This window comes from Thermobia domestica, chromosome 13, assembly GCF_964235325.1.
Source record: "Thermobia domestica chromosome 13, izTheDome1.hap1.1, whole genome shotgun sequence".
Taxonomy (NCBI): domain Eukaryota; kingdom Metazoa; phylum Arthropoda; class Insecta; order Zygentoma; family Lepismatidae; genus Thermobia; species Thermobia domestica.
The window spans coordinates 132,513,358-132,585,446 of NC_137466.1; the positions used below are offsets into that span (position 1 = coordinate 132,513,358).

The window sequence follows — 72,089 nt, forward strand, 5'->3', positions numbered from 1 at the left end:
AGCCATTTCGAAAGAAAGAGTGTCTATAGGCGGTCTGGATCTCACACACAGATGGACGTATATAACATATAGCTGAAGTATTTAACATACGTATTCGTATGTAAAATACGGAAGATTGTGAGATGTCAGACATCCTGCAGCGACATGATGTAATATCTAAGCGAGTAAAAGGCAGTACCTATGTAGTATATGGATAAAGTACGCTCCGTACAGATTTCCTTAGTAAACGTAACGAATCCTTGTATTTGTACAATATACCGCTGTCCGGATAATGGATTTTTCTCAGTGCATACGTGCTCGTACATACAAAAGAATATACGAATAATTGTGAAATAAATATAATAAAGAAATAGTTATTTACAAATAATTTGGAATACTATATCAAATGGATATCAAATACAAAAATCAAGTTTTGGATGATACACTGCTGTTGAGAACATATAAAAGTATGCATTTCGCTTTGTACTCTTTTTCCAACTTTAGCGAATACATTAAAGGGAAATCATATAAAAATGTTATTACAACTATCATATCTTGAAGTACATAAAATTAAATATTTTGCTGTAAAGTTTTGGAGTGGAATTAAATTAAATATTTGTTCTTATAAGCTAAAATGAATATTTTTCTTAAGTATCACACACATAGGTCTGCACAAAAGAAAACGTCAATGTTTGTTCGTTGTCGATATCATTTAATACTCTTAAAGTTCAGTATCATGTACATAATACTTTAAATTAAGCGTTTATACTCAATTATCTTTGATAAATTCTTAATTTTATCGAGTATTTTGTTTCTTGCGAAACAAGCTGCGCAATTTTTAACCTAAATTTATGATTATATTGCATAACATTCAAAAAGGATTAGGTAAAAGAGTCACAATTCCCAACTTGTTTCTAACAAGGAAATCTTTATAAGCTTTTTTTCTTATTCTTTTGTCTTCCATTAAGATTGAATCTTAAGAACACGATTGAAAGAAGATCAATAGGCGAATCGTGATAGATCATCCACCACGAAAATTTTTGATTCCAAATCTCTTGTTCTGTTAATTAAGAAAAGTAGACCCATTACCATTAGTTACTTTTTTCCTCTATGGAATTAATGTAAAAAAAAGGTTTATGAAGATCATGTAATGATTTTACACTTTGCATGATTTTATAGATGAAAAATTATGAAGTTTTATTTGTTTCGAGTTTAAATGTATGTTAACGTAGTTTTAAAGTATATGAATCACTTCGCTCTAATCGTTTGGAGTTTAACGTACGTTAGGTATGATACCTGGAGTGAAAGACAAGCAAAGCCAAAAATTAGAACAGAACTATGGAGCATACAGGGATGTTACAGGGAGGAAAATTAGAAAATCTCAAAATAGCAATGACAAGAAAGTATTTGGGAGGACTTTCTTTGTTTTGAAATTATGGGAAAATCTTACGTTGAGCGACGAAGAATATAAGACAGCTTACTCAAGTAACGAGAACGGAGGTTGGGAGACACCGTGGTGGTGGTACAGTGTAAAAGCACTCTTTTCTGATGCGAGAGTTCCCTGATTTGATTCCTATCTACTCGAGCTAGCGGTGGACAACATCGTGTTCGTGGTTTTTTCTCGAGGTTTTTCCTTCTGCTTCCACATTATCATTCCACTAGTTATTTTATGATAATTCAATTTCAATATCCATCTGTCTTCTTTAATCTAAAGGCATAAATGTTAGGCGCAAAACTAGAAATATATTTACAAGGCTAACATAAATGATCTTGATTTCGTTTCTCGTAATGTTAAAAGTATAAGGCATTGAATGTTGAAACATACAACATAAAATCTCACAAAGCTTAAATTACAAATGCTACAAGTGCTTGAAACGCTACTCTTTAGTTCCGCGGCACATGTCCATACGATAGTTCAACTCTATCCACCGGAGTCGGACACCGTTGCACATAACGTAGATTGTCGTCTCCTTGAGACAGGACTTAATGCATCTGAAAATGGTATGGCTTCGTGTGCAAACATTTCCACAGCACTGTCCACATTGTCCGTTGTGAATATCTAGGTAGAATACCAAGCAAGCTCTCTGCCTGCGACTTTTCGTGGCTTTGCACATAAGCTTAACTTAACGGTTTTGTCTCAAACAAATTGGTAACTTGTAGATTTCTTCTTACAGAGACATCAAATTGTTGTAAATTTGGAATCCCAATCACGTATTGTTTCTTCACTTGGTGCTTCCTTATGAAATCGTGTGCGCAAATGTCTTGAACAGTGATTACTGATCTTTTAGTATGAAATTCAAGGACGTGATATGCACGCTTTTCCCCTGTTGTACTTATTTTTCATAAATGTCAAGCTGGTGGTCAAACTGATATTACTAAGGTTTTTTGTAATATTTGAACGAAACTTTGTGAGCTTTCTTTTCATCATTCATGGTATGTTTCAATACTCTACGCTTTATACTTCTAATGCAACATGCGAATGAAATCAGGGAGATCATTTGTGCTATTTTATTTTGAGAACGAAGGTGGTAATGGTGTGAAAATAATTAATATAAAGAGAGCAGAAAAAGTTTAGATTTATAATTTAAAGTTATAAACTGATAACAGGTAAAAAATATTTTTATAAGAGATATTCCAATTTAATGTAGGCTTTCCTATAATGGTTGTCTGTTATAAATTAAATTTTGTTTGCATTTCCTGTAGTTTGAATTTCAAAAAGTTTTATAAGTGAATATGTAATAAAATAAAATAATTCTGTTCTACAATATTAGTGGAAAGTGGGTGAATACCGCGCATCAAAGTTTCTCTATGATATCGCAGAGCATGATATTTATAATGGTGAGGGACAGTTAGCGAACAAGGAGTGAAACAATACATGTAATAGTTGGCTGTGCGCGCCATAATAACTGCACAGTACATGTTGAAAGACAAAGTAGGAAGGTGTTTATAATTTGAGCAGATACATTAAAACGTTGTGCAGGAGTGCCCACAAGGGGGGGCTATGACGCAAAGTGCGTCATTGAAATATTTGGAGGGGAGTTAAAAATCTATATAAATATGTTTGAGAGGGTGTAAAAATTAATCGAAAAGATTTTTTTTCATGGAAGAACACCTACGGATAGGCAATTGAGGGGGGGTGCGTCATGGGCATGAGGGGGGTGGACACCACTGCGTTGTGTGTTGGAAATGTTTTGAAGAAGAACGAAATTATGCTGCTAAGATAAGTGGGATATTATATTCTTTTAAAACACAAATCAACTGCACGATAATATTAGCATGTTCTATTTTTAATTTTTTTTTCTGTGTGAAGGTGCATATGGGAAAATGGCGCGCAATATATTCCATTAGTGTGCGGTTTTCTCTCTCATTACTTTTTAGGGGACAAAATATACTCAAAATTTTCTTAACCTCTTATTTTCGCATATACCGAGAAAGTACTTAAAGAAAACTAAACGCAAAAGCTGGACAGAAGAAGCATTGTGCAAGTAGACTTTACAATAGTTTGTGTTAATGTTTGCAGTAGATCCTATTTCTAGTTTTACTTCAAGTACACCGTATGTCATTTCAAGTTTATTGTCTCTGTTTTCAGTATTTCAAGTTTATAGTACGTAGTAGATTATTAACCCTTAACGGTTCACTATCTTTTCTGACTGTTTCCGGCACTGCTTGCAAAACAATGTATCCACAGACTACCTTCCGCGTAAAATTTACCAGAGTTGTCACCAGGAGGTAATAGCTTCTCTGGATCGCGGAAAGTATGTACACAAATAACCACAAGGAAAAATACCTAAAAATAATAGTCTTCAAACGCAATAGGCAAGATCAAAATATGTGTAGCCAAATGGTTACGAAAACTCGTTAAGGGTTAAATACATAAATATATGTATGGTTTATATGTAACATTGGATTATTTAATATTAGAAAATTATCTGCGCGCTATTACCCTACGGGGGTGGTGAATACCGCGCATTTGCCTCACTCACTTTCTCGCTTATTTTCTCATGATGTAATGCAGTTGACATAATAGCTTAAAGATATGTTTAAAGTTAAAGAATATGATTATCTATTCCTGAGTTCTTAGTCATTTCCATCCCAAAATGTCTGCGTCATTCGCGATTAAACCTTAAGTGCGCGGTATCACCCCACTTTCCTCTATTATTATTATTATTATTATTATTATTATTATTATTATTATTATTATTATTAATAATAATAATAATAATAATAATAATAATAATAATAATAATAATAATAATAATAATAATAATAAGGTATAAGAAATGAAATATTTAAAAGTAGTCATCTTCTTCCTTCAGTCTCGCTAGAGGGCGTCCTTTCACGCGATTTCCGTAGTGGAGGTTTAGATCGTGTAACCTAAAGGAGGCAAATTGCAAGTAAGTCGCAAGCCAAGCATGATCCTAGAAAGAGAACTTGCACATGGAACAGCAGCCAAGAACAAAACTTCATACGATAGACATACGTTCTCTTATGCATACGGACACTTACACTCTAAATGACACATATAATTCTCAAAGGCGTGAGCTGATTCATTGATTCCATGTAGACATTGGTGAATACAGGCATCTACTATAATCAAGGTAAAAGGCCTTCGAAGCAAAAGAGTTACAAGAGGTATTCAGCTAAATCATATGCATACGTTGTACAGAAATTCCAAGACTAGTCTTTTCAGCATTCATGACATACAAATCCTGTCGCGCAAACCAATACATTAGCCGTTCATATTCGTAATTCTCTTTCAGAGCAAATAAGTATTTCAGTACAGTATAATTAAATAAACAATTCACTTCATTCCAGAGCAAAATATTGGATGGATATCATACAGTAGGGCGAGGATTACTGGAAGCATTTCTCTTGCAAAACTCTACTAACAACGGAATCAGAAATACCATACATGACAAACGATCATTTGATCTTGACATTAACGATTTTCTCGCCAGTTTTCACTAATCTGCACGTAAAATAACGCAATGATTTTATAGGTAGAGACTAAATGACGGCCCGGATGAGTCTTTTCCCTTCACCAATTTTATTACAAAGTTCTAACTACAAATGTCTTTGATTACAAAGAATAAGTGATGTCTTTCCTTAATGACCAGATGAAGGGATATCGATGTTTTGCCGTGTGCCCCTTCCGCTCATGGCAGAATCCTGAACACTGGTAAGGTGTATAGATGAGATTGTGGATAACCCCTCAGCTCACGGCAGCCTCTCAAGGTTTCAGTTGAAGATGGGATCCCTAGTCCATTGCGACATAGGGTATAGAAAAGGTGTACTCCTAGTCCAATGCGACCTCAGAGCAGGTGATGGTTAGTTGATCAGTTGGTCGACTGATGCCAGGTCCCTCCGTGGTTGCGCTTTTATTTGTCCTCTTCGGGTCCTTTTGTGAGGTCCGTCACCTTTCGGCTTCCTCCGGTGTCTTCTATGTTGACTTCTCGTATGCTTCATTGTTTGTAATCAATAACACATGTTGTATTAACATGGAACTAACTCTATGGCCTATGGAATTCCGAAGGTTCATTTCTGCACACATAAAAGCTCTCCATTGAATTCAGTTCCTAGTCAACTGGATCTAGTCTCTACTTTGTATTCCTATTTCTACTAGATCTATCTTAATATTGTCCTCCCATCTTCGTCTACAGGTAGTGGACATTGAAACTGAAACATTTGGTATAAAGCCACCATTTTAGTTTAATAAGGTATCGGGGCACCTTTGGCGGCTAGTACAGCAGCAACACGACAGAGGGAAGAATTGGTAGATATCCTGCACTATTTTCATGGATTTTCAGGCATTCCTCTTGAAGCTCAGTGACACGTTCTTCGCGTGGACGTAGTGGAAGGAAACGTTTCCTCACTCGATCGTTTAACAAATTCCATAGAGGCTGAATAATGTTGAGATCCGGCGATTGAGCGAGCCATGGCAGATATCCAACCTCATTGACATGCTCATCGAACAACTTTGTGACAAGTTTAGAAGTGCGAATAAGGCAGTTATCATCCTGGAACACTGCACCAACGTTTCGAGAAGAGTGTTCGAACCATAGGGTGTAAATGGTCCTCCAAAATAGTAATATACTCCTTAGCAGTGACACGACCATCTAGAACAATGAGGGGTCCAAGTCTGCCAAGATATTGCACCCCAAACCATCACAGATCCGCCTTCATGTTTAACTGTGGATACCAAACAGTCTGGGTTGTGTGCATCAGAGAGGCTTCTCCAAACAAACACTATCCCTGGTGTTTTTAGAAAATGTAACTGGACTTGTATAACAATATAACACATTTTAGGTCATCCGACATCTAGGTTTTATGCTTCTGGCACCACTGAACTAGCTTTGAGGCATTTATTCTACTAGTTAAAGGCTTCAGCATCGCAACCCTGCTATGGATGGTTAGCATTGTTCAGGTATCAACGGACTGTTTTCGTGCACAAAGGTTCTGTGAGGTGTGTATTAACTTTTGTGGTGATTGCCGATAAAGTGATTTTCCATTTTCGTGCAACAATCCTAGTCAATGTTTTGACAGTTGATAAACTTCTGTTTCCCCTACACCACAAATTGTTGCAGTTTTGGTCGCAGATACACTTGCTAGGATGAAACTTACGGGTCTCTGAGATAGGTAGTGACACTCTTGGTGCCATTCAAGTCCAATCTCATCCCCTACTGGCATAGGAGTGAGATGGGTGAAAAATTAAAAGTCCATAATAACTGAGATTAGTGTCGAATCCATAAGTTTTCGTAGTCGCTAAGTTGGTTAGTGACAGTTCCGATGTCATTTAAGCATAAACTTAATGAAAAGAGTGCAAATCAGCTAGAGAGAAATTGACAGGGACATTCGTTGTTATTTAGTCTACTCAGTTCTTTGTTTTCAAATATTGTGCATAAACATTACTCTTCCCGTGCGAGAAACAAATGTTTGTATTATTCGCATCATTATTCCTACTCTATAAATTTGCGGTGCAGGATTAAGAGTAACTCATATTGATTGGGATAAGAGTAACTCATATAGTAACATTCATATTGATGGTATTAATTGTGTATTTTTCATTATGGGTACACACGGAACTTACGAATTTTCGCTACAATTGTGTCACATACGTCACTTTTGCTGCTAGAAGCGCTGTGTGAGATGTGTCGTCAAAATGGCTTCCCTGGAGGAAAAGGAACAGTGTGATATATGGCTTGGAGAAATAAGATCACCAATAACTGTGTACCGAATGTTGGGACACGTTATGAAAAACACCACCTGATGTGTGATGGATATCTAATGGTTTGGCAATAGAGCATGTTAAGAAAAAACAGAAGCAATGACAGAGCATCTTCTCCTGACGGGACTACAGACGGTTTAAACCTCGTTCACAAGATCTTTAGAACAATTGAGTCAATTAACTCCACATCAGGTGTTGTCTTTCCATAATGTGTCCAAAACATTCGTTGCACAGTTATTGGTGATTTGTTTCTGCAAGCCATACATCAGATTGTGCCTTCTCCTGCAGTGAAGATATTTCAACGACACAGCGCTCCTAGCGGCAGAAATGGTGTATGTGACACATCTGTAGTGATACTTGATGAGTTCCACATGTTCTTGCAACGAAAAATACACAGTTAACCATCGATATGATTGTTATCAACAAATGCCATTAAACTGCATCATAAATACGAAGTATTAACGTTATGCAGCTCACACACTGATAATTATGAGTTCATAAAGTAAAGCAATATTTAATACACCATTGGTGGATTGGTTCATGGGTTACCGAGTCACTTGAGCGAAGACTTTTGTTCGAATCATTCTGTTCCGGGTCTCGCTTTTCAGGTCCGGTCTGACCCAGTGACCGAGACAGACCCCAAGACCCAAACAGTCCTAGTGACTTGAATACAACCGGTGATATAGAAGCAGCCAAAATAGCACCTCGGCAGCATTACTACAAAATTTTAAACTTGATTAATAACGTACATTCATGTCCAAAATTATTATCACATATTTATAACTGTCTTCTTGTAAAAATATAATTTGATAATGATGTTGCAGGACACTTTTAATACTGATACTATGTGTATAATTGGGAAATGTATATTTGTGGTAAATTTCACAAGGAAAAAGAATTATAAATGCGAAAATTATAATGAGTAAAATAAAATGTTGCTAAATGGTCAAGAAAATTTTATTTTCGTTATATTATTCTTAATTACTGCTCTTTTCACATGAAATTTGCCACATACATGTCTTTACCGATTATACACGTACTAACATTATAATAAATATCGGGCGAATTCGTTATCAAATTATATTCCTAGAGCAACATATTTAGAGACATGCGACAATAATTTTGGACATGAGTGTACATTCCTTGAGCTCGAACATTCATTTGTTTGATTCTTGGTGTGACATTTCTTACTCAAATTATAATATTTTGAATATTTCAAATATAATTTCATGTTAGTTCGTCTTTCCATATGTGGATTCAGTGCATAACCTATAGAAAAAGAAATAGCAAAATACTATTTAGTGTTAGCGGTATCTTCCGTATTCTAAATTACAATTTTCACAGGTCGATTAAACTTTGACAATCACTTATAAAAGAAGCATGTAGCTTTTCTTTTTTGTGGGTCTGACGCGTTTGAACTCTGACAAACTTTGCAGTTATCTTTCATTGCAATCCTTGACACACGGAGATGTTAACAACAAGCAAGAATAGCATTAGTAACCTCACACATACTCCCCATATGTATTACCATTTTTTGTCTTATGGTTCTATCGGGTCATGGCTATGTTAGGGTCAGACCGTATCACTCTGGATCACACCGGGTCACTCCGAATCACACCGGGTTATTGGTCTGTCCGGGTCACTGCGACTCATAGGTCTGTCCGGATCACAGGTTACTACGTTCGTGACCCATTACATCACTGCTATATACTACTACTACTACTCGAGGAAGAACCTTGAAGAAAGTCGTTATGGCCTGTATTTGAAGGTACCATCCCAGCATCATAACAGACAGAGGAAATCGCACAGAGAAAAATCCTAGAAAACTCAATCTTGAATTGCAGCAGCTGGGTTCAAACCCGAAAAACCTCCAGATTGAAAAGCGAGAAAGCAACCTTGTTATCCTTTTTTGAAGTTTAATGTTCATTATAGCTTCAAGATTTTGTACGATATCAAACTAGCTTGACTTCAAATCCGAATTACATGTTGAAATTGAACCCAAGTCTCCGTGCAGCGCTAACCACTATACCAGCGGAGAAAGACATGCTTTGATAATAATAAAATAATAATTTTAAGTATACTTCAATAATAACAGGATAGGATTACTTAAAAAATTATATTAAGTTATACATTTTCATTTTGAAAGCAATATATTTTACTGATTTCTTAATTAAATTCGATATTTTTTGTTTACGTTGAAAAATAATGGCAGTGCACTCTGGAAGATTATGAATTACATTTAATATCCTTATCATCGTCAACCTTCCTTGCTTTACCCAATATTGATTGCTTATGGTTTGTCTGTTGACCTGAATTATAGGTTTTCAGCTCTGCACTAGAAAACCTTTGAGGATTACTTTTGGATGACAAACTTCGACGGTTATCAAAACTGCGTGAAATTGATCTTGCATTCTTTTTTAATTCTTGGCATGTTCTCTGCTCTTCTTTCTCCTTACTCGCACTACTTACATCAACACTATTTACCTTTGATTTTGTATCTTCATCTCCGCTGAGTTTATTCTTTTTCACAATGGTATATTTTGCACGTAACGGTTTGACTTTCTTCACTTCTGTGGGTTTCATCTCTTTCGTTCCCGTTTTAGTTTTGCTGTTCCTTCTTGTTACGCTTTCATCTGAACTTTCTTGGTTTTTCTGTGCACTAAGTTCCTTTGATGCTGCTTTCTTCAAAAACAATCTTCTGCTTCTCCTGCTTGTTCTAACATCGCCAGCTGATGATACACTTACTCTTTCTTTTTGATCCATCCACTCTTTCTTTGGTACTGCATCCTCTTCCGATGATGATTCTTCTTCTGCTGTATAACCTAGATCCCTCTCATCACCATCTGTCCATTTCTTTTCCTCATTTTTGCTTCGCGATGCTTTAATTTCCATTGGTAAGAGACTTATGTTAGTATCTTTGTTTGATTCTTCTTCTCCCGTATAACCTAGATCCTTCTCGTCACTATCTGTCAATTTCTTTTCCCCTTTTTTGCATCGCGATGCTTCGATTTCCATTGGCATAAGGCTTATGTTAGTATTCTTGTCTGATTCTTCTTCTTCTGTATAACCTAGATCCTTCTCATTACTGTCTTTCAATTTCTTTTCCTCCTTTTTGCATCGTGGCGCTTTGATTTCCATTGGCAAAAGACTTATGTCAGTACCCGTATCTGTTGAGCTAGTATCACTTGTTTCTACATAATCTTGCAGTTTTCTTGGATTGTTTTCAAAAGACGTAACTGGTGTAGATGGGAGATGGTTTGCATTTTCTGTGTCTTTTCTGCTGTCCGTGCACTTTATTTTATGCTGTCCGTGTACTTTACCCGTATTATTTTCTTTAAGATTTGTCGAACTATCTTCTTCGCCGTGAGTCATAGTATTTCTTTTCAAGGTAATGCCTACGTCCTCTACCTTTTTTTCATACTCCACAATTTCTTCGTGTTCCATATCTTGCGTCAAATATATCATTTCTTTATTATCATTATCATCAATTATTCTGCCAATTTCCGCCTTTAACTGACAACTAAATGTTTTGCTTTCTAATGGACAAGAAGGTACATCCTTCTGGCGTTTGTCATATGAGAAAGAAGCATCACGTCGAATTGTTGATAAAGATTTATCTAAGGAGTTTTTAGGTTTCTTGCTATCAGATTTCTTTTTCGAAATTTCACGGAAATCTAATTTGTTGTCTTTCTTGTCTGGTTTCAAATTTGGTTTAAAAGATTTTGAAAGCTTTCCTTCTACACTTGGATTGGAGACAGGCAACTGTATTTTACATTGCTCTTGCTTTTGTTCAGTGCATTTACTTGCTTTCTTCTTAAGAAATTTCGTAATAATACGATCTTCAGAGTTGCCTTCTTTCCGAGACTTATTTAATTTACTTTTGCTGTATGATCTTAAAGATGCTATTCTTTGTCTCGCTTTCATTAAATAATTTACATCTTGTAGATCATCAAGTAATTTCTTTAAGGAGTTCTCGTTTGGAAAGTTGGTTTCAGATTCCTTGCCATTCATAGTTTGTAAATTTGTTTGTAGATCTGTTGACTTCGGTTCAGCATTCGTTTGTTTATCAGATTTTGTAGATTTCTCTCCGTTGAATTTATTTCCTTCATGAGGAGTTATTTCTAGTAAAGACGGTTGTAGTCCTTTTTGAAACAGCACATTAATAGCTGGTTCTTTCTTTTCTCTGAAGAGACATTCTTTTACCATCTCATCTTCCATGCACTCAGGTTCTTTGCTGATGTCAATTATCCCAGATGGCTTCAGGCTCAAGTTGAAAGGGCCGAAATCCATTTCTGGATAAGCCAACATATCAGGGAAACTATCTTTTGGTTGAACCCTTCTTGCATCATCTTCGTGACAAGAAAGTCCACTATCCACCTGACTTTGGTGTAATTGAGATATCTTAGCTTCAACTTCTGTGAATATATTTGTCAAACTTGGCTTCTTAGAATTTTTCATGTTGGACATACGCCTCACTTCTTGATTGATTTGATCAAGAGTTGTGGTCATTGATGTCAACTGGTCCTCCAAAACGCCTAAACACTCTTCATCTTTATCTTGTATCGCTTTCATACTTGCGGCGTTCATTCCCCCAACTTTTTCGCTGATTTGAATAGCGAATTTTCTTAAGTAATATTGACACGAATGAATCTGGTGAAGTCGCCAGGCAAATGCTTGCAATTTATTTGCATCCACAATTTCACACAATGACTGTGTTAACTCCTCTGACATTGGAAGGCACTCAGCAATATCTTGTTCTTCATTATTATCAGGACCATTATTACAACCAATATCGACATACATTATAGCGTAGTGTACTACAGACATACATATAAAAATACCACTCATTATAAATATACGAAAGTGTTCTATTATTTTCTCTTGTGTTATGGTAATTATATCCCATAAAGCGAAAGGCAATAATGAAGCCACTAACGCCATACTAACAAATAAGGTTCCTTGAAACAAAGTAGATAGTATCTGTCCCATTTAGAGTTCTTAAGTCGGAACTTTTCTAACAGAAAGTACTGCCGTTGCTTCTATTGGCTTAACAAAAAGAAAGAAAAAAATAGTAAGGAACATGTTTAGTTACAAAATGTTAAAAATAGAAACTAATGGTCTATGTTGTAAATATTTAATAATGTGAACATCATAGAAACAACCCGTTCTTAGGCAACTAACGAATTCTTCTTCTATTATATTGTTATGAAATAGAACAGCATAGAAATTACTGAGAAATGAACACATTATTCTTAGCACAGAAACTTTCGATCATCTTGTTCAAATCATGATTTTTTTTTTTTTTAATAATTTCTAAAACAAGTAGGATAACAAAAGTGGTTGTCAGCTCAGGCTGGATGGTTGCTACACAACAAGCAATTGATTTTCGGCAATGTGTAAGTCAGTGTTGTGTTTATTCGGATTTACAATTCTGTTATTAAATAGTCATAATACCCCATTAACTTAAAAAGAATCTAGTTTAGTGTTTGTAACAAAATTGTAAAAGAAGTAAATTCTTGTTAAATTGAATATGGCTTTGTGCTAAATTGATATTATATAAAAGAGTAGGAGTGAGTGACTTATCATCGTCCAGGCCATTCTTATAGGTAGAAACAAGGGCACCGATTTCTCTGTAACTTTGGGGAGGGGGCCATTCAGATATGTATTTAATTATAAACAAGGGTATAAGAAAGCATACATGAGGATTTTAAGACAAATTGAATTCAAATTATGTCAAATATTGTATGTTCATAAAAATATATATATAACACTACATACACTGAGAAAAAAAGGACTAGGATTTCCGTGTGGATACATCGTATTTACGCGGGTGCGCTCCTTAAGTAATGCAATTTCATGTATAAAAGTACAGCAGGAGGGAACACCATGCCAGGTCTGGAGTTCGTTGTCGTCGCGTCGAATTATCCGTGACGTAATGAGTCACAAATGACGTAACGAAAAAGTTTAGCACAGCGTGTTAGTCTGGTGGTTACCTCCTGCTTTTCTGTCATTCATAAACTGTTTTTACGTGAGTTAACAACAGTCTGAAATGTTGAATTGTGGTCACCAACAGCTGAGAAGGACGGAACTGCATTACTGACAGTACGTTACCAACCTCATGTAGTGGAGGTACATACTGCTTTAAAGAAGTAACTCAATTTCAATTAGTGGTCACCACAAGTTAAGCAGGAATCAACTCCATTACTGGCAGGTTGGTACATCTTGCTGTACTGGTGTGTCCCCTAACTAGCATGGTGTAACTGAAGTAGTGAATGTGTGGGCCACCCGTATAGAAAGGGTGTTCCGCAAGTAAAAGCATGACGGCACAACATGCAGTACTGTGTTCCCAACACAGTACTGCATGTTGTGCCGTCCTGCTTTTCTAGCAGTCAATACCATGCATAGAATGTACGGACCAACAGATTTTACGTTGATTCAGCACGTACCTGCTGACTACATATAAGCGTAATGCAGGGTTGCATATCATGTAAAGTCAAGACTGAAGAGTTAATCTTGAAAATGATCTTCCTCCGATTAACACTTCAACTTTTACTTTACAGGTTTAGAATTCTACCCTGCACTACGAGTTACATAATCAACCGGTACGTGCTGCACCAACCAAAAATCTGTTCGTACTACAATGCAAAGGGTCCTTACATTCCTGCATGTTTGTGCTGTATCAATTGCCAATTTCCAACAAAGTACTTACCTTTACCATGGATCTAAGGATTTGTAGTTGGGTCTACGAAAACTTCCTTCTCCACATATTTACGTTGTATTGCCTTATACTTATCACATCTATGGATCAGCCCGTTAATACCATGACACAACTGTGGGACTTTCACTTTCAAAAACTTCATACATGGTCACTAATCTGTTTACCAAAGCATCCTTGTGGTATGAGTCCAGAATGCTTTGTGAACATTGCACATAGCGCAATTGGAAAAGTGTCAAGCAGTGGCGTACGCATGGGAGGGTTTGGATTTTTAACACCCTTGAGAAAAAATATTAAAAAATAAACATTCACAAACTGGTATAATATTAAGATATGAGATACCAGCACTTTGAATTATATGAACTAGGAAACTTGAAGAGCTTCTGCTTACGCCACTAGTGTTAACAATTGGGGAACCCACCTTTCCGTCACTTTCCTCACGTGCAGAGTCTCACTCAACATGGTGTGAACGGACCGCTACTCACCTTCACCTCTCTAGCTAAAGAATTAGTAGTCATACTTCTATCTTCAAGCATTAAGCTGCTAATTTTGTTGCCAAACTTAGGTCTGTAGACACTGAGTGGCGAACTTTAGTCATCCTGTATACTTGTGCGATCATATCTAAATTCTTTCTTCCAGCGTTTTACTGTAACAAGATAGGCATCCCTCACTATATACCATAATGAAATAAATTATTTTCAATAGCGTACATTTTAAACTTCTGTGGGAGTAAGACAAACTTAACGCTTTGGCATTGTTTATTATAATTTCAGGATTCTCACCTACCTGGAAAAGTGAGGGAATTTTAAGTATGGACTTTTACATTTCTGTTGGATTTTTCTTTTTGCCTTACCCCGAAATAAAGTTATTTGTTTTGAAAAATTTTCTACCTAAACACACAGACAGACAGACAGAGAACGAGGTACGGTCTACTGTCTGCTTTGCCTGCTGAGAATGGACTATCGTTCGTCCTCATGACCGGTCCATGAACAAAATATAACTTAAAGAGAAGTGGGTACCTACAACCAATTCTTTGTACAATTATAAGCGAAACACATATTATGAATAGAAAACACCAGTTGAAATTTTACAAACGTCTTGTATTATGGTGAAAAATTTACATAACTTTACACATTCTCACACATGAAACATTGTTACATTCTTCAGGAGAAAAGAATAAACATTATACTGAACTACTATATTTTACTTCACTTCTAATTTTAAAGCATTATTGCAAATTACTTTGTTACAAAATAACAAAAATGCAACACATGAAACGTATGGTAATTGAAAAATACAAAAACTTGCCATTCTCGTTCAAAAAATATTAATTGCGTTTCAATATGGGAGTACAAGAATTGTTCCAACAAATGTAATACAACAAATAATGTAAACAAAATTACAAACAAAAATACAACACAAAATTATGAAATACGAATAATGTAAAGATTATGAACTTTTACGATAAAGTGTAAATAGACACTTAACTAAGTACGAGGGATGTTCAATTCCAAGTATTATTTTCTCTCATGAGCATGAGAGTACACACTTACTATTACTTATAGTGTGCTATAGACGCTGGACAAAGCGTATCATTTGTTAAATAACCTATAGACATGTCCGAATGCATATGTGGAATTTGATGTTTTTGAATAACATAAACGCGAGTGAAGTTTACACATGACTTCAAGCTGAATAGAGTTAAGATAACCATATAATAATCTGTATAAGTTCTAGGATGCATATTTAAAAAAAGAAAAAGAGAAACACACCTTGCATGTGGTGCTTTATTATCTTTGTTGAATCTCCCTTTCAATATATCTGCCTGCGCTGGGGCCTTGCTTTCGAAAACTCCTATTAAAAACTAAAAGAAATAACATAATGTGATTTTTAAAGCCATGTAATACGAAACACTCCGCATGTCCCTAAACCACTAAAATTCTTTCACCTTAACAGCTCGAACTGTGTCCTTTCGTTTTGGAGATGTAAACGTATTAAAATTATTTCCATTATAAAAATAAATTTGTGTTCTGGAGAACAGAGTGGAATTGAATCATTTAGCAAAGTAGTGTACACAAGAAAAGTGAGAAGTGTAAATTATTAAAAAACGAAATATTTTCTTCGATACGTTTTACATCTTCGGAACAAAAGGACACAGTTCAAGCAGTTAAAGTGGCAACGTTTATTGTTTTGGGGACATGTGGAATGTTTTATTTTAGAACTTTAAAAGAAATTCACACACTTTCAATTTATTCTAGTTTGCAGTAGGAGTATTCGAGAGCGGGACCAAGGCTCCAGCGCGGGCGGATATATCGAAATGAAGAACTAACAAATACAATAAAGTACTACATGTAAGATGAGTTTTTTTTCCTTGTTAAGGTAATTCTGTCAATAGTTAACCTTTGAATAGTGTACATAAGTACAAGATAATCTCAAACGAGGTTGCTCAGAGTCACAGTCTCTGTTAGCACTTGGCAAGTGAGATTATGCCCAATACTACTTGGAAGGGGTGTCGAAATGTTTTATTCATATATTAACATTGAAATATCTCTCGGTCAAAGGTGTACTCGTCGCATTGGGAGGATGACAGTCCCTAATGGATGGTCTAACAGAAACTCTTCTTAGAGTGAATTGTAGTACTCACTAATTGTAAAATGCCGGATGATTGGACTCATCTGAATATTTTACTAATTTTCGTCTTCATATCAAAGAAATTTCACAACACACTGTTCCACGTCAACACTCACATACTTTTCTACCATATCATCTAACAAGTGATTTGTGTGACTCATAGATTTTGCATATAATTGAATAATAGTAAATAATTGCCTTTTATAAGCATGACATAACAACATTTGTGTGTTTGCATCTCTTATACTCATGAGAAAGAAGCTTTTTACAATTACAATAAAACAGGAAAGACAAAACCTATTAAATCAGACCTAGTACAGTTCCCTTTAACTTCCCAAGAAAAAAAATTCACAACACAGTGTTCCACGTTCACACTCATATACTTTTCTACCACATCATCTAACGAGGGACTTGTGTGGCTCACAGATTTCACATACAATGGAATAATAGTAAATAATTGCCATTTATAAGCATGACATAACAATATTTGTCTGTTTTCATCCCTTATACTCATGAGAAAGAAGCTTCTTACAATTTCTATAAAACAGGAAAGACAAAACCTATTAAATCAGACCTAGTACAGTTCCCTTTAACTTCTCAAGCAACAAATAAATAAATAAACAAAATAAAAAATAAATACATAAAATATAAAATGATGGAACTCCATGTAATCTAAGCTAGCCAAGCTATTCTAAGGGCATTCTGACAGTTATGTATATCTTACTGTCGCACATGATAGTAATTGCATTCGGCACTAAAGAAAACAGAGCAGAGGGTTGAAACCAGTCACTCTCATTGGTTCTATGTACATGATATGCAAAATAATAAGTCCAATTCCACTGTTTGAAACAGAGAACATAAGAAAAAAACTCATCCATCATCAGCAACAAATATTTTAGTAATTTGTGCAAAAGCAGGAGTGTATCAATGCATAGATCTACTGTGACAACAGAAGAAATATGTAACCTCTGACCCTTAACTTTAATCCACTTCACTACGAACAAGTTTGATTGCCGCAGATCAAACCGTTCACACAGGAGGTGATTAGTTAAATTACTAACTGATACTTTCTTTGCACATGCAAAGGCATCCAACGTTTTGTTTTCAATAAAAATATCATTGAGGAGTAGCTGTTTTCTTAATGCTATTGTTTTAAAAATATTCAGTCGGTTACAAGAGGCCTTTGCAGAAAGAAAATCTGTAATCATAAATTGCAACTGTTCTGTGGAATCAACACAAACTCGGCGATTAAGTAGCCTATCCATAATTTTACGTTACATATAAATACAACTCCCGCGCACCTCACAGTCTGTGGGTACATACTCTCTAATTATCAGACCCAAGTGTCTTATCAATACCATCATCTCAGCAGCTGATGTTTTAATTCTTACATTGCAACCATCAACAACAATACAGTTTGTGGGTTTTGAACCTGAGTCGGGCCATAATTAAAAGCTTTCAATTGCTTTCTAAAATGTTAAGTGAAGTAAGTTTAGAACGAATTAGTAAAAATTCAACAAGAAATGGCATGACATAGCGACAGCAACCTTCAAAATAATCGTGAAGAATATCAACAGACACGTGGTCAAAAAGTTGAAAGCCATGCAATGTATCAAGAATGACACATCTTTCTTTTATACCAGTTTTTGATTTATTCTGTAACAATACAGCATGTTCATAATTTACTATTGTCCTTATGAAGAACAGATTTTCAAAACACATGGTCTGCAACTGTTTTTTATTTACTGAACATATTCGACACCAACAGTCTGCAACAAAACTTTCCACAAACCTCAAAATACTGTTTAGACCAAGATTATCGCCTGAGAAACAAACATGAAACCTTATATTACCTGTGTGCACATCTGTGGATACATTAATACCAGTATTACGCAAGAAGTTAAGTTGTTCACTTACTTGCTTAAAAACTGTCATTAACAAACTGTACTCTGTCTGATGCATGAAATAATGCTAAGAGAAATATGTAATTCAATTGTGAAAGCAAATGGCCAGCCAGAAAAGGTAGTGATAAATAAACAGCACCCAATTTATGAATGGTATAATGGCTACCAAGAGGATTGCTTATCTCGGAATAATAATAATAATAAAAAAAATCAACGGGAGCATTAAACTATCCTGCTCTTCAGTTTTGGCCATGATGTCTAGCCAGACTCTGCTTTGTATTATGTTTTCCATACCAGCTGTACAATTTTGTAGCCGTTTCAGGTTCCGCAAAATTGGTTTTAAAACTTCATTCATACATAAGAAATTCTGAAAAACTGAGGCGGAGTCTTTCTGCTTCTCACTTGTTATTCTCTGGAGTTTTTCTGCTTCTCATTTGCTATTTTTATTATTTTGTCACGGACCCTAAGGATGCCACTAAACTGTGAATAGTTTTTTCCAGGTTCCTTGTAGTCAAAATCGGTAAGTAACTGAAATAAAAAGCAGTGTTGATGTCAGAAACCTATTAATATCTCTGTCATATATAGCCTATTACATAGAAACTACTGAATTATTAACATTTGGGAGTAACTATATAAAAGTGCCTTTTCTCAAACCAGTCAGGTATTAATGACCTCACCATGGAGAATAGGTTTGGAAACCAGAAGGATAAAGATTTGTTTTTCACAGTTAAAAATCAAATCGCGCTTTAGGTAAATTAAGGTAATCTGCTATATTCTTGCTAGTATTCATGCAGTTGAAACATAAACCAATCATATATATATATATATATATATATATATATATATATATATATATATATATATATATATTGTTCATTTTTATTCGCGGATCTGATTAGCCAGCGAGCCGCCATTAGGTCATCAGTGATTTAAGACATTTAAGCTACACATATTATGAAATAATTCAAAAGTCATGTGCGTCCCTAAATTTGTTACAAAATTTCATATATAGGAAATAGATTGTCACGATAGTTGATCAGGCAAAGAAACAATTTTTAGAATTTATGTTCTTTCGTCAATTACTCGAAAAACATTAAGCAGATTTTGATGGGATTTTAGTGGTAGATAAACTTACTGGCGAACTTCAACTAAGTTTGACTGTTTGGTTTATAATTGTTTTCATGTTCCCACGAGATACGGTAGTTCTGGGTTTCAGGCCAGGCATAGAATATGAGGTCTTATCAAATCCAAACGCACTACAAAATGGTTGTATATATTAAGGTGCTGATGATGATCACCTACACTTCCCCCTGCATCACACTTTATTGTATCATCTAGGAAACAGAAATGTTTCTAGGAACGTTAGCGAATGGCACTAAAGTATTATAAATCATGACGGACCGTATAGCTGACAATCTCAGTTTGTGAATTGTGAACATATTTAAGTAGGTACCCTCGTTAGCTTTAAATTGAAGAATGGAGAAATATACAAATATTACGTTTATTTCCAAAATTCTTACCTGCGAAGACACAGGACAACTGATATAATTTAACCCTTGAAGCTATATAAAATATACTCCAACTTACACACTACAAAGTTTCTGACTTGCTTCTTGAGAAAGAAAAAGATAACGACTTACTCAAGAGAAACATCTAAACCAGCTTTCACATATACAAAAAAAAAAAAAAAAAAAAAGAAACTTAATAGAATGAAATATAAAACTTGTTTGCTCTCAAATTTGATCTTACACTTTTTGTAATGCAATATTTTGTAGTTTTCTCTTACAAGAAAAAGCATACAATTGAATTTCGTATCTATGAGACAATTATTCGTCAAAACTGAAGCTGCTGCTTGTGAGGGCTAAGATTCATAAGAAACGATAAAAATTATTCGTATTTAGCATTTGATTCGAATATTGTGAAAAAATAACCAATGCACTAACATATCCCCCTACACCACTTACCAGTTGATATCCCTGTTGTTGCTTCAAGGCTGGGTATTTATTGAAATACTCGCTCAGAGTAACTTCAGTATCTTCTAAATATTTTAGCCGAGAGTCTACGGTTTCCTTCCAATACAGGGACCATGGCTGGATTGCATTACTCAGCCACTGCAGGTGTTCAGCCACAGATGGAGCAACTGAAAGAAAGTAAATATTGAGATGACGCTTCAGGTATCTGATTTTAATGCTTTTTAATATTTTATCTTTTGTAAAAGTACTAGAGACCAGATATGTAAAAAAAAACTTTTTTTCTTTGGCAGAAGGTCGTCGATGTTGATGGGAACTATTTTTGATCTTCCACGTACGTCTAAGGTGACATATCGATGTTCGAAAATGCGGGTGGAAAAGGGACAGAACTTTCTTGGTTACCGTTATATAAGAGTGGCATAACATTATTAAGAACTAACTCTAAAAATAAAAAATAAAATGTTCTAAGGTATAGACATTTCTTATGTATATGAATTCCTTCTATTACGTTTCTTATTATAGATTTATTTTATTATAACAACTGTATACAATTTTAATAATAGGTAAGTGCTTCTTCTGTAAATAAGATTTTAGTTTAAAAACTGATCATTTATAAAATGTGTTAGGCATATCGTATTTTTTTCTGACCTTTACAGTAAGTATTAAGAGGAAACGGTGGTAATGTATAAAAAAACGTGGATGGCAAATTGTTCATGATTCTCTCTTGAAGGCAATTTTGAAATCTGGTTCCTGCTCTATTTCGCTTAGTATTGATTGTAGTAAATAAATCGAAGGACTTGTGGCAAAAGCAACCCTTGTTGAAACAAGATTTTTTTTTTCAGAAAAATGAAAAGAAAGCTGCATGTTTTACAAGGTATCAGAGACACGTATAAAGAAACAGATTTGCAGAGTTTCTCATACTGTATACTAGAGAAAGCTCTCTTTTTATTCTTCAGAGAAATTTTGTATTTTAACAAGGGTTATTTTGGAAAAAGCCCCTCAATTCATATTAAAACTGGATAACTGTAATTAGTTTATACACAGACTTAATTATCAGGATTATAGACTTACAGGCAGACAAGATTATATATATATATTAATCATTATCAGCTGCTGATATATACCGCTTGTGGGAAGGTAACTCTTGGGCCGCGCCGTGATCAGTTTCACACACGACAGAATAAAGTCGCTTTAACTCAGGCACTATTAGTCCTACACTAATATAAGCATGCATTTTTTGGAAGAGCATAAAATGGCGAAAAACGTTTAGAAGACACATTTTTCCAAATTCGATCTTGTAAATAATCTGTGGCTAAAAACTGACTTCACACGCAACCAATACTAAGTGAAAATAACAAGAAAACCATTATATTTAGCTCAAAAATGCACTGAAATTAATTTGAAGACAATTACGCAAACAAAATGAAAAAACTTTGTATGCTTTAGCTTCAATAGTTACGAAGATATAGTGAATAATACAAATGGCTAAAATTTCGGCTTTCTGGCATCCGGCTCTGGTGTTTTTGTGATCAGTGATGGGTATATATTCAAAAAAATATCGGATGCCAAATTGTTACATGATTTGCCCTTAGACCTCAATTTTTTAGCCCCGATGCTTAGACTATACTAAGTAATAAAAGTACTTCTGAAAGAAACTCACATTACATCCAGTGCTTTATTATTCTTATTAATTCTTTCTTTAATATTTCTGCCTGCGCTTCTCCCTTGGTCTCGAACATTCCTACTACGAACTAGAAGACACTGTGATTTTTAAGTTTTGTAATATGAAACACTCGACGTGTCCTCAAAACAAAACACATTCTTTCACCTTAAAGTTCGAATTATATCCTTTCGTTTTGGAGATGTAAAACGTATTAAAGAAAATATTTTGTTTTGTTTTAATAATTTACACTTCTTTCACTTGTTTCTCTTGTTCATTTACACACAAGGATGTAAGGTGAGTATAATCTATTCCAGCCTGTTCTCCTAAATACAAGCTTGTTTTAACAATGACAACAATACGTTCACCTCACCAGAACGAAAAGACACAGTTCGAGCTGTTACGGTGAAAGAATATTCAGTGCTTTGGGGACATGTGGTGTGTTTAGTATTACAGGATTTAAAAACAAAAATAAATAAATAAAAGAATAATAACAATAAAATAGCATGTAAATAAATAAAAATATAATACAAAGTCTAGTATATAGTAGGAAGATTTCAGACCAAGGCTCCAGCTCGGGAGGCAATATTGAAGAAATGAAATATTAACCAGGATAAAAAGCACGAGATGCAAGGTAGGTTTCTTTTTCTTCGTTAAATATTCAACCTAGAGCACCTACACGTTATTAAAATTACTTATTTACACTTGTATAGTGTGTGTTTTTTGTCAGATCTTACTAATAGTTCTCAGAAATGGAATAACGGGAAAATTTTAGTGTTTACATGAGTCATTCGGAAACAAATGCAATTAGCAGGATTTGGACGTGAAAAGAACATAGCAAAAATTTGAAAATTTAGTCCTAATACAGCAATACCCATACATCAATTCGCGGGTTGCACTTTTCTTGTGTCTCCAGCTGCTCTAGTGGCTAGCACATATGCCTTTAGTGCGCATGGTCCCGAGTTCGATCTCCGTTGGGAGACCACATAAAACTTAATTCCACCATCATTCACTTTCATTAACCATCCAGCTCCTTTTGCTAAAAGGGTATAACTGTGGGCCGTTAAACTTAATTATTGATAATTAATTATATGCACTTCGCTTGGGAGATAAAGTCACTATCACAAAAACGATATCTTGTCTTGTAAGCTGATAAAAGATTCCATTCACCAGAGTGAACCTTTTCTTTAAGGCTTAAGTGCTTTAAAATATTTAGCAGATAAAGTAAATATATAATACAATAGATCCTAGCACTTTCAAAATATTTGGCAACTGAAAAAATACTTACCGACTTCAGTATCATCTTCAGTACAGCTGGAATCTGTTAGTGTTGCTGGTGATGAGGGTCTTGAGTTTCTTGACCTACTGAATCCAGGAAGCTCCCCAAGTTTGCGGAATCTTCTGCGCCTTGATATATAAGCTTCATACAAGATGCCACCAGCGTTCCGTTTCTTTCGGTAAGGGATAGCACTTAATGAAGAAGTGAAGTAAATAGCTGGAAGCTCCTTCGGAAATATTTTTCTTATTTCAAGAGCTAACTTAGTAAAGGTTTCTGCGTGAACTTTTAAGGATGTGCTATCACCTAAGATCGCTCTGATTATTATTCCACCAAGCTCTTTTCTCTGCCTCTGTGTTAAGAGTCCACCGGTTGTATTTCCTGCTGCAATAAGACCTTTCCCATCCATGGAGCTCTGTAGTACTTTGAGAACCTGTAATATAAATCACCGAAACATATATTGCATATTGGATGATCTAATGTTCATGCTTAATAGAAGAGAGTTAATATTCGAGAAAACAGATACAAGCTTGAACAAAGGTAATGTATAAAGAGCGAAAGGTAATTTAAAATCTTCAAGGAAGCATAGTGCAAATGCTGCTACTTAATTTGTCGAAATACTTTTGTATGAACAGTGACTGAATATACAAGGAATTGTTCACAGTAAAATAAACATGGTATGATAAAATTGAGAACAATGAAACTGGCACTATGTATGTGAACAGAGTGAAAGGTACCTTTTTTTTAAAATAACGAATTGTCATTGAGAACTTGGTTATTTCTCACATCTATGGTTTCGAAGTGGCCTCGTTTAGCAGTGCATTACGAAGCGTCTGGAAGTACGTTGCTCCGTAAAGTGAGCCCAGCTATACGTACAAATATAAAATAAAAAGTTCATTATATCAATAACTTACAAAATTATCATCCTGTTCCCTGTTTACTTCAAAATCTTTCCTTGCACACAGTGGTTCATAAAGCTGAATTTGCTGATTTGAAGTTGCTAATTCTTCTCGTCCAACAATTGGTTCCGAAGTGTCCGGTAAAGTTTTTGCTGTGTTCGTTCGACGCTGTAAAAATACTTCTTCTGCACCTGTTGCTTTTAATACACTCGTAGATATGTCCAGTATGGAATCTTCAAACTCTGGTTCAAAGGAAGGATTAACCTACAAATAAACATATTAAATACATACATACTGGAAAGTACGGTTGAGAATCATTATTCAGAAGCAAACTTAATACACTAATAATAAACTTTTTAAAAGTTACAGGAAAGCGTATGCAAGCCACAACAATTAAATACGAATTGTCACTGTCCGGAGAAAAAAAAAATCGATGAGTGATTAGAAAAGCTTCACGAAAAGCTGAGTATTTTACAGTAAAAATGAGAAACAAACTTTATAAAAAGACGATATGAAACAGTAAAATTCTAGGAAATTAGTATCTTGAGCTAAATTGCTAGAGCTAAATTGGTGTAACCATCCTCTAGGCTACTACTTTGTGATTTACAAGTTTCGGTCCGAAGAGATTGGACTTCATCACCTAACTAAGGGTGGTTATACTACGTACTTAAAATTTCAAACCTATTAATAAAAGCAAGTATTTACTGACTGCATTCTCTGTCTTTCCCAAGGCATCAATAAAGGAAAAGTCTCTGTGTGGGACATCAGAAGGCAACTAACGAAAAAAAAGAAGAAAAAATACTCGGATCTGACAACACGGAGCGACCCAGCATTGTGCGTAGCTAAAGACACCGTAATGCAATAGGCAGAAAATTCAACGAAACTCACCTTTGAAGCAGTTAATATATTATTCATTATATAACATTTCACGTATATTCAACTAAAAAAAAACGTATTCCTCATATAAGCTTAGCACTAAGTATGAGATTTAAAAAAAAAATGGCCAAAATTACAATTAAACTGGAAGTCTTGACAATAGTTGATTGTTGTTACACATTGTAAAACAAAACCATAAGAATGTAACAATACAACACTATCTCCTACAGAACCCCATCTCCCTGTTTAACACAAAGATGTGACTTGTATATTCTTCGCAGGTAATTATACATGAAACATTTTCAATGGGTGCTTAGTACAAAGTATATGCTCATGATCAACTATTCGCACAACGTACATTATGCAAGAAGAATGTTATAATATATTCTTGTTCTATAAACTACTTTTTCCACACTAAACGTTTTCGTACCAAATTTCTTTGTACAATCCGCGGCAAAAAACCTGCAACATGAGAATGTAAGTTTATTGCGAAACTACGCCTAACAGCACAGGGAATGAACATAACGTCTAAGTGGAACGAATCATGCCAGGATAAACCTCGGCCTCCTCCCGTGCACACTTATTTTGAAGCAAAAGACTTCGTCATTTCACAATAAACTTATATGCTCATGTTGCAGGTTTTTTGCCGCGGATTGTACAAGTACTGTGTCAACTCATAAGTATTATTTGGAAATGCTCTTACATTTTGAGTGTCGACAGCTTGAGACCAAACAGTCCAGTTCTCCCAGAATTTAGCACGGAGGCCGATCTGTGGAATAAGCTGCTCCATGTCCCTTTCATTCAGGAAACGCATGGCTGTTATATCAATACAGTTTTCTTATATAGAAAAAAAAAAGACAATGTTATAACTTGTGCTAATAATTATTTACACACAGCAATGAGTTGATGAAAGTGTTCTTATGATAATCAAGACTTATGAGCAATCAGAGCAATTTCTTCATCTTTTTTTCCTTCGAGGGAAGTTCTACATAAAATATCTCACGGGACGAAAGTAAACAAATTACCAGCAAACACTAACTGCTGTATGTTTAGTTTAAATGGATCAAATAATATTTTACTGCAATAAGTAATTAGGCTACGTGCTGGAATTGGACGAAAACAATGCTATTTGCAATTTTTATTAAATTTTATAAAAGCTGCAAGCTGTTGTCATTATTTATTGAAGTTCGGCGTCCCCTTTCAAACCAAGGCTGTGTAAGAAGTGGGTCTGCATTGGACATCGAACCCAAGACCCCGTGCACCAAAAGTGCGCGAGCTAACCACTTGATCAGCTGTCTAAATGTTGAATATTTGCTACTTGTGTGGTTACATTTTTACTAAAAATTATTCAAACGGAAACTGTTAGAGAATTCTACCTTAACATTTGTTCAAGCATTAGAAGCCGTAATTTAATTATTCGCAGCATTAAATAACGATCTAACGCGACAGGGCATAGGATGTATTGTCAGGGGTGTAGCCACAGAGGGAAAATGGACCTGGAACCTCCAAAGGAAGTTCATCTATTATGTTTCTATGAAACATGTTTAATACTTATAATAAATGAAAGTTTTTAAAATAATATATTGCAAATACAATTATTTTCGTTAAACAATTAAAAATAAAACGGCATTTAAAAGACGAGACTGTTTATATACTAGTACATCATAGGAGACTGATTTAGTGCTTCCACGTATCGTGTCTTCGGCGCGAGACTCGGATACGATTGCGGGCGGGCACGTTGTAGCGTAGCTCCACTTCTTACATAGTATTGGTGATGAAACGGACGCTAAAATAAACTCTCACAACAGCAATTTGTGAGAATTCATGATTAACACTGACAACGAGGGTGGGCAAAAACCTTTTTTTTTTCATTGAAAAAAACACAAACTTTTTTTTTTGTTTGTTTAAACCAGGATTTTATGGTTTAAATAATTAGCACTATATATTTATATCACATGTGGAGATAAATAAGTTTGTTTCGCCTTTGAGTTATTATGCAACAACGGGTTATGTCGGAAGGGGTCACATAAGCTTCAAGCGGAATCTAAACTGCTACTCGGCTTACATCCAAGAGAAATTATCCTCCATTTAAACTCGAAACCGAGAATAATTATAGCCACAAATGCGATACTCTACCACTCACTCACGGACTCCTGATAAAAATGCATTGTACTGATCTTTACATACTTGTTAATATAATTATCAAGAGTCATTTCAGAAGGACAAAAAGATGAACAGTTGCACAAGTGAAACCATTATACAGAATTACATACGGATAATTTCAAAATACTGCAGAGTACATAACTAATTTAGTCCAAGTTAGTTCACTACGACTTTTATTAGTCCAAGTTAAAGAAATATAACAACTTAATTTGCATATCAGTAAGAGAAGTGAATAAAGATACGAATTGGCTCTGACCCACTTATACATAAATAGATACCAAAGATACTTCTGATTTCAATAAATGTCTCTCGTGGAGTTTGTATGACCCCCCCAAAAAGTACAGCATTTCGATCAATAGTACACATTATTAAAACGAAACAATATTTAAGCTTTTGATTCCAATTGCATAACAATAATAACAAACTATAAAAAATCACAAAAGAAACATTCATAAACTTATACAAAAAAGAAGTTGCTTTTGTAGTGTAATCTCTTTGAGTAATGAATGGGGAATTTGGATCTAAATATAATACGAATAATATAAGGGAGTGAAACGTGATAACCCACAAATATGAGTTCATCAAGATTTTACGAACACTTACACTTTTATGAACATTTTTCGTTTTCTGGTTTAAACCAGTTTTCTTTTTCTTTTTTTTTTTTTTTTTTTTTAACCAGCCAACCCTGCCACAGCTCCTTTCAGAAATTCACCTTTGCTATAGAAACTAGGCTACATAATATTGATTATATTTAATTAATATTGAGCACCCATCAACTTTAACCTCACAACCCTTATTGGCAGGTCACTTGCTGCAACTGAGAAGCTCCCATGCACCACGGTCCTCAGCTAGTCTCTGCCTTGGCGTAACAATTTTCTGTTTTGATATCCTCCTCACTTCCTCTTTCTTTCCTTCCACCATACCCTCTAGCACGTCCCTCATAATACAGTTCCTTCTCAGTCAATGTCCCAACCAGTTCCTCTTCCTCCTCTTAATTACATCTAATTTTTTTTTCTTTCTCCCATACTAATTCTAACACCTACTCATTAGTTTTTCGTTCAACCCAGAAGGGTTGTAGGATTGCCATATTTAAAAAATGAAGATCCGGGACGCTACTAAATGCTTAAAATGAAAAGATGTGTTATATACTAACTTCCTTCCTTCCATTAGATAGAGTTGTTCAGGTATTGCGTAATCACAGTTTTGGTCATTTTAGTAGACCTTCTCTTCCCTAGTTAAGCAAACGAAAGCAGATGATTTATCCCTTCTCCCCTGGTAAGCAATTTCTTTTTCTCAGGATCTATTACGTTTCGAGGCTTTCAGAGCCTGTTTTAGCTCTTCAAGATATGATGTTTCCTTTAACACGTTTTGTCTGTTCGTTTTTTTTTTTTTAAGAACTGTTAATTCATTGACAATATGTTCTGGCGGCGTTTGTTATCTTGAAGAACTTCTTTCGTTTATTTTTTTAACTTAATTAAATCCATGATTTATGTATTCAAGTCTTTTATTCTTTCTTCAATTTTTCAACTTTTGAACTGCCATACTCAGAAGTTGAAGAGAATAATTATATACCTAATCTTATGAAAAAAAATATGATATTTCCTTCCTTTCTTCTTCGCTGAAAGCAGGGACATTTAAGCGTCCCGAGAAACATTTTCGGGACGCAGATCTCGATTCCGTGACAGTCCCGGAATTTCCGGGACAAATGATGACCTTTCATTAACCATACATCAAAAGTATATAGTTGAGTAAATAAAATAGAGTTTATAACTAAGTAAAATGGGACAATCACGAGGAAATGCATGTTTACGGTGTTTGTCTACTAAAAAAAAAAAAAACACTTGAATGAAACTGAAATCGAATATGGGACCCATTAGAAGTGTCACCGCAGCCCTGAGTATTTGCATTAATATTAATTATACATTTATTGTGTTTTTCCCAATTCTGGAGGTCTTTACAACGGCAATAACGCAAGTGAGACGGATAGGGCAATGCACATCAAAAATTCCTTAGTGTGGTACTTTTATTTGAGACTATTCTGGGGTTAAGTGCCGTATTGCCGAACCAATTTTAGGAAATTTACCGGGTCAACTGGAGAACTTATTTAAGTTTGTGAGGAGGAATGAGTGAAAGTCAGGTAAGTGAAATAGTAAAAGTGAAGAACGTTGTCTTTGTTGGCTGTTTTTGATGTTGTAAGCAGTACTGTATGTGGAGGCGGAAGGACTTTTTCGCGGAGAGGTACATTTCTTAGGATATAGTAGCGTGAAAGACATGACGTTGGGGAAGAAGGAAGAGCATTTCGAGGGCTATTTAGCGAAGTATTTATTTAAGGAAAGGAAACCCCAGGAAACTGTTGTACACAATTTTCTTCTTGAAATTGGAAAAGTTTACAAGCCTGAGTTTTGAAGGTAAGTGACTTCTAACTGAACGGGAATCTATTTCTGCATAGTGTACAGAAGCTATATTGTATGTTAACAAGTGAAGCGTTGCAAGTGTGAAACGATGACAAGTGCTCTTGTAATTTTTACGATCGCCAAAACCCAGATATTTGTAACCATTCTCGCTAATGCATACACCCACCGTCGATGACGCGCCTGCACCTTTCGGATGTACCCCCTCACTCCCCTCGGCCTTCCTGCCATGACTCGGCTAAATAGCATTTGTGCTTTTTAGTGGCCACCTAGCACAGGTTGGTTTCTGTTTTGGCATTTATTCCGAAATTGGGCGTCCGCTTTCGCCACGTTTTTTCGCTGTTATCTCTTTTCCACACTTTCTGCAATTTGTTATTAGGTTCATTAATCCGTGCTCTTCACAAACTTTTAAAAGATTTTGCTCGTTATCAACGTATTGCTTCATAAATGTTTAAACTGTTAGTTCATTGCCCTTGTACACTCGCCATTTTGATAACATAAATGCTCGTTTCTTTCCCACAATGCAACTGTTCAGTTACCTTGCGCCAAATAGTTCCCTCCGCTCGCCGTATAGTCCCATGTTTATAACCGCTTATATATAACAAATAACCAGATCTTTCGAGACTCTTATATATTATCAAGCACACAAACGATCAAATTATCCATATCCTTCCTGTAAATTTTAAAAATTTTGCTGCAAACGGACGCCCAACTCTGGAACTTAACCCCCTGTTTTTGCGTTTTAGTTACTATGTCCCTAACGTAAAGTGACGTAACTTTATGCAACCCAACAAAATATAGGTGAATGCGGTACATTTTTTTTTTTTCGTTTTCAAAGTGGTCCTACGATACGGCACAAATGCCCTATTCTGTATTTCACCTTCAGTTTAAATGCTGGTGCAGATTAAGAATACTCCATCAAATTAAGATTGCATTTATCTCTTTTCTTACTTGAAACGATTCCCTACATTCTGGACTGTTCTTACATTGGCGCATGCCCAAATAAATCCGTACAGATTGATAACATGGTGCAAACTGATGTGTCTTGGAAATTATCATGTTTCCCTATTACATAGATTTATTTAATTATGAAACCTACTTGTAGTGCCTCAGAAATTGTTTCCTGGCATAGGTGTAGCTGTACCGAAATACTAAGCAGTAGGCCTACGGTTTTAAGGTGTAAACAAAATTAACTACTCTGATGACTGAAAGGCAAGGTTCTAGAACACAGGTCCCCCTTCTCATTTAGCTGTAATAAAGACAGAAAGCAACGTGCCCTGCGGGGCTCTAACCTGCCTTCACTCGCTAACGCTCGCTCGGCAATACTATGTAAATTAAATATTAAACTTTGCTACAGGAAGGAATCAACCTAGCTACTAATCTATATAGGGCGACCTGTGTTCTAGAACGTTCCCTGATTGAAATGCATAAAATTCATATTCGTATAATTAATTGACAATAGCTCTGCATTAGATAACTCACTCACTAAATTTGCTCAATCAACATAAACTAAAATAAATCTCAGTATGCAGCTAAAAGTTACTTGCGCATATAGAATGTAGCATGTGCCCTCCAATATTTAAACGCTATCGACGCCACTTTTATACTTTGTTAACAATATTCCCCATCTCGCCGCACCTTTGAATAACGTTCAATGTATAAGTGTGACGAGCTTTAAACTTCTTTTCGGAAGTAGTAAATACACAATATCAAATTAATATTTAAGTTAAATTGAAAGTTTGGAACCAACTTTGTAAGGTTCCATTGCTGGAGTAGTATACTTACTTCTTCATCCATTACCTTCAACGTATGGTTCTTGTTTTTTAGTCCTAGCTTCCTTAGCAACAACGTTAATAGCTAGTTGTTTCCCTCTTTAAGTGTTGCCAACAAGTTGACACAAGAAGTCGCTAAATGGGAGATGAAATGACTCCAATTTCGGGTGAAAAGTCGCAACAAAATTATTAATGGAACTCTCTCTCTATCTCTCTCTCCCTCACTATATATATATATATATATATATATATATATATATATATATATATATATATATATATGTGTGTGTGTGTGTGTGTGTGTGTGTGTATGTTTTAAATTTGTGGTCAATTCAGATTGAAAGAATCATATGTAACTAAGAATAATTTCATTTTTAGAACGATATATGTATTTTTTAATTTATGATCAATTTCAGTTCAGCAAAATCAAAAATGAGTTTAGAAAAACGAACAAAGAATTGAATCTTACATCCACTTCACTTTTACTTACGTTTCTACAAATTATCAACTTACTCTTGCTAACGTATTATTTTTGCCTTTAAACGGAAGCTCTGCAACCTAAAGGACATTATAAATTGGAATTGGTCTCCGTTAGCGGACAAGAGATAACAGCAATCGTAACGAAAATATGGAGACACATGCTATATACTTTCCCAGCTCATCAGTGCTTACGCTAATTTAAATAAACAAAAGGAAAACAAACATATATCTAAGCTGATTCGACTAATAGTACTTCATTATAGGACAAGTTGTTGGTAGCACAAAAGTCGCTAGTTTTGTACGTAAGTCGCCAAATTCTCATTCAAAAATCACCAAAACAGTCGCTAATCGAAAAAGATATTTTTGTCGCTATCCTGAAAGTTGAACCCCCTAGATTTAGCAACTTCTCCCCCGAATTGGCATCACTGCCCTCTTTTCCACACTTTTTCGTCGCAGAAGAACTAGACTGGCTGTGATTGGATAATTTTATTCACATGATTGATTTCGTGTTAAAAACATCTTTCCTCTCTCTCCTTCTCACAGAATGATATGACGTCATATTACTCTCGTAATGTAGGGAGTCACAGATTTAGAAAGAATCAGGAGGGAACAGCCGTAGGAAGGTGGTCACAACATTATATACGTAAGTTCCCACCGTCGGAATGGGTATGGCGTTAATTCTAGATTTGAAATGGTGGTCCCACAATACAAAATTTTCGCTGGACGGTGGTGTAGACAGTACTACGGATGAAACAACATTACTTAATGAGGTGACGCGCGTAAACTGGTAAAAACAGCATTTACATGCCGACTGGAGTATGCATTTCTCTCAGTGTAACAATAAAAATAAATATAAAAATACATAGGGCCCACATGAGCATTGGGGTCCAGGGCCCCCTCGGCTCCCTAGGATCGGCGTCCTTGGGTAGAAACATGAAAGTCGGACAAGTACTTCTTTTGGTCAATGTTCCGTTAAGGGGGTCCAGTGCCTTTGACACCACTTCTTTCTATTGATCTTCGTTTGATTACATAATATAACGTTATATTAGGTTAAGTTAGGTCAGGTTAGGTTAGCTTAGCTTAGATTAAGGGGGTCCAGTGTACTTTTGGACCCCCTTAACGGAACATGGACCCTTCTTTTGTCACGATAGCAAGGTATAAGGGAGGATTTTCGGAAATAGTATCCTAAAGGGGTAGAGGAGGTTCAATTTTTTTAGAAGAAATCTCAAGAATCCCTTAAGTTAGACAGGTGAAACTCATCATATAAACTACTATTGAAAATGAAAGAAGATATGTTTCAGCATTTTTGAAAATTTCCCTTCTAAGTTGAGAAATGAGGACATTTGTAAAATACTTAAATTTCCCTTTTTTTAACCAGAAAAGTTTCAAATGTAGAGATTCGCTTAAGTTAAAGATATTCAATTCGATATATAGACTTTTAATTAAAAATGAGAAAACAGGTATTTAAGCGTTTCTGAAATCTTCCCCTATGGGGTAAAAGGGGGAAATTTTTACAAAACTCAAATTTCACTTTATTCACAAAGTGCCGCATGCACAGTGGCGGATCTAGAAGGTAAAAACAAGGGGGGCCAGACTGAACCCAGACTATGATAGATCATGAATTTACTATAAACTTTCAAAAATGTATAAATAATAGCTTAAATTATTTTTGTCAGTCAAAAAACTGGGGGCCTAGGCCCCCGGCCCAGAGCTAGATCCGCCACTGCGCATGTATTGTTTCGCTTAAGTTAAAGATGTGAAATTCGGTACATAAAGTGAAAAATAATATTAATATAATAAGCATTTCAACACTTTCGAAAATAACGTTTCTAAAGTCAGGAAGAGTGCAAGAAAGCACTTTCTACATTGAAATTTTCCTTTAATTATTCACAAAAAGGCCGAACGTAATTATTGGTTTCAGTTGGAAATAGGAATTCGGTGTATAAACACCCAAATAAAAATAATGGAACACATGTTTCACTCTTTTCAAAAATTCCACTCTTGAAAGGGGAAGGGATATTATTATATCAAAATGTGAAAGTAAGTCAGTCATAGATGCCAAGACCATACTAACATAAGCAGAAACGTAGCTTTGAACAGAAAACTGCTTTTGTTACGGGAGCAATAAATATATATAAAAGGTGTTCTAAAATTGGCGCCCACTGACCACACAGAGCACTATCCTACAAGTCAAAATAAAGAGAAAAATAAATATAATTTATATTTTTCAGGTCTTCGTCTGCAGACGCAAATTGCACTATATGTCAATGTCTAAGAAATGGAATCAGAAAGTAGATCTACTAATTTATCAAATGATTACCTCATTTGTTTCCAGATAGCATTTAAAATCGATAGCCGTTGACACTACACCATTTATTAGCGTAACAATCGATATAAGTCCTTCATGGATTCATAGAGCAATACCAATGGTTCCAACGCAATACTAATTACCTTGCCACATAGTGCCTCATAGCGGCTGAAGGAGGACCGGGAGGGTATACCAGTACATAATATTTTCGCTTTATTTTGACCTGTAGAATAGCGCTCAGTTGTCCGGGTTCCATTTTTAGAGCTCCTCTCTCTCTCTCTCTCTCTCTCTCTCTCTCTCTATATATATATATATATATATATATATATATATATATATATATATATATATATATATATATATATAAAGGTAGTATATATAGTCTAGTATAGTATATATATAGTCTTGCAAAAGTCCTGCAAAAAAGTAAAAAGCTGTAACTTTGAAAGTACTACTTACAATTTTGTATTTTGTTTGTAATGTTTAGTGGAAATGTTAAAATTTTTGTTGGCAACAATGAGCGGATGTAAACGTTGACGTCATAACCGCAAATCACGTGACAAAGATGGCGTCTACTCAAGAGAAAGCACAGTGTGTGGTGTGGTTTGTGAGTTAAAATCTAGTGTTTTGGTGAGAAGAAAATTCCGACAAAAATATCAGAAACAACCACCTGCAGGTTCAAGTATCAAGAGATGGTACGATAAGTTCCTAGCTACCGGAAGTGTCTTGGACTTGCCTCGTAGCGGAAGGCCAACAACCAGTGTTGATGCGATTCAGTCCGTGCATGAAAGCGTGTTGCGAAGTCCAAAGAAATCACTGAAACGCATATCCTTGGAGCTGCGAGTGCCAATGACAACGCTACACAATATCGTTCGTAAGAAAATAAAGAGCCTTACAAATTGAAACTTATACAGGAATTGACGGAAGAAGACTGTGACATAAAAAGTGATTTTTGTGAAATGATGCTTGCACGGTTGAACAGTGATCCAGGGCTTCTTTCAAAGTTATTGTTCTCAGATGAATCCACGTTTCAGGTGTCTGGTAAGGTAAACCGACACAATTGTAGAATCTGGGGAATTGAGAATCCACACGAATTTGAGACACATGTTCGTGATTCTCCAAAGTTAAATGTGTGGTGTGCCGTTTCAATGAACGTCGAAATGTTGTTCTTGGATTCCCGAAAAGACTTCAGCAATTTTTTGGACGTAAATGGTGCTGAGCTGGAGGTTTGGCGTTGAAAAAATGCTTGGAAACAAAATTTCAGACTTTCTTACAAGTCCATTAAAAGTTTTGTACAAATACAGTAAATGGTTACAAAGTTACAGCTTTTTACTTTTTTGCAGGACTTTTGGAAGACCCTACAGCAACCATGAACCACTTTGTCTTCCACTATGAGCCGTATGTCCGCAATTATGAACGAAATGTCGGCAACTATGATCTTTCTAACAGCGAGTGTGAACATATATATATGCTGAGGGAGGTAGGGATTCGTATGTTATGCCCAAAATGGAGTAGCACATGAATCCCTGAAGTTACGAGGATGAAACTCAGTATACAAACTCTTCATTAAAAATAAGTAGAAATATGTCCTAGCGTATTTGAAAATTCCCGTTTTAAGAGGAAAGGTATACATTTTTTCCTCCACATTGAAAGCAACGTTTTTGTTGTTCGAATCCTGGGAAGACGATTGAAAACTTGGAAATGAATTTTGTGACATACTTAATACCTAGCTCGAGCTAGGTTTCAATCATTACTTTGTTTAAATATCTTATCCATTGGGGGTATATGAAGTTTGGAAAATATGCGAGAAAATAGTGTATGTTACGAGTCCCTGAAGTTACGAAGATGAAATTAGTAAATAAAATTTTCATTACAAATAAGTCCTCATTAGCGGTTATATGATCCAGCATTTTACGAAATTCCAGTTTTAACAGGGCAAGAGTCATTTCTATATATACTGTATTTTTTGTCAGACGTTGTCTGTTGTTTGTGATCAAATCGACGGAAACGGTTTATCCGTTTAAAATGAATTTTGTACTGTATACAGTACCTTCCTCAATGGTTGTTATCATGCCACATTCAGGGGTAAAAGTGTGGGGGAACGCTTGTGGACGCCTCCAAAAAATTGCGTATGGCGTTTCCCCTAGTCCCTAAAAAATTACAATGGACAAAGATAGGCAGAGAGACGGCGTGACGTCATTCTGCTATCTATCGTCGCCCTACCTTTCAGATCCAATTTTACCCCTGGCCACATTGATTGACGGACGTATTCTAGTGGGATAGAGAAGTTCAACATTTATGTCAAAAAGAAAGTATCTTGTGGGTTTTTATAATTGCACTTTGATTGAAATTAATAACCTAAGAGGGGGAGGGGGAGGGAGAAGGGGGATATTTTCTATAAATCTATTCTTCCCACGTGAAGAATGGGCATTTCGTCTATCTGTTACGTAAAAGAGAAAGTCTTCTTGTGTCTGATCAAATCACGGGCAAACTACTGAACTGTTCAAAATACATTTTTAGATATAGTTATTAACAATCTCGAACTGAGTTTCTATCATATCACTTTGATAAAAGATGTCTGTTCTAAAGGAGAGGCGGAGGGTCATCCTTTATGCAAGAAATTGAATATTTCACGAGCCCCTCAAATCAGAAAAGTGGAACACGATATTTAAACTCCTCATTAGAAATAAGAGAACACTTTTGCCAGCGTTTAGAAAAAAAAAATCCGTTTTACAAAGGGAGGGGGGTCAGTTTCTATATAAATAAAAATGAAATATAAGAATGACTGCAAACCTATCCTCCCCCATGCGAGGAACGAGTATATCACCTAGTCTTAAATATGTTTAAGGAAAATATGTTTAAGGAAAAATGACCTTACGAAGTTATTTAATATACCACTCCTTTAGAAGACACTGATAAAAGCATCAGAATACTTAGTAAAGCAAGCACTAAAAACTTTTCTGAACATAGTTCTGTGTCACTTCTCTTGTAGCACATATTCTTTTCACATAGAACATAGGAATTTCTATGAGTTTTCTTGCCTTGAATGTAGTGAAGATGAAATTTTATCAAACAAGGTTAAACGGTTTGTATAAACTCAACATGAAATTTGCGTTTTAGTTCATGATAATCAGCGTAGCAATTATAGTTGCTTGTTAATTTTGTGTGTTGCTTTGCGGTCCACAAATTTTGCGAAGACCGATTCGGAATGAAGCTCTATTACTTTCTTCTCATTCTTTATTTTAAAGAGCTATTACATTTAAAAAAAGAGTTAGCGGGTTTCCGAAAGTAGTCTTCTCTTTACACATCGAAAAATGTAGGTACCGGTACCAGAGATTTTTAGGAGTTATTGAAATTCTATTAGGAAAAAACAAATATGTATTATTAGAGACGAAAATTATCCCTTTATTACAAACTGCACTAGAAACGTAAACGAGACATTTAGTATTGCGTTTTATACTTACACTGTACTGTAAATCACTGCCACACATGCCCTCTATACGAGAAAGTGTAGAACTACTTGTTGTCAGTTGAGTTAAATGAAAAGTGAATTTTTTTGTTTCCCATCGCAGTTAATTAATTTCCCTTTCGTTTTACGATGTAAACAACGTTGAAATTTATTACTTCTTGAATGTACAAGTGGAACACTTATTTCTCAGATAATATACAAGTAACAGGTGAAACGAGTATCGCAGTGATTCCAGAAGTCTCCAGATTACTAATCTAGGTGGGAAAAAAGTTGAGCTTCTTTGTGGCTAAGCGGTTAGCGTACGCTCGCCTTTGGCGTGGCAGTCCCGACTTCGGTTCCCGGCGGCAGTTCATATGGTTCGGAAAAAAATGAAATGCAATCTTTGAGTTTTACGTCCCACGTTTATGCCGGTTAGGCTAAAGGAGACGGTGATTATGAGAAATGAATGAAATGGTGGAATGAAGAAAGTGGGAGGAAACGGGAGAACCCCGAGAAAACCCACGCACACTCATATGGTTCGGGTTCCACGTTAAGCTATAGGTTCATGTCTCATATAGCCTCGCTGCTGTAAGGGACACTAAACTGAAAGTGACTTCAAATTAGAAAAAGAATTGATTTTACTTTCACAGTTCGGATGAATTATCGATTTCCTGTATTAAAGTATCAAACTTTTGTTCTTTTATCTTTGTTGAAATAAATATTAAATTATCACTGATAAGTTTTTTTTTTACTTCTAAATCACTTGAGGTAATAACAAACTCTACGATATTATTTGAGTTTAAAGGGGAACCATTCCAATCATGAGACATACAGCAATCGATCGATCATATTGAGCTGAACATAAATACATGCTTAAGAGTGAATTTCCATGCGTAGTTTTTGAAAAAATCCAGGAAAAATAGTTTTATGGTCAGGACTGGCCCTACGCGATTTGCCGTCCTGTGCGATTTCATCATTTGCTACTCTCCTTTCTCCAGAAAGAACAAATCTTAAAAGCCACGATTTTAAGTATGCTTCCCCATCATGAACAACGAAGGGGAGGGAAAGTGCACTCGCACTCAGAAAGGTCTAAATACTGCAAATACAGTCTCATCGAGTCTGTCTTTTTTTTTAAATGATCTATTATATTAGTGAAAGGTAAAGCAAAGGAAAGATGACCATCCATCTTCTAGAATTCAATATCGAACTTCATTCTCAATATATCAGTTTGCAATTCCAGTGCAACTATATCTCTTATCTTTATTTCTTGATTTTTCTTCTACATCTGACATTTTTTTTTAAAAAAAAGAAAAACTTGTTTCCACCTTCAATGATAAGGAACTTGTTTATGACAAAGACAAAACTAGTTTTCATTTAAGAACTGCGATAATTAATTAAATCGCTACTGTTCGAGTTTGACAACAATTAAGTAATTCATGCTGGAATTTGTTTGACCATTTGTTTCACTACTGTCCATGTGACCTTAAACTAATCATGATTTATGAATGCGTTATTTAAATAGAAGGTCCCTTTCTTTATTCCATCATTTCATTCATTTCTCATCATTGTCTCCTTTAGCCTGACCGGCATAATCGTGGGGCGTAAAACTGAAAGATTTTATTTTTTCAAATAGAAGGTCAGCTTAGTAAATATTACTACCATAATCACGAAGTTCTGTTTCATATCTATATTATTTATTTTAAATAATATAGGTATGACAGATTTTGGCGCTCCTAAAAACTTGTCACCCCATGCAAATGCACATGTTGCACATATGGCAGAACCGGTTCAGTTTATGGCGCTAAAACATATTTTAGTAAGGCTCTTCGCTAAGCTTATCACAGCTTTTTGAATTTTAGTATGGCTCTTCGCTAAACTTATCATTGCTTTTTGAATTTTAGTATGGCTCTTCGCTAAACTTATCATTGCTTTTTGAATTTTAGTAAATAACTGAATGGAATTAAGAGCATCAAAAATTCACAAAGTTAGAATATAAAGTGTATCTGTATCTGTAACACGGACATCAATCCCACTGGGGACACCGGGGACGTGTTCCGTCCAACGTTTGTAAAAAGGTTTTCGTTCTCCCCAATATTTCAAGTAACTTAGGTCAACTATGACACAAAAGAGGGTCAACCATGTACCAGTTTGATACGTTCACAAAACAATGTTACACATAGTGAATATGAAGAAAAAAAAAAGTACTACAAAAGTTTATTTCCAATTGTGAAGAAAGGCAGTCAGTTTTTAGCTCTATGAATCTGAATGTGGAGTAAACTGTAAAGTAACAAGCTGTTTTATGTTTAGATAGCGAGCAGCAAAACGTGTTTAGTTTAGCTAAAAACACAATTTTAAACTAATTTTTTAACTATACATTGTTGAGCCTCATTTACATTACTTGTATGCTTGTTGATCTAAAACCTGTTTTCGAAATTTTATTGTTTCTGAGTATTCACTTCACACTCCCTTTTATTATTATTTTGTTTTTGACATACACTTGGTATCATAAGTTTAACTAAAATTGAGAAAAAGGTTGAATTTTATCGTTTAAATAAACGAACAAACTGTAATTTTTTTTTTTAGTACCACATTTTCCAAAAACAAAACAAAAAAAACTGGAGTATCAAAAATAAAAATAAAACCAAAATTTGAAGTTTTTGTTTGATTTTAAGTCAAAAATGTTTTAAAATGCAATGTATGAATACTATTTTTTTCCCTAAATTTTCGGAAGAGGAACCCCGGAACCCCGCATTCCTGGGGTATTCCATACAGTATACAGTCCTCCTGGTAGTTTGCTCCCCCCCACCCAAAGATTATGTGCTACTGACGGCCAATGATCTGTATAATGCTATAATATTATTCACTAACATAAGAGCTTCATGTTTTTAGTAGTATATTACTATGCAATTTATAAAAAAGCATGTGTTTCTCAGTTTCTCAAACTTGGGGAAGGGGGGTGGTGGTACAATTTGTCCATTTCTGCTCTACCCAAATGAATATTCTGGATCGAAAGCTATAGCATCAGATGTGAACGTTCCACCACTGAACCATAGTGCATTCCGTAAGTTCTCAAGCTTTTAACGATCTCGTATTTCACGTATTGTACGCTGTTTTTACGTTCTGTAATACTCATACTTTCGGAGTAGTGTCAATTAGAAATGAATTTACAAATAGGCCTATACTTCAAGGATGAGATCACAAGATATATCTACATAACAGAACAAAATGATACCAACCTTGCATACTCAAGGCATGACAATTGTCTTACTATCCAAGAACTGCTAACAAAGAAACAATTGCGGTCTATCTTTACCACCCAAACCACCCGTCCTGACCTTTGGTCACGTTCTTCAGTATCGAGCATAATTGTAATTTTGGTGCTCCCGAGGACAACGTTTTTATCCACCCACGTGCAAAGGTCGATAGACGAGTGATTTCACCAAAAACATTCCAACAAAAGCTTGTTCCTTGTTCCCCCCCTTTCGTTCTTTCTTTAAATAAGTGTCAATGCTAAAAGACTACGCCTAAAAAAGTGACGTTACGTAGGTGTGCCCTAATGTAAACGTTCAATTTACGAATGCATTGTCTGAGACCAAGCCAGTAAAATATAAAGAGTAGAAATAAGAGACCATGTAATATAAATAATAATAATAATAAATGTATTAGTTTTAGATAAAATTTTGTATTCAAAATGTGGTAAAATAGAAACTTTCGAAATGAATATAGATGCGGGATTTGCAGGTATAATAAAGTGTGCGATGGATCCTATATGATCCCAAACTGTAGTAGAGAGGTTGCTTGCTGTTCTTACTTTGTTTTGTTTTTAATGCAAAAGATTTACAGTTTGTTCGACTGTTATAATAATTCTCGTTCCGATTGTAATGAGAAATAAGTAACGAGGATCACGGAAAGCGTGCATTTACTTCTATTTCTAGAAAATTTCAATTTTGTCCTGGATACCATAGAGCTCTATTACATTAGGCCACTGGTTGAGCAACCAGTGGCGCAACCAGTACACGGAGGATGTGGCGGGACATTGAAGTATACTGAGCACTGAGCCTATTACACTAGGGCAACTGGTGGCGCCACCAAGAAATCGGTGGACGGCTGGTGGATGACCTCAGCAACCGCCCGGTCAACTACTCGTAGCGCGGGACACACTTGGGCCATTGTTCTTAACGTATCGTATTACACTAGGCCACTACTGGTGGCGCCACCAATAGCAGGTTCAAGAGTTGTTTGATCATCGGCGGTCGCTCTGATTCATCAGACCGCAATATGTTGTCACTCTGTATTGTGTAGTGTTGGTTATTTCTTTTGATTCACGAGAAAGTGGGAAGTGACAATGAAGATGGTAGCTGAAATGCAGTGAAGAAAACCAGAGGAGAAAACAAAATGCAGAATTAGGCAAACTGATAGACAATAAAGTGAACACTGAGAATTTTATTTGTGCAATTGAAAAATATCCTGTAATTTGGGGCAACAGAATCGAAGACTACGGCAACAGAAATATTAAATTAAATGCTTGGAAATTAAAGTAATTTTAAAAAGTAATTAAAATTAATCGAAAGTAATTAAAAAACTTAGTGTTGTCCGCACAAAGATCATCGAATAGTGTGTAATACAGTCCTTTATCTTCCCTTGTCATCAATATTGGGTGTACACTTTCTTCTTTCTTCGCCTCCTCTTCTCCAAGAGGGCAAGGAGAAGGATGCTTTTACTCACTGAAGACATATTCTGATTAAAATATTCGTCTTGTTTTGGTTGCGCCACTGGTGGACGATACGCGACAATGTGGTGTAGCCACCAATTGCGCCACCGGCTGATTAAGCAATGGCCTAATGTACTAGGGGTCTTAGATGCCCCAGGTGCTGAAGGATGTTTGCTACCATCTAAAAGCACAATGTGGAACTTCTAGCATTCTACAATTATACACTTTTGTTTCAATGGTAAAAAATAGCATATGGATACCCACCGTTTAAATAGCCGTTACTGGTGAAGAAGTTAACAGATTAACTCCTCTAATGAACTCAGCAGAGATAATCGCTTTAGCTGCCTATTTGCAAAAAGAGCAATTCAAAAATTTTCCTTCATTCAAGAGTTATCGTGTGGAGTAACGGACATACTTCCATTACAATCTTGTAAATCACACCTACGTTATAATGATAAATATTTTAACAAATTAATATGTATCTCATTTTCCTATTACATCCTAAATTCTCATAACAATAATAAATCATATAAAATGTTTCAATTTTAAAGTCAAATTATACAAATAGAACTCGGAAAGAAACACCCAGTTACAGTTACTTTTCTTTCAACCGAAGTTTCTCTTTCACCGATTTTTCATTTTCTTCCAACAATCTTTTCTTTTTTTATGTTGGAAATAAAAGTTAAAAAAATAAAAGTCCCATAAAGTATTCTTGCTAAAGTTCACACGATCGATACTACCAAGGTTGCCATTAATTCACATTCAAAAGGCAGTTTCCCCTTCCCTTTGAATGACAAGAAGATTGAAAAGAGGGCATTGCACTTGCAAGTGAAGAAAACAGGGTCTCAGAGAATGCACTCGCGGAATTGCAGAAATCTTGCCAAGAGAAACGATTACTGTATATATCTTGAACAGAAAGTCGTAAAATGCCGTCAGGAGAGAATTCTGTGAGAGTATGTGATACATTTCAGGAAAATAACCATTCTTTTTAATTCTGTAAAAAAGTTTCTTTCATCGAATGAATGAACAAACCAATGTCCCCATAGAATTCATATTTAGTTTCTAGAAAACATGGACCCTGTAGCTCCACTCTTATGAACTCGGCAATAGGGACATAATTTGTAACACCGATATGTTACATATGATAGTCTTAAACACAACACAGTTGAAGTCTTATCTCACTGTAACTTTTACATTATATACTATATGCACGAGGCATGTTGAAAATTTATCATATTTGTGAATACGTTGGTCAATGCAAATGGCACTTTAGTAAGTGTTCTCTACTCATCTCTGTCAAATGTGGACTCACAACTGTGGTCCAGTGTTGCAAACCCTTGAAGGAAACGATATTCCTCACTCATCACTTCATCTTTCAGCACTCAGGCGAGAAATCATTTCTTAGAAAAAAAAAAGTATGTCTTCAGGTTTCGAGGTGGAGGGGATATTAGACCCCTATCTCCAGCAAATGAAGTTTCGTCACTGCAATTCCATTATTCGACGTTTCCTCCCTATGGATACGTGCCTGTACTTCCAGGTATTACTTTACCTTATGTCAGTAACGAATTTAGAATAAACCCTTTTTTTTAAATTAATCTCGGAATTAGAAGGGTTGGCGTGTAGCTTTTAAGCATAGATATGAATAACAGTAACTACTTTTTTCTTTAGAAATTCTACAATTTAAAAACTTCAGCACGAAAGCTTCCTCCCTGTAACCGCCAGTGTCTTATATAATAATAAGCTACAGTATAATTCTCAAATACATATGAATAAGTTATCTGACATTCCCATTTCAGTTGTTATTTTCTTCCATTCTCTATTTAAAACGTGCCTATTATGATGCTGTTTGTGTTTTTTATCCCATATTGCTGGAACATTCCTCACTAATTCTATTAATATGTCTTTTATAATCAAATTTAGTAGTGCAGCGAAACCTCTCAAGCATAGACACACATAAACCTCTGCAGACAAAATTCTAAACAAATGAAGACTTTATTCCGTGCAGCGCTTCAGGGAAAACCTATGAGAACACGAGCCACAGCGATGCTTCCACTGAACATCGATGTAAAAACAAACTCGGTTGTTTATCATCGAGACCACCAATTCACCCTCGCGGTCGACCTCTAGGTTGCGATGTGGCTTACATCTTCGGCATGCGCTTATCCATTTGAATCCATGTGTTTGTGCCAGTATCGAGGGTGCGACCGCGACTTAAACCTCGACCTTGATCGCGAGATCTCTTCGGCACGTTCTTACCCTAAGGTTGCCAGTGTCTCAGGGGTCTCACAACGAACAGTGTCTAAAGTGATGGTGACTTACACAACTCATGATAAATCAATATCGACAAAGAGGAATAGCTGACGGAAAGAATTCTCAGTGACAGGGATCGCCGAGTATTAATGCCTCAAAAGTGGTTACGGGACTTAATCATCACCCAGAACAGCCTATTGCGACAGCCATAATCCTACACGAGTTGCATAACCTTAACGTCCGTGGTCAGATGGCAAATTTCAAACTTTAAACCCACAGTGCTTCAAAGCGAAGAAACTGGGAGGCGAGAACATGTAGACCAGCGATTATAGTAAACACGTAATATGGTCTATGATTCTTCTTTCACTCATTTCCGAAAGAGGTCGTGTTTACATGTGGAGAACGTGTAAATAACCTTATGCTCGTTTCTGAGCTGTCTGCTCCCTACCGTTAAACATGGCAGCTGCTCTATGATGCTGTTGAGTGGATCCTGTGAACGGCCTCACGGGACTCATTACAGCGTCATAATAATGACAATATGGTCCTACGGTCCATATATCTTTATGGTCAATGATACAATTAAATTGCCCAAGACGACAATTGATCAATTAATACTCCTGAAGTTGTTGAGGCTTGGTTTCGTGAACGTAGGATGAACTAAAATGTATGCGTCCAAAAATTTACTGTATGTTGCAAGAGTATAAAGTCGAAAATATGATCTACGTGGATACCTCGTGAATGCCCTCCTGGTGCAGTCAAAAACTCGTATATTATTTAAAAAGAGCTACGAAGTTCTTATTGTCGTCCAGACTCAACGAAACCATTCTATGGTTGCGTTCCTGTGAACTATATCGCCTTTCCTGAGGCTCTTCCTCCTGGTCAAGTGACTTACGAGCTCGTCTTTGGTTTAGATAGTCCTGGGTTCGATTTTCGGTAGGGAAATATTGATCACATTGCGGTGGTTCGGATGCCACTCTAAACTGTAAATCCATATCTCATATAGCCACGCTGAATTTTAAGAAACAAAAATAAAAACCCATTCCCATATCCTTTTAATCCCTATACCTTAATATTGTGGTCAACTATGGTCAGTTGGGCAGCTCAGATTCTTGAGCAGATTCTTTCGTTGATGAAACTGAGTGCTTACTGCACTGGATGCGGAATGGATAATATTCTCTTCAAAACCATTCATGACTCATACGCCTCCATTTCGCAACGAAGTGTTCTTTTTTTTCTTTTTTCTTTTAGATACTTCCATTCTTTTAATAACCATCTGTATATTTAACCATCAAATGTAGTGAGTTTAATGTGTGTGTATCAGTGTTGGATAATGCTTATGCAACATTCATTTGCGTAGAGGACACTCGTCGCAAAAATCGTAATAGCTGTTTCAGACCAGCCATCCTGATTCCTGAGGGTTTCTTAGGGCTTTCCTCATTCACATATAATAGTCCCATGCCACTTCCTTCCGTCTTTTCCAGTACCCCGAGCAATGTGATCACCGAGAGTTTCAATCCCTTAAACGCGACGGATTAACATGGCCATAGATGCCGAAAGCCTAAAAATCTAATTCCTAATCCTAATCCCAATATCTAATTATCGTTGAAATAGTATATCATTGTCCAAAGTTACACTATAACGCTGGAAGAACTTATGAGTGCTGTGCCACAGGCAGTGGTGCCCCCCCCCTCATGTCCATGACGCACCCTCCTCAGTTGTCTATCCGTAGGTATTCTTCCATGAAAAAAAAATCTTTTCGATTAATTTTTACACCCCCTCAAACATATTTATATAGATTTTTAACCCCCCCCCAAATATTTCAATGACGCAGTTTGTGTCATAGCCCCCCCCTTGTGGGCACCCCTGGCACAGGTGATACTGTTTGTGCCTTTTTAAGTGTTTACGGAAGTCTTCATATGAAAATATTAATCCTAATAAGCACTCTTGAGTTTGTTTGTTGTGGATTCTAGCAAATAAAGATGATTATACAAGTTTTCTTCCCTTTATTTTACGTTCTTCGTTTCGAACAGCGGAATCTGCTTGTGAGTAAGATAAATAAAAAAAACACGCAATACAAAGTCTATCTGTTTGCATTATAACGACTGACCTTTCACGAGCTGTGTGTAAAAACAATCAACGGTAAACTTTACATTTCAGATTTATTCTGCAAAATTACATAACACAAAGAGAAGAAAGCAAATATTTTTGTCCTGAAAACAACCAGGGTGTAGTAATATTACATTCAACACTTGGATTCTACTACACTGAAATAAAAAGTGAAACCAACTTGATTTTTCTGTTGATCTAGTCAAAAGAAGGGTCCATGACATTACCGAATAAATTATGTATGTTGAATTCTCTCTCTGTCTTGTCGACGCAAAATTTAGAATTGATTCTCATGGTTTTACTTGCATTTTTCATCGGTTATGTTGACATGAAACTTACAATTAATGACAGAACCATTAAATCGCTCCCCTTCCCACAGCTGAGACTATATAAGACTGGACCAAAATGAAAATTAAATGAAGCTTCTATTTTTACGTTCCACGATTATACCCATTAGACAAAGGAGATTGATGATTAATGAAGAAGAATGAGTATGAAGTAACTGGAAGAATAGGAACGGAAGAAACTCCAAAACACCCCAGACACGATGCTGCCCACCATCATAAACTCGCATGTCCGGGGATCGAACCAGAGACTCCGCATAAGAGATGAACATTCTACAATTAAGCCACCCTGTACTCCAAGATGTGGACCATGTTTAATCCTTTGAAGTATATGGTTTTATTAGGCTCTATAAGATCTGTTAAATGCACGACTAAAATCTCTCATCTTAATTCTTTTAACTAAGCGTGAGATTTACAACAAACCTTAATTTCAAACATTCGATCGAAACCACTGCTCAGCCATGGCATAGTGATATATTCTGCCGTTTAAAGGGGGAGGGGAGGCATTATGGTGGATAACGTCGTGGTTATGAGATTTCTAGTGACTTTCCTGTTTTTAGTCGCCTTCTTTATTCCATCAATACTTTAAATGTTCACTCATCAAAGCTCTTTATCCTACGAGCATGAGATTTTCTTCTAAGATGTTAACATACTAATACAAGAAATTAATATTTTTATTTTTGCGATTTTAATCATTGTGTATTACCGCGGTGGCTCATAATTTTAATTTGAAACGAATAATTTTAGAAAATCATGTAATGAATTGTTAATCTAATTTTGGTTTTTTAAAACATAATGAAATCATATTATGTTTCACAAAATAAAATAATTCTCTTAAGGAAGTTTTAAAAATTCACATAAAATATAAAGTTATCACGCTATTCCACGTCTTCAGCCAGGAGTTGCAGCTCATTATCCTTCCTCTTAAATGAATTCTTAGTGTAAGCCATCTCTAATCCTGATTTTGAATACCAAAAGTAAACACAAATAATAGAATTGCTAGTCTTTTTTCTATACCACATTGACAATAACACAATCTAAGTCTTAAATAAATACTAAGGAATTAAATAGCTTTGGAAATCACTGCAGAACCATTGGTGTATTTTATTTATTTTTAGGTGGCTCCCTCCTATCAAAATTGTTAATGTGTACTTCGAACTCATTTCCAAACATGCTTCAGTAACTACCGAGTGTTTTCAGCTCCCTATCTGTCGATGGTAGCTTATAAGTTACGTCACATATAGAGTTCATATCACGCCTAGATTTTGGTACTGGAATCCGATCACTTGTGCCTGTAAGTTTTCTCATGATGATTCTCAGTTAGTATTTAATTTTCATTGAACAAGGGTACCCACAAGTCGGTCTTACAGGAGGTAGCTTGTGGCCATAAGATTATTTGGACATACTTTTCATTGAAAATGGTACAAACTGGAGAAAGGTAAATTTGGGGTAATAAAAATACATTTGGGGGTAGAAAGGTAAATTTGGATCAGAATAGTAAATTTGGGGAGTTGCACCCGAACTTTTGGGAAGGATGAACCCCATTCTCCAGTTTGAGCTGTCATTGATTATGCATCTTTTTATCCTGGCAATTGTAACGACAAAATGCTTAATTAAACCTAAGATTTTATTTAACTTAAATGCGTTTGCAGAAGTAAAAACGAAATTTTGTTAGAGTTAAAAAGACAAAAGATAAGATTTGGCCACCTTGTGACAGAGCGAACAACAACATGCGAAAATGTTAATGATGTAGTCACGTTTTTTTGTGAAGATTTTTCCTTTCGTGTAACGGTTTGATATTTATTTTTCGTGTTTCGTGGATGTTAATCACGTGACTTGCCTGCAAGGTCTACACCTACAAACCCAATCATTTCACTCTCACCGTGTTGCGTGGAGGAAAGAAAATACGGTTACACTTTACCTGTTGATGTCTGGGATTACCGTTATTTCGCAGTTGCCGACAGCCCGTCCACTGGCCCTGACAATGATTCTTATTTATCCTCCTGAAGCCCAGACGGAATCGCAACATGAAGCACGAGAAATCTTAACTGCGGTCCAATTGCATAACATGAGGCGCTTCTGCTATTGTTCGTCTGATGGAAGCAAAATTTGAACTGTAGAAATTACCCTACAAAGGGTTTCAACTCAGCAAAGCTCGAGATATCCGTAGGAACGAAGGGGCAAATATCGTAATTTTTGGTAGAGCGGGCTCTACGCGGGGTATCAGGAGGTTAAGAATGTTTAAAATTGGCATAGTGAGCCATATACACAGTAAACAGAGAAAGGTTTCCAGGAAATATGTTTTTTCTTAAGTTCGCCAACAGTTTTATTTTCTTTCTCTTTCTTCTGCAAAGCCCAAACATCTTTTGCATATAATATACTTAAAGGCCAAATAAAAAAGCGTAAAATTGTGGAGGGCGTATCGATCTTTAAGATATGATTCACTACCGACTCCTTATTCGGACAATCTTACAAAAGATGACGTTATCTATGGTTTAATGCTTGGCTTTGAAATAATTTTATTGTTTCAACTTCAAACCGGATCTTCTTGGTCTCAAAGGAATAGCCGTTCTTCTAACGATGTACACCATCGTGTCCGTGGGTTTCCTTTGAATACTTCATTTCCTCCCACATCCTCATCCCACCATTTATTCCATCGTGATTCACTTGCCTTAATCATCCGTCTTCTTTAGCCTAAAGAGCATAATCGTGGGACGTTAAACTGAGAGATTTCGTTGCTTTTCTAACGACGTACTGTCTCTTCAAGAAATAAAAGTCGAAACTTAACACTATTGCATCTAGTTTACCTTTTCCATTGCTACAGTTCAACTCAGGTATCTGCAAAATTAATTTCATATGTCATTCTGTGCGCTTTAGCTGACTTTCAGAGACACTCGAAAAATTTGAAAAGTTACACTAAAATAACTTTTATCTCGTTGTTTTGGAGCTGCAGTAGTTTTACTGGGAGAAAATTAGTGCGTTGGAACGGACCCTTGGGAAATGATCCTTCATAATGGTATGTAAACCACAAAAAAAAAAAAAAAAAAAAAAAAAAATGTAGATAGTAGATGCAGTGAGGTGTGTAGAATTTAGTCAAGGAGGGTTCAAGCACTCAATTTCGTATAATTTCAGGATAAGTGTGCTTTTTGTATATAGCATATTAGCTATATACATTAGCATAAATACATTATTTTTATATAATAGTTTTTAGGGGTAGGAAGAAAATTTTTAGAAACCTGGAGATTCACATAAAAACCTTCAGTTTAAAGTTGGTCTCGATAGGTTAAACAGTGTGGCCTCTAGGCAAATGTATATCAGAACAGACGGACATATGTCGAATATATATATCCGGTCCAGGATATGATCAAGGGAGGGGCAAAATCATAGTTTGCAGCTTTATCCAGTGTAAAGCAGGATTGAAGCCCATTTTATCCAGTGTATATCTGAGCGTCACGGGGGCGCTATAGCCGCTATAGCCCCTCTTGGATCCGCGCCTGTATATACCTGGTATATCCGTTGAAATCTCGAATTCGATTTTTTTTTAAACGACTACCATTCTCTCCTTTCGTGGCTCCAAAGTGAGAACGAGAAGACGGTCTATAACTTTGCAATTCCAGCATTTCTTGGGAAGTTTCATCGTTACAAGAATTCATTTCTTCATCTTCGAGCAATATAGTTCTTTAATTTGTCTGCTTTACATCCTTGTATTTTGTGAATGTTGAAATCCATGATAGTTGTAGAACCTGACGTCTTGTTTCACCTAGACATGCCCTCTTTTTAATGGGTATAGACATTGCTGCAACTTCAAGATTGTTCATATGCCATAGTTAAAGACATGACGTTGTCCACTAAAAAAGCAAGATGAAGTGGGTCTTCGGTCAAATGAGTCAGGATTTGTGAGTGGGTCAGTAGGTCTTGGGCCAACAGGACATGACCCACTGCGACCCACCACCCACCGTGATCTACACTGACCCACCGATCCACACTGCTCAGTGCATTGTGGACAGCATCTTATGAACACTGGTGAATTTTTCTAAGTTCTACTTTCAAGGCCTCCATTTATCTTCCTTTTTCATTTGTTTCTATTTATTTACTTGAGAGGAGTATATCTAAAAGTGGAAAAAGAATTTCAGGCACTTTTGGATATTGATATTTGTAATTGTAATAATAGCAATAGGATTTACTACTTGGCTTTAGAGACACAGTGAATTATACATTTTTTCCTTTTATGTTGATCTACTTTACCTTGATTTGAGACTTCCAAAGTTCATCCTATTTTATACTGAAAAATATCTGTAATTCACAATAAAATGGTTATATATGATAATTAAATTGAAATTCATGTATGTAGCTCAACCATTTTATTTCGTGAAGGCCAGATCCATCGATATTGTAACAGAGCGGTGTTTTTGAGCGATTGACAGTAGAAATTTAAACTCCGATTAGTGATAATTTCTCAGCGTTGTTTTATTACTAGTGTAAATTCTTTGGTTAGTGCAGAGAAGAGCGTGGATCATGGGTCAGAGTTGATGACGATGAGTTTCGGTGGGTGGTGGGTCACAGTGCGTCAGAGTCAGTCACGGTGGATGGTGAGTTGTGGGTCACGAGGGATGACGAAATGAAAACTTGACTCACACAATCTCTGGATTAGTGTAAGAACTAGTGACGACACCAGAGGGAGGTACGACAGCGGACACCCACCTTATTTACTACTGCCTTCTAGATACGTGCGGTGTCAAAATGTAGGCCAAATAATAGTCTAAAAAAACTGTCCTTTTCCGTATACAAAACAATAGCGAAGTTTCTTTGTCCTTCCCTTTGCTTCCCTGCCACCAAGAAATTAAAGATAGCGTTGACACTGATAAGAACAGGATGAGTGCTCTACCAGTGATCTACGTCACCGATTGGAGAATGGGACATCATTAAAAACATTGATTACAAAATTTAACATCTGACTTCCTCCCTTCATTTTCTGAAGTTATTGGGTAGGCCTTTAACGAACGTGAGTTTCCCGATTACAGAAAAAATTTGCTCTTCCTTAGTTTTTCGCAAATCTATTTTAAGAACGAACTACATTTACCTAAAATTTAACTTTAAATTAACTTTTTAACCGGTTTATTCCATGTATTTCTTCCTAATGATTGTTCTAAATGTTAAAATCTCCATAAGCAACAATGTGTCTGAGACGCGCGGATCGATATGTGCTGACAAAGTTCCTAAATCTGGGAAGGTCCGAAGTAGGTAGGTCCACTGTATTTTGGGAACGAACCACAGATCCAATTTTAGTTCATTCAGGCACTTCCCCAATTCTTAAATAACACCAACATGGTACAAACTCTTGAGAGCAAGATATTTTCCCTAGCTTAAAGTATTCGTGCTGTGTACTTGGTATGTAATATTGATGAATATTTTTTTTTCTTTATTCGTCATTCAATGATACCTAAAATGCCTTATTTCTAATTGCTTCTTTCATTTTCTCATTCCTTTTTTTTTAAGTCCAGGATCAATTTATCTATATAAATAAAAATGAAAGTGATAAAAACTCTTGAACAATCCGACTGACCTCGATCAAATTTTCAACATAGATGAGTTTTGGGCGTGGGATGGGTTTTATAATTTCACTTTGACGGTGCAACTTAGGGGTGGAGTGGTGGAGATACTTAAAAATGATCGAAAAATGACCGATATTGGTAACGAATCCATAGTTTTCGGAGCTGCTGAGATGAACAGTGACACTTCCGATGCCTTTTAAATCCAATTCAGCCTCGCAACTTGGGGGAGAGAGAGGGAGAGATGTATAAAAATGATCGAAAATGACTGATCTCAGAGAGCGCTTTAGTAATAGTAAAAAGTGGCTGGCTAACGGAAAATATTACTAACTTTACTTATTTTAACCCAGCGAAGCGGCTAATCGACGCTGTATTAAGTATGAGGCGTTTATCAACTAACAATTTCCAGTCAGATACCCAACAGTTTCGAACTCCCACCCATAACACAATTTTATTTTATTTTATTTTATTTGTAAAAATTACGTTGACAATTCAGTATCAGTTGCCTTAAATGTTTGGTAGAATGGTAGTTACGTTATAGGGTCAACGTTGACTGTTGGCTGGCCTCCCGTTTCCCACTTTTGAGTTCACTATCTGTGCTACTAGGGAAGTTGAAAAGTGAACGTACGTAAAAAGTTCAGAGATTTACCTTTATTGTATAAATTTACCTTGAATACAATTATCTCTGTGATTCCATAATGTGATGCAAAGAAAGAGATTTTTATTGAATATCGAAAGAGATGTTAGTGTTGTTGACATTTGAAACATTACATATGGCCAGACGAGAGATAGTTAAGTTATCAGATGCTGCCAATCTGTAAGATCTTATTTAACAAGGAAAGAAAGAAGAAAAAACTTGTAGAAAACGACAGTAATTGTACTTGAAACATGTTATTCACCAGCAAAATGAATGGAAAAGATTATTTTAAATTTGTTTGCCTCAAACATGGAAAACGTGATATGCCAACTAGGCAGGAACTTGGCCTATCACCTGGACGTTTCTAGTTTGATACCACACGTTTCATAAAAACAAAAGACGACTGTAATTGATTCTAATTATTCTTATTTAAAAAAAAAGTCTTAGTTTCTTCATTATACGTAGATACATAATAAAGAGTCCAGGGGATTCTTATTTTCTGAGAAGCTGACCTTTCGCGCTTTTTATTTTATTTTTTTATTTCTTTTAGTTTAAACGTGACATCTGTTTGTGAGAAAGGAAGATGCTTTCATCTTTATCTGTGAGCACAGCACTCTCGTGGAGACCGCTCAAAGACGATTTGAAAGAAAAAGGAGTCTTACAATGTGTTCATAATCGCTGTTACACAACCTATATTGCATTCAGCATTCTTGTTAAACCACACCATGCACCAGGTGATCATAATCATTTAACGATACAGGAAGTGAAAATAAAGACATTTCATTTAGAGAAGTTGCAGGAAGATAGACTGAAAAAAAAAATATATTTCGTTTTGCATAAAACCAAGATATGCATCTCTTTCTGGATACTATATATATAAATCTTTAGCATACTATCCTGTTGCATTTTCGTGATGAAGTATAGGGGTTAGGCGAGCCGGATAACCAGAAAATCCTACGGATTCGTGCATCAGAAGTTGTTCCCTTATAACAGGTTCATTATAATTCTTGTTTTGTGGCTTTCTTCCTTCAAAATGATCTTTACAGGACCAAGCTAGAAAATTATATTCAGAGTCACAGTATTTCATTACCACAATATTTTTTTATTATTATTATTCCCAGAATCTGAAGAGAAAATCAACAAGATGTTAGAAACCTTGAGAAAGGGCTGTGAAGAATATGGGATGAAAATAAATGTCAGAAAACCTTGGTGACTGGAGCGAAGGGACCGGTGTCAAATATAGAAGTAGGAGGGGAGAAAATAGTGACTAGTTTTCGTAGTGATATATGAAGTGTGAACGTGAAATAAAAGCAAGGAAAAACAATGGCGAACGAAGCCTTTAGGAGAAAGAAAAAGACTATTTTGTGGGACTTTGAGAAACAACTTTATAACAGTGAAGTATTCGTGTGGAGTATTGTGATGTACGAATCAGAAATATGGACATTTCCCAAGAAAGACGAAAAACAACTGGAAGCTTTTGAACTGTGGGTGTGGAGGAGAACGGAAAGAATTAGCCGGGTCAAGCGGAAAACGAATAAGAGAGTATTAGAAATGGTGGGGGAGAAAATAACAATTTTAGATATTATTAAGAAGAGGAAGAGAAACTAGTTGGGTCATTGGATAAGAAGGAACTCTATCATTAGGGACGTGCTGCAGGGTATGGTGGCAGGAAAGAGAGAGAGAGGGCGAAGGAGACTACAATTAATGGACGAAATCAAAACAGAGAAATTGTACGTGAAGACGAAGACGTTAATGGAAGACTGTAGAGCATACAAGTTTCTCAGTTGCAGCAAGTGACCTGCCAGTAATGGCAGAATATTTAAGACGGTGATGATTATTATTTCTCGCTTGTAGCTTCTTACACTAATTGCCGCTGATGTGAGTGAAATTTAATTCGCAGTTTATTTAGAATAAGTTAACAAAGAGCAATTTCGTTACATTAGAGACCCATTGGTCTTTATGATCTAATAAGCTACATTTACTAAATATGTTTACATAAGGTGAAACAAATATATGAAATGTCTTTTAATTATTTATTAATTAATTTAATTAAATTTTACAAATTTCATTAAAACTTTTTCCGGAAATTTAAAAATGCTTCCATCAAACTTCAAATTTCTGAGGTCTTTTACATTCCTGTAACCTGAGAGCAGCATCCGCAGAGGTCTGATTAAACAGGCTCTGATGCAGTGGCGTACACAAGGGTGGGGTTTTGGAATTTAAACTGACCTTGAGGAAGATATTATTTAAAAATAAGCATTTACCATATGTACACAAACACCTAAAAGTATATGAACTTGGGAGGTTAAAGCCTCTCTTGATTAACTTCTACATACGCTACTGCTCTCATGTATATAAGCCTAATGCTATATATCTATAATATTCTTCACACGGGAATAGTAAGTATGTGATGAAAATATTTGGCAAAAGGTATTTTAGGATATGACATGAATTTAAAACAGAGTAAAATAAAAGAGAAAACTTAGTTCTATCCAAGTGCTACGTTCAAAAATGCATTTCATACTTTGCAGCCGTTGTTCTGTACGAAAAATTTAAACTTCCTTCCCCTTAGCAAAACTCTTTTCAACCAAAGTGAATTGGTAAAATCTTGAATTCGACTCAAGCGCTAAGTTCAAAACTTCATTACGTTTTTCCGTGATGGTGAAAGGAACAACGTTGAAAATACAGAAAATGCCCCGTTCACCTTTCTCCTCATAGAAGCAAAATTTTCGAAAAAGAATTTCAATAAATATTTATCTTCCTAACTTGAAAGACTCATGAGGTACTCGACTTTCGGCGCAGGCCGCGGTGGCTCAGCGGTAGAGCTTTCACCTCTGGTGCATGGGGTTCCTGATTCGATCCCAGCTTGCATCAAGTGAACTTTGTGGTGGACAAACACCATGTGCGTGGGATTTTCTCAGGGTTCTCCTGTTCCCTCTTACCTTCTTCATTCCACCATTTTCTTCATTTCTCATCAACACCGTCTGCTTTAGCCTAGCCGGCATAACTGTTGGACGTAGAACTGAAAGAGTTCATTTCATTTTCAATTTTCGGCGCACATATTTAACTCCCTTTCTTGCCCTTAGAATACGCATTTTAATAAAAACGACATGATAAAAAACCGAGTCTAGCCAATTGTCTATTTTCAAAAGTTCATTTCAAACAATTCAGCTGTTTTCTCATAATAATGAGACAAACAGACGTCGACGACGTATTGTTTATAATTTGGGAAAAAAATAATAGAAATTGCCACGTTCCTCCTTTAGAAATGCCTCCTTTCGAAAAATGCTTCACTGCTTATAAACCAAGTTTCATCTCTCGAACACGAGGACCTCATAAGACATTGTACTTCTTTCTACATAGATTTTAAATCTTCTACCTCTCCCTTAGGATACGCATTTTATCTTAGGATACCAAGCTCTAGAATAGTGACAACTACTTTCACTAATTCATTTCAAACGGTAAAGTCATCTTTCTGTGATGATGAGCCAAACAACGTAAGCAAATCCTTATATATTAGGCTTTTTCTGTGTACACAGCGGGAAATTTTAATATAATCAAAACTGGCCCTCTTTCTCCTTACGGAGCGGATTTTTTTTTTTTAAAAAAAAGCTAAATCTCAAGTTCCATTCTTCTTAGCTAAGAGTTTAAGTGCCGAACATCTCCAACTTAAGAGAATGTTTATACGAGACAATTTCTGAATAAATACTGGGAAATTTTGATATGATAGAAATTGTCTACTTCTTTTCTTCTTTTAAGTACGGATTTAAAAAAAAACAACTGAAAAACGTGTTCAGCTATTTTTAGTGAGGAATTTATGTGCAAAATTAAAGTCTTAACAATAATTTCAGGAATTCATAAAATAGTATTCATGGCAAAAAAGACAAAATTGAGCTCCACATTACCGCTTGAGGGTAAATATTTCCAAAAATTCTTCCTTTTAAAAGCTTTGGTGACAAAAGGAGTTCTGTTCAAATTTCACATTTCTACTTGTAATACTTGTAGCATGGCCTGCCAATGATGAGTCTATCACTTCTACTCTTCTACATAATAGTTTATGTCTCAAGCCAATTCTACTTTAAAAAAAAACTTTATTAATAGGATATTGTACTTTAGTTTATGTTGTTAGTTCCATATGATGCACAAGTCTCTTGTTATTTTTTCCCCCTTTCATTACAGGTTCCTGTAGTTCCAGAGTTGACGGCTGAGGCGCTGTTCAGAAAATAACAACACTGTAGTTTAGTGGTACTGGAAAGGCGTTCTATGTGATACAGTACGCAAATATCCGGTGAGCTATGCAAATGCAACACATATTTTGAATTATGTATGGGAACTGTCGCGTCACATAGGCGCTTACACATTGAGTCCACGTAATGTCCTTATTTTACCACAAAACCTTAAGGACATTTACATCATGTGACACAAAACAACTTATGATAGGTACAGTACTGAAGCTTTTATATTTAAAAAGAAACACTGGGAGCTACTCTAGGGACACCCAGTATACAGGGTGTTTCAAAACAACACCGACAGCGTTTGAGAGGTGATTCCTGATACCAAATAAGACGAAACGTATAGACCAACCTGGGCGCATAAATGCTTCCTTTTGGAGTTATAGGCTGCCGAAAACACGAAAAAATTAAATTTAAAGGTCCATAGCTAAAATGCTATGGGACCTAGCGTAGTTGGGTCAAGACTTTATTTAGGAACTAGTATATGCCCTATTCAAATATTCATGTTTCAGAATCCTGCGGTACATTTGCAGCAATTTTTATAAAAGTAGTTGATGAGTACTTCAAATTATATGCCTGTAGACAACCTGCCTCCATAAAAATTACTACGTGAGTACCTTAGGATTCTGAAAAGTGTATTTTTGGATAGCGCACATATTAGTTCTTAAATGAAGTCTTGACCCGACTACGTAGGACCCATGGTTTGGGAGCTATGAACCTATAAATTTAATTTTTTCATGTTTTCGGCAGCCTATAACTCCGAAAGCAAGCACTTGTGCACCCAGGTTGATCTATGCTTTTTGCCTTATCTTGGTGTCAGGAATCACCTCCTAAACGTTGTCGGTGTTGTTTTGAAACGTCCTGTATATACCGAACACCAAACGTTTTGTTTATACGGAGTTAGGAAATGAAATGAAATATTTTAAATATCATCCAACAATTGTGATATGTTTCGTTCTTCTTGCATTATATCTTGTACCACTTCCATCAGAATAGAGGAAAGTACCCAAAACCGGACCCCCATTTTGTTTTTATTTTTAGAAATATAAATTACTTAAAGAAACTATTTTAAAAGCATGAAATATTTACTTTACAATGTTATGCACCGTTTACATTCTACTTTCAGAAAAAATCATTAGCAATTGTTATTTTTAAAAAATGTTTTCGAAAACCTTACACTTTGGTGATTTGAAAATAGTTGCTAAAACCGGACCCCTTGCAAAAGTTATCGAAATAATACTAAACAAAATTAGAAAAATGTATTAAATCTCAGCAAACATAATCTAGTTTTAAAATATAAGTGCAATAAAACAAACACATGATTTAGTTTTAATAAAAATATGCAGCATACATGTATCTGTGTATATGAAGAGACAGAAAATATAAAAACGAATTAAATCTTTTAGCAACAAAAATCGCAGATGTACACGTCGTTTTCAGCCCCAGCACAATACACATGGGCCCACAGCAAACAGAACACACATCACCCAAAGTTCTCCTCTAGAATCGTCGGATAATTTCCTGTCACAAACCATACACCAGGCGTCATCATCTTTGGATGGGAAAACTTCCGGGAAAAACTCCAGTTTAGATATTCCTGAGGACATGCTGTTTTCATCCTCTGTGCTTGACTCTCGCATTTTTCTCAAAATTAAGGTGCTTTCTCAGAAATTGTTTCCCTTTTCATAGACACTACTGCTGAACGATTTTCCCGGCCGCGATTGCTTTTGCGTCCTTCAGCATGATTCCTTTCTTGCTGTTCAGCTTCCTTTGCTTCTTTAGCTCTTTTGGCTTCCATCAATTGGGCTTTATAAGGCGTAGATGTGATTACCGTAGAACTGCAGGCCTTTCGTCCCCTATTCGAAGTTCTTTTTTTGATCCTCGGAATGGGAATGATGTCAAACGGATTTGTCTTAGTAGATGTGGAACCATGAGAATCCTCAACTGTAGCTGATGACAGAGGAATGATCTGACCTGCCGAAAATGTTGATGGCTGACTTGGATCAAACTCTACGATAACTTGTAGTTCGTCTTCATCACATTCTTCTCTATTATATGGAAAGTTCTGATTTTCAGATTTTTTCTTCAATACAGATCCATAAAAAGAGAAATCTCGTTTTCTGTTTGCCTCTTCAATGTATTCAGCATCTGAAAACGTCTTCTTGTTCAACAAGTATATATCTCTTGCTTTAAATCCGTTGATTGCTATTTGAGCTGTTTGTAATCTAATATAGGCTTTGCCAAACAGCTCCATTACATGAAAAGCACTGACAGCACGTTCATTATGCCGTAACCAATGCCTGATTTCCTCGCTGTAGTAACGTTTGAGAGGACCCATTATCATCTTTAAATCTGCAACGTAATTCAAAGAGAATAGCTCTAAGAGTGTGTACAACTTCAGCCAGATTTTAAACATGCAAAATTAAGGGTCCAGTTTAGGCAACTGAAGGGGGTCCGGTTTGCGCGACTATAGCCTACAGTTTGTTAATTCAATAGATTTTTAACCAAACATCTAAACGAAGCGATTTAGTGATAAACATTAGCCCAAAACCTTACCATTTAAGAACATATATAGGTCGAAAGGCTTACCTACTAATATCCAGGAGAATTTATAAAAAATGTAGCACAACGTAAAAACTTTTTCCACTGTCAAAACACGTAATGACGGACTGATAAGCAACAAGTGAAGCGCGCGACGTGTGTGCTCTGTTAGAAAGTGGTAGAAGTCTAAACTACTATTTAGACTTTGTCCTGCTAGAGTTCAGGAGAACGTATAGGCAGGAGACCGGGGGTCCACTTTAGGGGGAGGGGTCCGGTTTAGGGCACTTTCCTCTATGATTTTCTTCTCAAATAAGCCTAATAATTCAACCAGTTTCACTGGTACCTTTTAATTAACTGTGAAATGGTTATTCTCTATCCCATTTTATTCTACCACTTTCCTCAATCCTTCTGTTCTGCCCAACTAATTATCTCCAACCTTCTCCATACTCACATTTGAAGTCTTACTGCTTTTTAAACATTATATTCTAATAATAAATTTATTTTTTTAAAAAAATGTGTGCTCGTTATTGATTAAGCTTTTCATTTCAGACTTTGTGTTCTTCCAGAATTGGCATGCTTAGGGTTGCCATATTTCAAAAATGAAAATCCAGGACGCTACTACGCATACCCCCCTCCCCATTATAAGCTTCTATTTGAAAAGAAAATATCCAACATTTTCCCCATTGTTGTCTCTTCAGTTTTATTCATTAAAACAATGTATCTTTCTTCTTGAATGGTCAGCGGAAAATTTCCAAGAATATCGGTCAGGGATTATTGATTAAAATATTTCAGAAGCAAGATGCAGATTGAAACAGAGTATTAAAGATAACAATAAGATTGAACAGTAAAACCTTTTGTCCCTGGCACAATGAAACGAATGCTTCGTTCAATGCCAAAGTACTAAAATCGTGAAATTAATTAAATCCATGTTCTTTGTATTCAAGTTTTTTCTTCAACTTTTGAATTGGCATACTCAGAAGTTGATGAAAAAAGTAAACTATAATATTCCTTTCCTTACTCCTTCGCTGAAATCCGAAACACTTAGAAATATTTTTGGGACACCGGAACGCAGATCTCGATTTCGTGACAGTCCCGGATGTTCCAGGACGAATGGCTTGGTACTAATGCTCCAAAAATTCATTTGCAGTGTTCATTTTTTTAATGGTTCTGTGGAAAATTCTACAATGTACAGCAGGCAAATTCGCGGCCTGTGCGTCGCATACGGGCCTTACCTAATTTTTCTGTGGCACTCGGTTCACATGAAGAAAATAATCGAAAATATTTTTTAAAAAAATACAAAAGGAAAAGCTATAATTATATTACAAACTTAATTATTCAAAGTCTCGACACACTTGTCAACTTGTGCTAAGTACATAACAAATTCAAACTAGTCTGTTTTGTACAGTACAAAACAGCTTTAGAATTTGAAGAATGAATTCGAAGAAAGGTTTCACGATGCCAAACCTATTGAAAATGAGTTCTCCCTGTTTTCTGCCCTTTATTAGCCGACTATTATGAGCTGGTACTAGTCCATGTAAAGATGGAATATAAACTTAGTACGACTCAGTTCTAAGGCAAAAATTCAGTGAGGTGGGTATCTCTAAATTTACAACATTTGCCTACGCGGTTTCCAAAAATCTTCAAATTTGCATCGTACGTGATTTCTATGTTCAGTAGTATGTATCAGTGTGAACAATATTTCTTCATCTTACCACTGTTCTGAAAATCGCTAGTGCGAACACCTTGTCTCCAAACATTTGAAAGGTAGTTGCAGGAAAAACACGCCAGGTGTCGGAAAAGGAACTATGTATATTCATCTATTAAATGCTTTCCCTTTGTTCCTTCTATTTTCTTTAAGAAGTACAGTATTAAGTAAGATTTTCTGTATTTTCTTTTCTTTTTTCCTATCTATCTATCTGTATCCATCTATATATTGCTTGCTTGCAGTTTGCACTATTTAACCTTAACTTTCTTGCAAGACTGTCTATATTCTTTATTATAAATTAACAAGAAATGTTACAGTTTCGGAAGTATATCACTTCCTTCTTCAGACTACTACTCCAACTGAAATCATAGATAACATAATTTGTTATCTCTACCAATCAAGAATCATTTTTTTTCCCTCATTTTTCATTAAAACTCAAAATATATGCCCATTGTTGTGACAATTTTAAACTCTTAACAGAAATAATACATTGTAAACTAATCTTTATACTTCTTTTAATATATATTAACTAAATTAAATACCAATTAACTATCTAAATATAGAAATTTTCTATCTAATATTCACTATTATTTTTATTATATGTTTTTCAATATTCACGTAGTTAATTATTAATCAATATTCAGGTAGAAAAGTTAGTATTCAATATTAGATGGAAAATTTCTATATTTAGATAGTTAATTGGTATTTAATTTAGTTAATATATATTAAAAGAAGTATAAAGATTAGTTAACAATGTATTATTTCTGTTAAGAGTTTAAAATTTTCACAACAATGGGCATATATTTTGAATTTTAATGAAAAATAAAAAAAAAAATGATTCTTGATTGGTAGAGATAACAAATTATGTTATCTATGATTTCAGTTGGAGTAGTAGTCTGAAGAAGGAACTGATATACTTCCGAAACTGTAACATTTCTTGTTAATTTATAATAAAGAATATAGACAGCCTTGTAAGAAAGTTATGATTAATTTGTGTTTAAGATGGACACAAGGCCTTTTTATAAAAATATCTATTGTGCACTATTGTATAGTGATGATTGACCCACTTGACATATTAAGTTTGACATTCCTGAATTGTACTGTACAGTCTATTTGTTACTGTAAAAGAGTTTTAAAATTAGTGGCAACATCTATCGGTAAAGTGATGAACTATTTGAAGCTAACTTAGCGTTATACCAGTAAGAAAGCATATGATTAATTAAGGTCCCTATGCAATATATCACCTGTGGTTAATGGCCTTCACTCTTCACATTCACATCAGTGGGTGTATCTCAAGATTCTGCAATATTAATTACTTGTCATCAAGTTCTGAGAGTTGGTGGGTATAGAAAGGCAAGAGAGAGAGAGAGAGAGAAAGAAAGAAAGAAAGAAAGAGAAAGTGAATGGTGGAAATACCTGCTCGGAATTACTGACGACCAACCAAAAAGGCGGTGAAGGAATTGACGGTGAAATTGTTACCCGTGACCTTCATAGTGGCCTTGCCAACTACAGTTCCTACTTCTTTATACATTGTCTTCATTCACCACCCATGAAAGTAGAAGTTTCTTCCGATCTTTTTACTTGTTAAATCTCTTCTTCCACCCCCTGCTAGTTATCTGGCGAAGAAAAGAAATCGAAGCACAGATGTTCAGCAACCAAAACAGCAAATGATCACAATCAATGTTACCAGACCAAAAGTATAATGCAACACTTTACAGGTAACTTGTGGTATAGGAAGGTAAATGGTTATTTGTCATCGGTAACAATTATCCACACGTTCAATATGGCTTAATTTCAACATTCTTTAAGAAATGCTGAAAGTTGCTCTATATATATTCTATAATAGTATTTGAAATGAAGTCTTTAAGTTTCATGTATCACGGTTATGCCGGCTAGGCTAAAGGAGACGGGGTTGATGAGTAATGAATGAAAATGATGGAATGAAGAAAGTGGGAGGAAACGGGAAAACCCCGAGAAAACCTACACACGTGGTGTTTGTCGACCACAAACCTCGCTTAGCGCGAGCTGGAATCGAACCAAAAACCCCATGCACCAGAGGCGAACGCTCTACCACTGAGCCGCTAGTAGCATCGTGACCAACAAAAACAGGTTAGAAAATACGCCTACTATTTAAATGAAACATGTTAAAATATACCCTCTACCTGTTTCATTAGAGTACTATAGTACGGAAGGTATAACGTCGTTGGCTTCCCGCGAAAAGTTGTAGTGACGTTCATGGGCAGTAGTCAGTTTTGTTACTTGTGTCTCGCTGAGCGCAGTAGAAAGTTGGTGGTGATTGGCTACCCTCTTACCATACCTCCAGTGACGAGCAGGTCCAAGCGCGGGAAGCCAACGACGTTATACCTTCTGAACTTTAGCAATTAAAAACAAAATATAATATTTAAAAGGAAACCTTAAGGTTAGTGCCGATGTTTCCGAAGTTGTACGTATTTCTTGTAAAATGAATAGTCCTTAATAGTTTTAAAAGTAAAATTGAATACATACCGTACGAATTGATTTTCAATTGATTTTCAATTAGCTGTGATAGTTCTTCTTTCAATAGTATTGAAGATGAGTGGCAAATACGTATTTGAAACTTATGCAACCCTCTGACTTCTGATTCATAAACTTATTGAAGAGAATTCGAATTTTCTAGAATGTCTGAACTCCTTTCATGTCAAATTCACATTTAAATGACTTTTGTTTTTTTAAAAAAAAGGGGGGGAAGTAAAGACAGGTCTCACAGCTAGGGAATGGCCAGGAGGGCTCAGCCTTCTGAAACTTTTAAATATTTGTTAGCATGTTTGTATGAACGTAAACCAAACTCAAATCAGCCCCTTTTTCCCTGTCTTAAAGTTCTGGTTGTGGACCTGAGTCAAGACCTTTCTAGCTCCTCCAAAATGGTAGATCAAACTCACTGTACGAAAACCAATAATAATAATAATAATAATAATAATAATAATAATAATAATAATAATAATAATAATAATAATAATAATAACATAGCTTAAAAATGCTATTATTCAATTTTTCACATACTATACAACTTTTAGTTATTCGCGAACAATGTACTAAACAGAGGAACTTACAAGTTATTCCTTCTTAGAAAACAATTATCTTACTTATAAGTAATGAGAGAAAAGAAAGATTAGTGTGGTTGTAAGAGAATTAAAAATGTCGAAGATTTAATTCGAATCTCTTGCCCTGAAAAGAATATCCACATTCACGTTAGTGTACGGTACACGTTTTGTGGCCTTAACAGCTATAGGCCTACTGTATTGAAAAAGAAAGTTACAACTTTCTTAATGACATAATTTCCATAGGAGAATCGGCGGTCGCTTAATAGAAGTTCCACTATAATGAAAATTGATGATGGTATAGATGGGATTACCTGACATCCTCTTTTATTTAGATTTGTTCTCTTTCTCGGATCCTAAAAATGGTTTGGTCAGGATCTTAGAAATTGTGAAAATGTCCGCTTTTGGGATACAGACAACTTCTTCCAGTTAAAGTTTCGAAATATGTAATAATAATAAATAATAAGGAAAAATTTATTATTTCCGTAATTTGTATTGTAAAAGATTAGTTCTATAAATTGTATTGTTTGCTATACCAGTAAGAGATTTGTTAGTTAATGTGTATATCTTTCTATTTAACATTTAAAATGTTCTCTCCCCTGAAGACTGTCAAAATATAGCGAAAGAAAAAGTGAAAAGCGAAGCCAATGTGCATTTTATGAAAATCTCGAATTTGGACAGTGGTTTAAAACTGTTCATTGCATTCAAAGAGTGAAGAAAGAGAGTCCCAGTTTTGTTTTCTCCGCAATTACAAAACGTCAAGATACTTTGCTTGACAAACTAAAAACTTGGCGTCCTATCTGCATACCACTGTTTTGGGATCCAAGGCGCTATGCTATCATAACTAGGGAGTATGGTATCATCTTACACAAGCACAAACACAGACAAACACACATGGAAGAGAAATGATGTACGTATTACAACAGCTTTGATCAAAGGAAACCTAGAAATAAGAAATATTTACTTTTACATTTAAGGGATGTTAGAAAAATTTATAGATTAAATCGAGAAAATGGAAACATATGGTGCTAGTATCTACCTATTACTCTTTGCTTTTGTTAAATTAGTGTTAATTGGATGTGAATACATACAACAAACTTGAGTTCACCTCAACAAGGAATGATGTAAGGAATGGTTTACCAAAAAAATCTTCTCACCTTTAGGATGAATTTCACTTTCGGATACTAAAAAAAAAAGCCAACAACATTAAACACAGTAATTGTTTTCATTAACGTGTCAAATGTTGAAGAATGTACCGACAATGATTTAGCAATCATTGTGTAATGATTCCAAAACAGCGATAAAAAATTACAACTTAAAAAATAACTCCAGTAAGTTATTTGTTATTGTTATTGAATTTTGCCTTGTATTATGACAAGAATGTGCTGTTGCTTCAGTACAAACATTTTTCTTCTCTTAAAAAAAATCTTGGTTCAATTTCACTTTCCCTAGAAGTCACCAAGGAACAAAAGCGACAAACACGGAAACATACGTATTTTTGTCTTTTTTTTTCTTTAAAAAAAGGAAAGAAAAGAGGTACAACACTATTATGAAGCAACGCTCACTGTTCAAATATGTAATTGGTTTTGTGTTACATTGCAGCAACTGGTATCTAATATATACTCACATACATAATATGCAGCTTACATACATTACGTATATAGATATGCATTCAAAGAAATTTCAAAAGTCTTTGCTTTCACTTAACGTACGTCTGTCTAAGTTACCGCAAATTCCTTGTGGCCTCTCTTTCATGTGCTTTCTTTATAATACTGTACACATACGTACGTATGTTGATTGATGTACAGCAGATAAAACATGTTAAGATTATATTCGTACGGCAGTAGAATTTCTTTTCTTTTGTTTAATAGGGATGTGAAAAAAAAATGTATTTCACAGAGCTTAAAGACTGTAAAATTAATGCGTATATTATGAAATTCCTTGTACACATTTACCTATAACTACAGCACAAAGGTCAATCAAACAGACATTACATACTATGTTTCCTTCAAAAGAAGATCTCACCAAAAAAATAAGCCCTAGTAAATTTTTTCAGGATGCTATAAACACTACTCCAAGAGTGAGCCCTACTTACATAATACGCCCTAGTGTTTTTAGAGTTCGAAACGGGTTATTTTACACGTATTGAGAATGTAGGAGGAAATGGGAGAACCCAGAGAAAACGTTTGGACATGATGCTGAACATTACCAACCTACATGTCCTAGGAACGAATCAGTAACCCCTCGCACCTATCCCTGAATCACTGGTGCGCATTCCTCTACTGTGTATGCAGCGTGGTCCGGAAGTGAGCGTACCCCTAAGTGGTGTTTTCTGACGGTTTTAGGTTTTACCCACATTTGTTTAGTAACATTGCTTGGCATTGTTTGGTAACATTGCTGTTCCTACCAGGGGTAAGGACCTGGTGTAAAGACAGTAGAAGTAAAGACCTGAATCAGACGTTTCCTGCCCGCTGGCACTCCCGCTGGATAGGAAGAGGTTGTGCATCTTCATCAGCTCCCTTTGCCTGACCTCCAAAAAGTCTCGATCTGACAACACCAGATAATGCCGTCTGGGGTTTCATAAAGCAACAAGTAAGAAATACTCGATATCACACAAGGCAGGAATTATGAGCAGCTGTGGAACACCCTGGTGACTCCGGAGTATCTCTGCAAAACATCTGCGAGAACTTAGTGCAGAATTCAGCTGTGTTACGACATGGATGGTGATCATACCGATGTTTATGACTCTTAAGACTCTTAAGACTTCAAGGTAACTGTGTACAGATATTCTACCATTACTAACACTATCCTCTTGAAACTAAAGGGGGTACGTCCACTTCCGGACCACGCTGTAGGTAATATTGTCGTATTACAAGTCAATATTTGACTCACTTAATATTCGAATCCAATGTCGCTTTTGAGCAAAATCACAGGCGTTAAGAGCTTGAATGCATTGTCATGTAATCTCTCGTAGAGTATTGCATGATTTGTGTTTCAGCTATTAACATATCATTCATCACGGTACTAAACTACATTCTAACGGCAATAATTGTTGGAAGCTTGTTTCATTTATTTGTTATCAAGTTTATCCAAAAAAAAAAAAAAAAAAGCAGTTTCGCCAATACAGTAAAGCGTCGATTATCCGAACGTCGGTCAACCGAACGACTGCTTAACCGAACTGTGTACTCGCTCGCACCTGTTACTCTCCCACCCTACCGTCCATCATCCCCCTCACTCCCAAACCAAGTTTCCCACAGTAGTCGCCGCACTGAGCCACCGCTGGCGGAACATTGCTTCTAATGGGGCCTTCATAAGGCGCTGCTGACCGGCCAAGCCGCCAGTCGCTGTGTTTCAACAATCAGCACACTTCTGTCGGTTTGGCACTGGCTGTAGAAGTAGCGGCAGTATCAAAGCTGTTCATAGCAACAGCTGCGCCAGCTTAGAGTTGAGGCGTGCCGCTCCGCGCATGGCAAATAAACATGTACAGTTCGATTATCCGAACAAACCAGTTTTCCGAACACCCATGTCCCCCAATTACTTCGGATAATCGACGCTCTACTGTATTTTCTGCCACTCGAGATGCAAAAGAGACACCTTTTCTTTAAGAGAGGTGGACAGAGATTTTTTTAAACATAAAAAGCCGACTTAAAAAAAGCGAAATTTTCGTTATTTTTGACTTTTTATGACTGTTGTTCACGTACCGCTTTTGTTTCTCCGTTGGATTCTACCATTAAGAAAGTGAGTTTACAATATGCAGTACTTGTGAGTCCTATGTCAGTCTGGAGATCAATTAGTTTCCAAACTGGCATTGCAATTATTACCTTATGCGTATGTTATGCAACCCTCAGAACACAAGTGTCGCTTTCGTTGCCTAAACATTTTATCAAATATCTGGATGTTATACATCTTGATAGGCTATATACTGTATGTCTTACTCTGGTAAGCAAGGATAACGTATTATAAACCAAGAAACGGACACAAGACAGTTTTTGTATTGGTATAAAATATCCGTTACATGTTCTCTTTTCGGCAAACATTTTATTTTTATCCTGAGCTTCAGAAAGTTTCCTTTACAAAACTAGAGCTATAAACGGCTATTTTCGGTGTAATGTTCGTTTAAGATCATTATTTGTAAAATTCATTTTCTTTGCTATTAAATCATGTAAAGATGTTTGAAATAAGAAAACTTGTGCATGGTGTTTTAGACGTTCTTCCCCTCGAATTTTAGCAACCACAATAAATTTTATATATGGTTATAATTAAGTTTTAGATTAAAAATTGTAAACGATAATTTTGTTCCAGGAAATGTGCTACACTTCTACTACACTTGTTAACACCACTAAATCTTTACAAACACATTTTAGTCATTGAACGTTAATCTAATTTCTCTTTTAAAAATTCTCTGGGACTAGAACTTTTGAATAGGGCAACTTCTTTTTTATGATAATTTTTAACACAATAAATAGTGTTTTATATTTGAAAAAATGCTATTGAAAAGAAAATATTTTAAATGTGAAGAGGGTGTGTAAGAGGGAGGAAAAATCATAAAAGACTCCTTCTACACACAAGCTGTGAGAAGAAATAAGTGGGGAATCTAGCTCTAGATGACAGGTACTAGGTTATTCTTGCGATTTGTAATTAATTCTTTGATTTTGCTAATGTCAAGATTGGGTAAAAATTTAACTCTATTTACAATATACTATAAACTCTCGATTTGTAAAAATAAATAAATAAATAAATAAATAATAAAAATAAAAAATAACTCTTCTTACAGAAGACTATTACTGCCAACATATGAAACTTTTAAAATACTATTACTGCCTACATATGAACTTTATAAAAATGAACATCCTGTATCTTTTATATTTGAATACCGCGAGTGAAAAGGAATATTGTTACTCAGTTTTCTCTCTTATGAAAGTTACAATTAAAATACGATAATAACAAGACAACTTTTTAGTGTGAAATCGTGTTTACTTTTTAATTCGTAACTCGTATATGTCCATAAGTTAGTAGTAATAGTAACATACTTCTAATCACAAAAATTAATTTCGCATTATACAATCGTAGTGAAAAAGTGTTCGTAGCTAAATACATGTTCGTTCAAATTCTTGATAAAAACGAGGATTACGTACCGTACGTTTTTTTTAAATCTTACGCTTAAGAAAATATACTTTTTGTTGAAATTCGATAACCAATAAAAATCATGCTAAAACTATCTATACACGGTGTTATTTAAGGTGTGCCCATCTCTCAACAATCTAATATCAAGACTATTTACAACATCCTTCTCGGTACACAGTATAAGGGAAATCTAGTTGATTGTTCGTATTTGTCGTGCATACGCAATTTTTAAGTTGCTTAAGTTTGCTGAATGCAGATGCAACTGGCACTGGGACTGTAAGAGCAAGATGACAAAGATATTTGCTACAGGGCGTTTCTCATATTTTGATCTCAGGTGCTGATCACTGGGTATTTCTAACTTCGACAGCATTACATAAGTATCATACTTTAAAGCTGATGAATATGAAGAAACTGTTCCTTCAGCACTGTTAATACTAATATTTTTTACTCTTCATGGGTATACTCAAAATTGAAAAAAGAAGTTTGACTATTTTTAAGCACATCTTCAGATAAAGTAAGTAGCGTATTTAACACTGCTATAAACTCCTTTGAACTTGCGACTCTGCATTGTCATCCAGTCATTTAGGATAAAACTACTATGATGACGATTGAAGTCAATTTTAGCATCAACACCCAAAGAGTCTATATACTTAATAAAGTTTAGTATTTCCGCTACTGGTGCAACAAAACGGCTTAGTACTTTCAGTACCTTTCTATTACGATAAACATATTCTACGCTACAAAATAATAAGCGCTCATTTATCTCGTAGAAATATATATATATATATATATATATATATATATATATATATATATATATATATATATATATACAGGGTGACCGCGTGACTATGTTACAAAATTTAAGGGATGATTCCTGACACGGAAACAAGAAAAAAAGTTCAAATAAACTTTTGTCCAACGTACATAATTTCGGAGCTACAAGGTGCCGAAAGCGTGGGAAACTGACATTCAAAGCTCTATAGCTCGACTATGGTGAATGATAGAGCTAATGCGGCATGGTCACGTCAAAGACACCGAAGCTGCTGTATTCAAAAATGCTTAGGTCGAGATCGTGCAATTCGTGCACAAGGGATTCCCCAAAGGAGCGTAGGGATTCCCGGATAATCTGTCAAGAAAGATGGGTCGCAAAGGATACGGATGAATAGCTGTCCCAACTGCTAGCAATAATGTATCTGTACTAAGTCGATATCTCGCACAAGCACAAAATGGCGAACAGTTTTATACGTGCCATGTGTGGTTGCATAACGCGCACTAAATAAGAATGGGAAACATGAAAGGAAAATGTGAATAATTTAGTACAAATGTTAAATACATGATATTACGCTGTCGTATCATTGAACATACGCATTTAATAAAAGGCAATAGTCATGAAACGTTCTAAAATGTTGTAAAAGGATCACACTATTAGTCTTTCTTCCATGTATTGTTGTCATTGAAAACAAATAAACAAAACTGAGCGAAACAACCATAATGCAAAAGAGGTTGTTTCCTAAAAACAAAAGTCACAAGAATGGGAATAATGTCTTCAATCAACATTTTACAGCAGGATTGAATGCAGCCAAGAACATCATCAATTACCTGTAAACGAGACAAATCTCCCAATTATCCTACAATAGGTGATGGACATGGCGTCCCTCTACTTCAACACAGGCGTTACAGCGTCGCAGTAAGATCTGACGCATCCGCTGTAACAACCCAGGATCTGTTCTTATAGTATCACAGACAGCGAGTATTCGTGCTAAGTTCTTCTGCGTTGTCTATAGACGTTTCATAGACAAGTATTTTGACATGACCCCACAAGAAAAAATTAAGTGGATGCAAATCTGGGGAACGTGCATGCCAATTACAAGGACCGCCTCTTCCAATCCATCTGTCACGAAACGTTTGATTCAAATACTCTCGAGCACTAGCTGAAAAGTGGGCTGGGGCGCCATCATGTTGAAACCACATCCGTTGACGAACACCGAGAGGGACATCCTCTAATAACTCTGGAAGTATGTCTCGCAGGAATCTCGTATACACTGGTGCAGTTAATCGTGGTGGTAGTAAATATGGACCTATTATCTGATCAC

General features: G+C 35.7%; 1 protein-coding gene across 3 annotated transcripts; it reads right to left on the reverse strand.

Annotated features, from left to right (window-relative positions):
- Positions 1-15,323: 15,323 nt before the first annotated feature.
- LOC145668516 (uncharacterized) lies at positions 15,324-31,643 on the reverse strand. Of its 3 annotated transcripts, XM_081736488.1 has the most exons (6): positions 31,495-31,643; positions 25,839-25,972; positions 24,275-24,523; positions 23,373-23,793; positions 20,419-20,594; positions 15,324-18,982 (listed from the first exon to the last, which is right to left on the reverse strand). In XM_081736488.1, the coding sequence occupies exons 2-6, from the start codon at positions 25,947-25,949 to the stop codon at positions 18,860-18,862; spliced, it is 1,080 nt and encodes a 359-aa protein (XP_081592614.1). In that variant the 5' UTR covers positions 25,950-25,972; positions 31,495-31,643; the 3' UTR covers positions 15,324-18,859. The 3 variants fall into 3 exon arrangements, with proteins under 3 accessions (XP_081592614.1, XP_081592616.1, XP_081592615.1); XM_081736490.1 differs by lacking the exon at positions 25,839-25,972 and having other exon boundaries at positions 31,495-31,594; XM_081736489.1 differs by lacking the exon at positions 31,495-31,643 and having other exon boundaries at positions 25,839-31,487.
- Positions 31,644-72,089: the final 40,446 nt, after the last annotated feature.

Coding starts and splice junctions, on each gene's coding strand:
- LOC145668516 (XM_081736488.1), bottom strand. CDS start 25,949: ATGCGTTTCCTGAATGAAAGGGACATGGAGCAGCTTATTCCACAGATC. Junction 20,595..23,372: donor TGAAGATGATACTGAAGTCG/GTAAGTATTTTT, acceptor ACTTTCTTTCAG/TTGCTCCATCTGTGGCTGAA. Junction 18,983..20,418: donor AACAACAGGGATATCAACTG/GTAAGTGGTGTA, acceptor TTTTTATTTCAG/TTACTTACCGATTTTGACTA.